This window comes from Astatotilapia calliptera, chromosome 1 (assembly GCF_900246225.1).
Source record: "Astatotilapia calliptera chromosome 1, fAstCal1.2, whole genome shotgun sequence".
In the NCBI taxonomy this organism is placed as follows: Eukaryota; Metazoa; Chordata; class Actinopteri; order Cichliformes; family Cichlidae; genus Astatotilapia; species Astatotilapia calliptera.
Genome location: NC_039302.1, coordinates 28,633,087 through 28,704,926, shown reverse-complemented (window position 1 = coordinate 28,704,926; position 71,840 = coordinate 28,633,087). Strand labels below are relative to the sequence as shown.

The 71,840-nt window shown below is 39.2% G+C and overlaps 3 protein-coding genes and 1 long non-coding RNA gene across 15 annotated transcripts; 1 reads left to right on the top strand and 3 right to left on the bottom strand.

Moving 5' to 3' along the window:
- Positions 1–12,700: 12,700 nt before the first annotated feature.
- On the bottom strand, positions 12,701–14,736 carry LOC113025504 (uncharacterized). Of its 2 annotated transcripts, XR_003272804.1 has the most exons (4): positions 14,481–14,736; positions 13,981–14,136; positions 13,436–13,528; positions 12,701–13,138 (listed from the first exon to the last, which is right to left on the bottom strand). It is a non-coding gene; the product is annotated as an uncharacterized LOC113025504 (long non-coding RNA). The 2 variants fall into 2 exon arrangements; XR_003272802.1 differs by having other exon boundaries at positions 13,436–14,136.
- A 10,645-nt stretch (positions 14,737–25,381) lies between these two features.
- On the bottom strand, positions 25,382–42,873 carry LOC113025458 (poly [ADP-ribose] polymerase 6). Of its 7 annotated transcripts, none has more exons than XM_026173218.1 (24): positions 42,809–42,873; positions 42,007–42,100; positions 40,578–40,650; positions 39,981–40,058; positions 38,233–38,342; positions 37,928–37,988; positions 37,671–37,761; positions 37,422–37,488; positions 37,070–37,219; positions 35,787–35,937; positions 35,197–35,328; positions 34,711–34,806; positions 34,340–34,432; positions 33,975–34,100; positions 33,646–33,711; positions 33,201–33,268; positions 32,914–32,962; positions 32,664–32,776; positions 31,045–31,117; positions 29,297–29,366; positions 28,398–28,477; positions 28,050–28,113; positions 27,484–27,568; positions 25,382–26,467 (listed from the first exon to the last, which is right to left on the bottom strand). In XM_026173218.1, the coding sequence occupies exons 3-24, from the start codon at positions 40,578–40,580 to the stop codon at positions 26,365–26,367; spliced, it is 1,929 nt and encodes a 642-aa protein (XP_026029003.1). In that variant the 5' UTR covers positions 40,581–40,650; positions 42,007–42,100; positions 42,809–42,873; the 3' UTR covers positions 25,382–26,364. The 7 variants fall into 7 exon arrangements, with proteins under 7 accessions (XP_026029003.1, XP_026028993.1, XP_026028982.1 ...); XM_026173208.1 differs by lacking the exon at positions 42,809–42,873 and adding an exon at positions 42,731–42,775; XM_026173197.1 differs by lacking the exon at positions 42,809–42,873 and having other exon boundaries at positions 42,007–42,318.
- Positions 42,874–44,250: 1,377 nt separating this feature from the next.
- pkma (pyruvate kinase M1/2a) lies at positions 44,251–66,616 on the top strand. Of its 5 annotated transcripts, none has more exons than XM_026173286.1 (11): positions 44,251–44,456; positions 51,393–51,574; positions 51,957–52,048; positions 53,742–53,873; positions 53,974–54,160; positions 54,266–54,536; positions 54,752–54,902; positions 55,049–55,201; positions 56,656–56,822; positions 65,056–65,237; positions 65,355–66,616. In XM_026173286.1, exons 1-11 carry the CDS (start codon positions 44,416–44,418, stop codon positions 65,459–65,461), a joined length of 1,665 nt encoding a protein of 554 aa, XP_026029071.1. In that variant the 5' UTR covers positions 44,251–44,415; the 3' UTR covers positions 65,462–66,616. The 5 variants fall into 5 exon arrangements, with proteins under 5 accessions (XP_026029071.1, XP_026029079.1, XP_026029088.1 ...); XM_026173294.1 differs by lacking the exon at positions 44,251–44,456 and adding an exon at positions 45,936–46,017; XM_026173303.1 differs by lacking the exon at positions 44,251–44,456 and adding an exon at positions 46,024–46,090.
- Positions 66,617–66,695: 79 nt separating this feature from the next.
- dhdh.2 (dihydrodiol dehydrogenase, tandem duplicate 2) lies at positions 66,696–71,216 on the bottom strand. The gene is made up of 7 exons (XM_026173318.1): positions 71,057–71,216; positions 69,251–69,362; positions 68,940–69,103; positions 68,347–68,602; positions 67,639–67,763; positions 67,315–67,462; positions 66,696–67,135 (listed from the first exon to the last, which is right to left on the bottom strand). Exons 1-7 carry the CDS (start codon positions 71,144–71,146, stop codon positions 67,026–67,028), a joined length of 1,005 nt encoding a protein of 334 aa, XP_026029103.1. The 5' UTR covers positions 71,147–71,216; the 3' UTR covers positions 66,696–67,025.
- Positions 71,217–71,840: the final 624 nt, after the last annotated feature.

Genomic DNA, 71,840 nt, shown 5'->3' with positions numbered 1-71,840 from the left:
AAAGCCATGCACTGGGTGGGGCTTTAAGGAAAGGCCGGTGAGAATTCACCACTGCATGTGACAGCTTGAAGCACACCCTGTCACAATTCATTTTTCATCCCCATGGCCTGCGTTAGACACCTTGTCACAATAATTAGATTTCTCTTTATTAATTGATGACTTATAATGAAAATAAGAGCTGTCAGCAAATGTATCAAACCACAGCAACAATAACAGCAAAGGCAATAAGCAAACAAATATCAAATGTACAAATGAGAGCAAGTATCAGATGTGATTGATGAGGGGACCAAACCCAACCACATGCATGCACACTCACACACTGCGTATGTGGTAAGAGACTGTGGTGTACATTTGACATGTTTTACGGTGACTGTGTAAGTACAGTATTAAACAGAGAATGTAAGAATTTGGTTGTATTTTATTTTGGTGTGGGTCTTTACGAGCATCTAGTTTTCACTTTTAGTAGGGACTAGAGACTCTGCTTGGAGGAAATTATAACAACTAATAGAGCAGGAATGAGAAATTTGTAATCCGTGTCAGAATTGAATTACTATCCAATAATGCTTATTCCAGTACACAAAAAGACATAATCCCATTCATCTGTAAGCTTTCCTTTTGTCAGCAGTGTTAACACAGCAGAATATCAATGCAGAAACCCACAATCATTACATTATTGATATGAAAACTCATTCGTCCTTTGCCCTCTAAGTTCAGCATAGCTTAATGAGGTATATCTGTCTTTTTCAGGTATAAATATTTACAACTGCTGCATAATGGCTATGCGCATATCATTAGAATGTATGCTGTGCACAGGAGTAATGAACTGAGAAACCATCAAACACAGTTAACAATACAAGCACAAAGTGTGTCCATGTATGCAATTAGTGAAGCTACAGTCCACTGTAACTGTCTGCTTTGACATGTTTTTTTTCCCGCTTTCTTGGAAAAGCTTTCCAGCTGACACATGAAAAGTCAGTCTAGAAGTTTGAAGGATAAACAAACACTTGCACGTATCATTCAAGAGGAAGCTTGACCTTTTGCCACCCACTTAAACACACACAAGCTGAAAAAGTCATGCATCAATGACTTTAGAGGACATTACAATGACATTATATAGGCACACATTTATTTCCTAGAGTCTAACTCTAACCTTAACCATCACTTATACGTGACATTATTATGGGGACTGGCTTTAGGTTCCCATATGGAGGACACACCCTCATATTTAGGTCTGCAAAACATGAGTAATAACTGGGCCATAAACACACACATACAAGCCAGCCTCTCATTTTCAACTTCATGTTTCATGTTACATTTAACTTGCTTTAACTAAATGTCTTTGTGACAAGGCTTTGATATATGGGCGGAAATTGCATATCATATTTTCAGTGTTCACTAAAGTCTGCAACAGTGTTTCTGTTTCATGCTAAAAACTTGTTTTTCTCAACTGATATACTAAAAGGAGAACGTATAAGGTGCCATTTACAATCATATAGTTACTCTGTGCTTGTAAGTGCCATAACTAGGACATAATATATTTACAAATTGAGCGTTCCTAAAATTATGTCAATTATTATCCATGAAATTGTACTCTAAATTAAATCAGGACATCTATTGATTATAACCTTGACTCAGGAACAGCTAAATTACTTAAACTTAGAGAGCTAAGTGTCCTCTGAGGACAAAAAGGGTGTATATATGCTCCTATTTTATAACAGGGAAATAACTAAGGTAGAGCCAATATTTTTCATATATAATCATTTCTGTTATCAGAACTTATCATTTTGAGTAATAGCCTTATAGTGTTGGTGAAGAAAACAATGCCAATTTAGCAATATCACAAGCTGCATGATAAATTAAACACTCTTTTGTAACATGCTCAAGAATGTATCCACTATAGTCTTGCTATATTTCCTCATTGGTCTCGCTGTGTGTTGATGCAGCAAGATACAATATTGTGAAACCACTGTTAGTGATGATGATGATTTCTAGTTTGATGGACCAAAATAGACCAAAAATCTGGCATTTAACATAGTCAGCCGCAAACTATAAATAAATAGTCCCCTGGTAGTGGCTTTCACTTGGAGAAAGAAGTAAATCATCCAGGATTCTAGGAGTGTCCAATAGATGTGAAGGTATTATGACTGTGATTATGTTGACTGCAGATTGTTTTAATGACCCATCCCTACTGTCACAGAAGCTAAGTAACTGAAGTAAGCCTTTTTTTTGACAGCTGAGCCGTGCACGGGTAAATTGTACCCACCTCTAAGGTCAAGACCAATTTGATGACCTTCCATGAACTGGCAACCATCAACAAATGGTCAAACAAAACAAAAGAACAGCTCGAGTATAAACAAAAATGAGAGACTGAAACGTTTCATAATGCAACAATAATTTAGTTCCATTTGATTTTTAAATTTCTTTTTCACTAATAGAATTATCAAGACTCGACCATTTTTGCATCCTCTGAGCCCAAGCCCTCCCAAAATATCTGGAACACATCTAGATGAAAGAAATATGTTTTGAATAAAAAGCAAATTGAGCCCACACTAGTCATAACTTCGCTGAATAAATTTCTGGGAATATTATCAACGGGACTAGAGGAAAGGCTCACATGTGACACAATCTCTGTGAGAGTATGCAAAGAAATCGGCCCAAAGCGATTCAGCAAATTAGGGAATGGGCAAGGGAGGTGTGCAGCAGAAATGAAGGGAGTTGGAGGAGTGATATTAGCCCTTCTTCAGTCTGAGCAAACCCAGGGAAATATTTCAAGTCTCTTTTCATGTCTATCAGATAATGCAAACATTTTGAAGCAATTTTGGGGTCTCGGTGATATCACAAGTACTCTGCACTCTGCCTTCTTGGAAATTCAACTCCATGTGTCATAGTGTATATTAATGACAGGGAACTAAAGCTTCCTCATGGTAAGTTACTGCCTCGGGTCAAACTTAAAGGGGTAGTTGTTGTTCTGAGAGAAGATAACAAATGCAAGCTGCAAATATGTGATGATTCACAGGCAAATCATAATGGTTTATGCTAAATAATATGTAGGGAAAATGTATTTTTTTCAGTTAAACTTCAAAACAGCACCCAAGAAGTTTAAATATTATCATTAGCGCTGCTGCAATAGGAATGTTTTACATCAGCATCTGAAATGGTTGCAGTGCTTTGTTTGAAATCGAGACCACGTCATCTCTGCTGCTATTTATGAAATAGCCTATCCAGATGATTCACTGTATCTTCGTGTTGAGTGAATCTGTATTACATGATTTGCATCTATTTATAGAATTCAGTTCCAATGTATACAGGTATTTACATCAGTTTTTGCCTGCGGTTGTCTTTGTTCCATCCACTCTCTTCTCACGTCAGACCCTGCGACTCCTACCTGACAGTTATCTGACTAGTTAATCATGTGAGTTGACTTTTCTCCATTCACCTGCAGCTGCTTCCCAACTCAACCCTTCAGTACTGCTAGAGGACTGTGGCACTGCTTTTCAGCATTCTTTTTACATACTTGTACTCTGCCTGACTCTTGTGCCTGTCTGTAATCGTGGAAGCTCCCTCTGTCTACCTTGGTTTTGCACCCTTTCAAGCAACTTATTCGATCCAAGTAAACTTGTATTACCTTTATCTGCTTATTTATTGTGCTGGGCTTTTTGGTCCTTTAATCTGAGCCCTGACAGGTACTCTACCTCAAAACAACCTACTTCTGTCTCGGGTAAAACACAGTGTAGTTGCACTGATTGCATCTTCGTGAGTCAGCAAAATTTGAGAAACTCTCTTGTGTTTACCACCAAGAGTAGAGCTAACATTATTGATATTAGGATAAGGTTTGCATAAACACAAACTCAGAATGTATTGAACTGAAAACAATATTTTGCTGTAAATTAGATTTTTTCTCTCATACACTGAAAAATGCAAGTCTTAGAGAGAGGGAAGGTGAACCTCTTGGGGCAGTACAGGTCACTGACCATGGAGCGATTTAGGTCAAGACGCACAAGGTTTGTATAAAGCAATATATACGTTCACTGAATACCAAGCACTGTCTTAGGGAGCTCAGACATATCACTGCACTGTTAACATATTTAAACTTGATAATGGGTCATTTGTCATTGCTAATTTGATATGCATTTTTTTCCATCAAGCTTTGTAACAAGATTAGCTTGCTTGAAGCCAAGCAAAGGCCATAAAGCACTATAATTTATTCTTTGGCTCCTTTTGTTATTGAACATGGTCAATACCAGCTAGTTCGCAAATAGGAAATACTCATGTATCCAATTATTCATTTTCTTAACTTGCAGTAACATTGTAATTAATTGTTAAAGTCACAATTTGTGAAACACAATTCGAAAATTTTAGGATGTCCATGGCATCCCAGTCTTCATCTAGCAGGTGATGGACCACATTATGACAAAACAAATTTTTATCCTATCGGTAGATGAATGATAAACAAATGCTCTTTGCTTTTAGCACTGTTTCAGATACCTGAAACTATCACCTTACCCGAATGAAAATTCAAGTAGCACTATTCCCGAAACCCTGCCATACAATTGGGAGACTGCAGGAATCAATATTTACATGACGAAAATCCATTTAAAAAGAAAGATCTTAGCAGGGAACACACAAAACATGTAGATGGAGTTGGCTTTTATTACAGTACAGGAGGTTCACCACAATAAAAAACAACAACATTTATTTATTATTACACCATTAGCGCTGCATGTTTGCCTCTAGTGTTAGCGCTGGTTATGTTTTGTGTTTACAGTTGCATCTGTGCATTGCTTTCATTTAAATTACTTATTGCTGCAGGGAATAGCAGTTTTATAATATGTTAAGAAAATGACACATTTGCATGGGGTGCATATATTTTCTCTATAGGCCTATACTCCACAAAAGAATGGGAGATGACAAGTTAGTGAGCATCTGGAAGGACGAAGGCAGCAAGGAGACAAGTTAGGAATTATGAGGGCATCTGTTTGGCTCTCCTTGCTTCCCAACTCTCTATTGGAGCACAGTCTCTCCTTCTTCCTTGTTTCTGGCATCTTTATCCAAGAAAGACAGATGGATTCAATTCTCGCTGGATACACAGTAAATCAAACACACACACGCACACACACACAGTAGGCCCATAGATGCATGGATGCAAACACACTTATAGAGTAACTCAAAACCAAAGGCACAAATAACTTACAGATCGCAGCCATAGTGACTTTGACAAACAAATAGTCTCCAGCGGGCCCACACTCATGCACTCGGCGCTTGGGAAATGGACAGCTGCGCAAATACGCCTGGCCCTCATTCTTGGGATCTGAGTGGCACTCCAACTGCAACAGCAAATATTTCCCCTGCTGTCATCTTCTCTATTTTCTCTCCCTTATTCATCAGAAGCGTGCCCAGGAAGTGGCAGGAGAGGTTCAGCGGCTTCACTGTACAGCCAGGAACGATCACATCTCTCTTTTTCCCCATTTCCATCTTCGTCCTCCAGGAGCCAGATGCTGATTGGGGCGAAAAGTAGTGGTGAGGTGGGACCCAACCTGTCCCCTGGGGAAGACGAAATGTAAATTTTGCGACGTGGGCTCATTTGCTACAGTCTGGAGCTGTCTGATAGGACATGACTGGAGGCTTATTTGATTAGCTTAATTCCATCGTAGTGTGGTCCACCGCAGCAATGTTCCTGGGACATTTGTTAGAGCATTAAGCCCACAGTTAATGAACAATTTGTTCCGTTGAGCAACGAACCACATGAGCAATTGTGAGCTGTCCACATATTCTCTGAAAAGGTTTTCATAGTTGTGACACCTGCCCAAGAAATTACACTGGAGAACCTGCGATTGTAAAAAGTACAGGCCTATTAATTTTTCTGTGCTCAGATGATGGAAAAAACAGCCTTGTTAATTTCTCTGTGCCTGGATGATGCTTTAATTTGATGACTTGCGCAGGTTTTGGCTCTACTGTGGATGTTGTTACTTGTGTATGTATCACATGGTGTCCATTGCTGTGCATGTAAACTGAATTTCCTCCTGGGAGAGTAAACAGTACTTTATCTTACTATATATATCTCCCATAAAAAAGGTTTGTTGGAGGGTTGAGGCCGCAAAACCTTCTCAGCATGAGCTTAGCCATTACTTCTCACGAACTCAATACACATTCACCTTACATGGGGCATCTTTCATATCCTCTCCTCAAGCTACATTTCAGATTACATCTTTATGTGAGGAATAGTATGAGTCATAACATTATATGAGCAAGAATGTTCATACATGACTGAGGGAACAAAACACAATGACAGTCCCACAAATAGTCTCAATAAAAACCAATCATATTGACAAATATTCATAAGATTGCTGTAACTACATATGTATGTGTATCAGTATTTGTAAAAAAATACTGTATTTGTATGGTGACATTGTATGGACTGTGCAGTCTCCCACTGACAATGCCAATACTGTTAAAATTCCTGTCAGCAAATAACATTTATTAACCCTTTAAGACCTACTATAGAACCAAGTCCACCAGAGCTTATGGCGTAGAGCCATTTTTGGGAGAATTTCAAGTTGCTATACATCAATACAACCATTACAGCCTAGATTGTAATAATATGTCTGCATTAAGTGCATAGTAATTACATAAATTGCAAAAAAGTGCAATAAACTACAAAAAAATTGAAAATCATTTTTGTTTTTTTAACATACATTTCTAGTTAGAGAAATTTAAGAGGCTTATCCCTCAAAACTGTAAATACAAAAAAGTTGCACAAAATAGTTTCCCACCACAGGAAATTTATTTTGAGTGTCTTCATAGTTTTATTTTTGAAATACACCAATTTTTATACACTGCAGGTAAAATGAAAATAAATATTATAGTGCAAATTTGCAAAAAAGCAGCAAGTGCATCAAAATAAACGATTTCCAGCAGTGCAATATGAGTCCTAAGCATCCCAGAAACGACACAGAAAGTCAAACATAACTTTTAAAAACACCAGTATAGGCTCATGAGGCCCTGATGGTAAAAAACTACATTTCCGCAAAAATGACGTCACTTTTGGTTTCGGGCAGGTCATGGCGGGCATGCGATAGTTCGCGCTGACGTCTATTCCAACATAGGAAGTGTTATGAACAGCTGATCGGATCAGCAAAGCGTGTTTCTGGAATATTATGTTTTTGTTGCTGCAAGTGCTTTTTATGCAGTTTTTGCAAAGCTAAATGTGGAAGGAAACTGTGACCTAGGACAAGCTGATGGCATAAGATGTCAGTACAACTTCTCCGGTTTCATTTGCAAAAAAAAATGATTGCGCTAGCTTACATGGTTGCAGTGCTACCGGGATTTAAAAGTAGTTGTGCAAAACAGAGCGTGCCCACTCTGACTGGTTTTAAAGGGTTAATAAGTCATTATGCAATGCCAATTGTTTTTGTTATCTAATTATCCTTTCTACTTTCACCAGCCTCTTTTTCTAAAATTATTAGAAAAGCCACCCATTTAAATTTAGAAGTTGCTGATGATTTGGATTGACAAGTCCAAATCTTTAATTGGATTTCTTCAAGTCCAGTTACTTTTCTTTCCAAACTCCATGACCTTTTATTTTATTTTTCCCTGTTCCGTTTGGTTTTTTAGCTGTCAGAATTGACAGAATTGATGTCTGAAAGCTAACAAAGATACCCAATGGATTTACTTTGCCAAGGGGATCATCACAGCCTTGCCATTTTGGTCACATGCCATTATAAAAGGTGTTCTTTTTTTCTACTACAACAGCAAAACTGTAAGTGAGTCGTCAATATTCCAGAGAGAGCAAAAGAAACGACGCAAACTACCTGTGTCTATGAAGTGCTGCATTACTTTTAAGAAAAGTGGTCCGTGTAATATGTCTAGTACGTTACTTTTTTTCAGTAATGACCCAAACACTGCTTACAACAAAGAGGTGAAACATGCACAAACATTTGACCTCACAACATGTACTTAATTTGCATGTATGTAATGTCTTTGATGTGCTGCTTAGAGATGGTGGTGACTCTCAAAGCGGAGCAAGTGAGATATTGATAATGGAACCTGAATTGGCAAAGTCTTATCAATTCCCATCACTAACACAGAACCAGCTAATGTATTTCTGGGGTAACAGCTCAATCCAGATGGCTAACATGATCAATGTGCCTTTTTTTAGTGGAATACTTGAAAAGAATGCACAATAGTTTATATTATGGATACACAAACCAAGAAAAATGTTAAGTGCAGACATTATTTCTAAATTTGAGACTAATGGACTAAAGCTTCACTGTATTTTAACAATATTTAGCTGAAACATCTTCTACTAATGAATTATTTAATTCTGAAATTGTATTAATGGTTAAATTTGCACCCAACTGTTCAGATCATTAATGAAATGCGATTCAGAAAGTCACATATCACACATCATAATGAGCATGATATAAAGAGAAGAATTACTTGTCTGACATTTACCTCTTTTCAACTGACATGCTCTCAATCTTGCCTTGCTTTAACATAAAATAAAGACCCTATTTTTATGTCACAGCCATTTCCCTGAGTCAACATCCATAATAGCAGATCCTCGGTCACAGGGGCATAATTAACATTCTAAATTACAGCTGAGTTTATCCTGTAGTGATTGCTGCTGTTGTCTCTTTGTCCTCAAACACCACTCTGCAATTAATCATTAGTTATTATTTATCTCTGACACTCTTACACATCGAGCTTTGTCTTGTCTCTGTCCCATCACCCCCAACCAGTTGTGGCAGATGGCTGACTGGCCCTGAGCTAAGTTCTGCCAGAGTTTTTCTTCCTGTTAAAAAGGAGTTTTTCTTTCCCCCTGTTGCCAAATGCTTGATCAAAAGGGGTTGTTGGGGTTTATTTTTTGTATTATTGTAGGGTCTTTACCTTACAATATATACTGCCTTGCAGCAAATGTTGTTGTGATTTAGTGCTATATTAGTCAAAATGTAACTTAATTGAAATAAACTGAATTGAACTGAATTATAAGAGTGCATTTTCATGAGTTGAAAACCATGACTGACAGAATCTGTGTGCTGCATCTTCAGATCATCCATGGATTTCTTGCAGTGGGCTTTCAAACAAACAGTAATGTCACCTGTTCCAAACTGCAAATTTGTGCTAATGCCAGCTTTTTGGCACAGGCTGTGATCTGTTTTCAGGGAAAATTAATGGACCTGGTGCTAGATTAGGCACGGACTCGCACCACAGCAGTGGAAAAGAGACAATTATGCATGATAACTAAACGTACATTTCATAATCTGTGTAGAAATTTCACTGGCAAAATTATTATTTACATTGTGTGGAGGAGCTGCGCTTTCTGATACTTTTCACTGTCATAGACAACAGGATGATCCTGCATATAGAAACTAATTGAAATTGTCACAGGCCACAAAACGTACAACAAAAATACAGGTTAGTGTGCAGTTTTATTGTGCACACTTGTGGAACAAAACAATTTGAGTCAATTCTAGATTGTAAGCCACTAAAAGTAAGCACAGTATGTCAGCTGCCACCCAGATGCTGCTTGATTAAACAAGCATTCAATCATATTTATCTGCCTATAACACAGTGGGAAACAGCTGTAGCAATAACTAAAAATAAACCTCTCTTTCTTATTCCTAACTCTATTCTGCTTTTTCCTCATGTAACTCTTCATCTTTTTCTTATGCTTTTGTGTCTATCTCTCTCTCTTTTTGTCTGTCTCATTCTCTTACGCTCTCTGCTTTTTCTCCTCTGGCCTACCACATTTTCATTTGTCACATTTACAATGGAAACATCCAAATTTACAGATGCTATCAATTAATCACCTCTGCTCTAATTACAATCCAATTAACCTCTGTTTCCACACGCCATGCTGCAGGACGGCCAGCGCTCTCCCTACTCAATCACACAGCTCAGATAGAGATAGGCAGCGAGACAGAGAAGAGGCTGACCAAAAAGTAAAGTGAGATTTAATAGAAGAAAAAATATGCATGAAGGGCAAAGATCTTGTAGATAGACAGATAGATATGCTGTCGGCCTAAAGGTGTGCAGAAACATCAAAAATGATGGAAAACCACTTTCTATTCAGCAACAATAGTTTGGGGAAGCAGGTTTCCTGATTCCTGCTATATAAAGTAAGATCTGTGAAGCTATACTGTTTGGTGTCAGAGCTGTCAGACTGACCTAAACAGGGAAATGGTCTCAGCTCCATCACACAAATTTGGGATGTACTGGAACACCAACTGTGAACTTGCCACACACACACACACACACACACACACACACACGCACACACACACACACACACACACACACACGCGCGCAAACAGGTATAAACACACAAATAAAGACAGGCAGTTATGGAAAAAAATGAGAAAGACAGAAATGCTTAGAAAAAATGACGCTCAGCTCAAGAGCTGATGTCTCAGTGAAGGATCACAGGTGTGACTTGTGCAGAGACAAAGACAGAAGAGAAACCTAGACGATGGGAGAGGAAGAGAGACCGAGGAAGAGGAAGAGAGGGAGAGATGCTTCTGTTTGCTTCTGTTGTCAGGAGAATTGAAGAAAGAGGAAGGATGTGTCCATTACAGGCAAGACTGTCCTCCTGGTGCTATGGGAAACCAGGCTGTTACCATATTATGCCTGTGCATAATATGCCAATGTTACCACTCAAACATGCACACACATTTTAATGTATGTGCTAACACAAACATGTGTACAGTAGTATATACTTGCACATGCACTTACAAATAGGCACTAGTTAAGATGTTCACACACATACCACAGATCCATTAACATTATGTATATGTGTCTACTTAGTTTAGAGGAGCACAAAGACAGGCACACACACACACACACACACACACACACACACACACACACACACACACTCACCCATACAGCTCTAACACAGATGGATATACGCCATGACTATTAGCAGCTCTGGATTTACAGTGGCCTGTCAGCCTTCAGTTTTTAATGCCACGTGGGGCCTGTTTTACAGCTCTGCCCCAGGGCCCCAATCGGCTTTCAATTAGCAGGTGAGCTGCAGCCCTATTCCCAATCAATAGTCCAGCACAGGAAGGCTGGAGGCACCCTGGGGCCCCCAGCTTGCAGAGAAGAGAGGGAGGGTTGGAAGGGTGGGGAGCTGGCAAGAAAGACTTAGATGGAATCATGCCATGCTACTGGGCAGGAGGGCTTTTTGAGAGGTGCCTGTCACTTCCTGTCTTCCTCTCTCATACAAATACACATAGCCAGACATGCATCAAGACACAATTTCTCTGCAAATTCAGTGGTCAAATTGTACTTTTTTGCACATCGTTGGCAACTGTGAAAGAGGAAGCTTTGTATCAGTCCAAACTAGGAAATTAAAAGTGTGTTTAGATGTGTCTAAAGAAGGAAATCTGAATAAAAAAATACTCTGAATCTACACATATTTTCAGGTTAGATAGTTTAGATTAGTTACTTCAACACATTTCTTATTTGTGGCAGTAAAATGTTAAATTTAAGTTAGATTAATTCAAATATTATATTTTCAGCCACCTTGTGCTTTATTAATTAGTTTTACATAAATCTATTTTGTCAACAGGTTCCACACAAATGAATTAAGTACATCCAACTTATTTTTTAATATTTATTTTATTGCCAACACATTCAGTGAGCATTTGTGTAAACCCAGTCCAAAATAAAACACAACAGCTCATTAGGGTTAGTAATTAACAGTATGTAGACAGATGCAACATCAAGACTTTAAATTAAATGTCTGTATCTACCAGAAATAGAAGAGAAAAAAAACGCATTGAAGATCACATAACACATTGATAAGATGACACTTGAGTTATGCACATGTGATGCTAGTAAGGTCTGTGAGTGTTTTTTTCTTTTAGTGTCTAAAATGGATAGCAAAGTTGCTATTTGCAATGATTGCTTAGGGTCAGTCCAGTAACACAATGCCAATGAAGTGCTTTCCTTTAACAATGCAAAGTGAAGTGTCCACCTCAACAGCCACAATTTAAAAAAAAAAAAATATGTAACAACAACAACAACAACAACAACAACAACAACAACAACAATAATAATAATAAATAGTCCACTGATATTAGCAATCAAAGAAAATTACATCACCATCCCAAATAAAACTTTAACAAAACATGCCAACATTATGGTCTAACAATAAAACAGCTTGTCAGCGTTCAGTTTTTTTGCAACAGCACAGCAGTAACCATTTAACACTCGCCACTGTCAACATTTATTTTACTAGTGTTTGGGCAAAAAACTTCAGATGTAAACATTTTAACATGGAAACAATTGTTCGTCTTTAAAAGTCCACAAAATATACATTCATCCTGCATTCCCAACTTGGATGATCTGATATCCTCGTGTTGGTGTTGTTCCCAGACCATCATGAAAATGTTGTTCCAGGTTCAACATTGCAAGTGACCAATCACATTGTTGTGACGTTATTCTATTCCAAGCCATTCGTGCATTTATGAAATTCCAATGTTGCAAGGACAATATCAATTCTGCTTACTGTTTATTAAAGGGTTACGGTTAGGGTTAGGGTCAGTTGATCGGCGGACAGAGGCGGTTTCACGCAGCTTAAGTACAGTTTTTTGTTTTACGCCGGTTTTTCCCGAAGTCGCAAAAGTATGACGTCACAACATTCTGATTGGTCACTTGCAATGTTGATCCTGGAACAACATTTAGTATGATGATCTGGGAACAACACCAACACGAGGATATCAGATCAACCTCCTAACTTACCCTTAATTTTAGTATGTATTGCAATTACCTTTACAATGCACACAATGTAACACAAACTGAATATGAACATATTTCTACCTCATAACAATATGCCTTGAACGCTAATATACACACCACCCTTCAACATTTCTGGTGCAGTATCATCTCTCAATTAAATCCTTTAAATCTCAATACTTTTGATTGTCTCTTAGCTTTCAGTCTTGAGGTTAACTGAGATTCAGTGCATATATCCCACCCATTAAGAGTGCACATGCAGAGGCCAGGTCTTCCAGGTCATGCAGGACACACTAGATGGTTATACCCACATCGGCTGGAGGAGTGCTGGCATCAGCTCTTTCGATGGTAAAGATAGCAAGGGTAATTTGTTCCAGCTCCCTCTGAACAGCTGTAGCTTAGACACAAAAACATAGAAAAATGGCATCCAGTTTTAAAAAAAGAAAGAAAAAGGGCCAAAGCTACCCTTTAATGACGTAAACACAATATTAGGAACATGCACCCCAGTGTGCCACTATTTTAGACTACAGATTCAACGATAAATATAAATAGTTTGGGTATACAAGAAGATTTCCCAAAACATTTAAACAGGTTCCATGCAAATTACAACAACAACAACATTACAACATGCAACAACATTAGTTATTCAAAATTTGGTTTAATACAGATAAAAAACTAAACTAAAATTACCAACCAATTATTCTTTGAAGAGGATGCTTGGGTCTTCATTCAGGTAAAAAGGTAGTGCCCTGAGGACACACTCCCTCCCCTTTTCAATGGTTTCCTTCTGTAGAGAGTGGCAGAGATACAGGAAGAGAAAACAGATATACTTTAGGATGACAGAAACTCACATTATACGCAAAATGAATGACATATCCACTGCACAGATAGACATGTACACAAGACCAACTAATCATCACATGGACATGAATAGTTAACCTGTTGGGCAGGGTTTCCACCACATTATATATGTCCATAATGGAGGTAAAGACAAACTAATACATCATCTTTTTTGCATTCAAAACATAACATAAAAACATTCACTTCTGGTTTAACCTAAATCAAGGGATCAGATTTTACATATGTTTAGGTAATTTAAATTTTCCAACGTTTTGAGTACCAAACTTTGTCTTGCTTAATATAAATGTAAGTGCACTGTGCAGCTACCATACACTAGCTGTTTAAATTTGAAAATGATCTTATTAGCCATAATATTTTGCTACCAACAGAATAACGCACCTGTGTGGCTGGGGCCAAAGTTTGTCTAATTTTCTTCCCTGCAACGCCTCCTTTTTTCTTGAAGACTTTTATGAGCTGGTCAGTGTATTGGTCAAGTTGTGTAAAAAGCCTTGGAACATGTGCAGCAGTAGTAATCCTCACATATTCTGCTTCCACCTGAAAATATGTCAACAAACACAACATACTGTACTGTAAATATACATACTATATGTACACATATACAAACTAAAACTAATGTAGTAAGACCTCATTAAAGCTATAATTTTAACACAAACATTTACACAAAATGCTAATGGAGCCATTACAGCTTTTACTGTTATTTATCAAGTTCCAAAAAATATTGATCACAGCTGATCTGAAAAGAATTTCATGCCTCAGGCCCTTGAACTGCAACCATGGTTCAGATGTGGAGAAGAAATAACAGGGGCATGGGATGGGTCACAAAAGAAAAGTTAACTTATAAAACAGTTTTGTTTTTAAAAGTATAACAGTTCACATACCACATACAAGCTCAGCAATACCACATACACCACATCAGTATAGGAGGGAGCAGGTAAAGGCAAGATCTGAGATTTATAAAGAAAAAAAAATTAATTCCTTAATTTCAAGAAGCAAATTATTGTTTGAATTACAACTAAATAAAATACTACTCAGAAGAAAAGCAAGAGATTGACACTGCCATGTGCTAACTTTCTATAGAAGCAATTATCACCAGGTCTGTCGACCTCCATTGTCTGTCCACTCATATGTCTTGAATAATTTTATTTAAAAAAAGTAAGTGTGTACTTTCACAAACTGTAATTTATAACTACATTGATATGTATAACTCCGCTAGGAAACATGCTGTATTTACAGACCATTTTTACATAATACAGATTACTGATAGAGCAGAACAATGGTGTCACAGTGGCTTTCGCCCTTGACTTTTTGGATTTTAAATGTCACTTTATGCTATCCTTGCTATCCTATTCGATATTTCCGACTCTCGGATTACAGAAAAGGAATCCCAAGAAAGCAAATGGAAAAATAACCCCTTGAAAGAATAACCCCATGAACCCCTGTAGCTAATCCCTTAATAAAACAAAAAACAATAAAAATGTTTCTTACACAGTCCACAAAATAAGCATGTCCAGGACCCAGTAAAACTAATGTAAAACAAGCGCACGCAAACGATATAACATGTCTTGTAAGACAAACGCAAAATATAACCATGCTGGACATATAGATACTACACAACATAGTCAAAGAAAAAAGTGGTCTTACCTCTCAAAGAAACAGCAGCTTGGCGCCAAAACAGCCTTTTTCAGTTAAATTTGAAGTCTTGCGCATGAGCAGGCACAAGCCGTGAAACCTTCTTGTTCTGCGCGGTTTCATTACAACTGTTTTTGCATTACTGCCACCTTGTGGATATACAAGGTATATCGATCCTAATTGACTTAACTTAAATGTTATGCGATCAAGTAACACATTAGTATTATGTACGTTGAATAATAGACACAATTACGTAGACTTGATTAGAAAAACATATGTTAACTTAACAAAAACATATATTTTAAGTAAAATGAAAATAAATAATTAATATACACTGAACAATCCACCTCATTCATTTTTTTGAGTGCAGTTAAATTCTAAATTGGATTTAAATGGATTCATTTGTATAACAATTGCACTTCTACCCGACACATACATGCAATTTATTGAAAATTATTTGCAATGAATCACAACAGGGAACAGAGGGACAGACCACAGGAAAGTGACAGGTCTATAAGGGCTGGCAAACTTTAAACTACAGCAGTGGCAATGTGCAAAGTTTGCAGAAGGAGAGACCCGACCTTACTAAGAGGGCCTGACGTGACTTCACTCACTCCTCTGGAAAGTGGGATGCATGATTTCATTTCAATAAACCAACAGACAACAACAGAGCCAGTCAACAAAAATAAAGAGGAATTGGGGAAGAGGGGAAAAAATTAGATGATGGTGAGTAACTAGTATAACCCCAATTCCCCAAAAAGTTGGTACATTCTGTAAAATGCAAATGGAAACAGAATGCAGTGATTTGCAAATCTCATAAACAGATGTTATTCACAATAGGAAAAAAAACATAGAAAAGAAAACGTATCAAATATTTAGACTGAGATATTTCACTGTTTCACAACAAATATTAGCTCATTTTGAATTTGATGGCAGCAACGGGTCTCAAAAAAGTTAGGACAGGGGCAACAGAAGGCCGGAAAAGTAAGTGGTACTAAAAAGAAACCGTTTCGTAACTAATTAGGTTAATCTGCAACTGGTCAGTAATATGACTGGGTATAAAAAAAGAGCATCTAAGAGAGGCAGAGTTTCTCAAAAATAAAGATGCATAGAGGGCAGAGGGCATGCTGGGAAAAATATTACTTGTACTTCCTGACCTTGTTCTCTGTCATTTGTGGGAAATGCACATGAACCTGTTAGCATCAGAGATGTAACAATTTATTTTTCGGCAAGTGTTTGCAGATTAGTCATCAGCGTTGTAAATTACATTTAGTGAGCCAAAGCAAAAAAGTGGTCCTCAAAAGACAAAGGGCATGACTTTCTACTTGAACAGTGTTTTCAGTAACATTGCTGAGCTCAAGTCCTCGAAGATTAAGTTCTGATGAGTGAGTAGTTTGTGTTTTTGTGAAGTATTTATTGTGTTTAACCCTGGATGTCAAAGGATTGGAGACTGCAGACAACTAAATTGTTTCTTTATCCTTCCTGCAAGCTTGTGTAAAGAAACATTTTTATATACAATATATTTTAACATATTAGAATAATATCAACACTTAGCAATAAATTCTGGGATAAAAACAGATATGTGTATGTAAATATTTTGGAGTATTCTACCCCAGAGTTTCCTCAAAAACTCTGGCCACCATTCATCTGTAGTGAGAGTACCCAGAGAGCAAAGTCACTCTGGACCAGAGTCTGGGTAGGCTGTCAGTTCACTTTTACTTCACATTCCAATGTTGTGTGAGAAGCGTCCACCACTATTTAGTCTGGAGGAAGTTGTAAGACTGTGTGAAAGCAGTCTGATACAAGTCGATGAGTCAGTGACCTCAGTATTGTCATCAAATAGGAGTTAGTTCTGTTAGCTGCTGTTAGCTAGTGTTAGTGAAAGTTTTTTTGAAGTGGACACTTAGCAAATAAACTGTCAAACGAAGTGAGAATGTAATCAAACCATTTATCAGAGCAAAATGGGACTTTTAGGACACTCAAGCCTGACATTAGCTGGCATATTAGCTTATAACCAGCTGTTGTTGTCGATTAGCTGGCTCATTGTCAGCTGTCCAGATACAGAAGGGTTGCACGTTTAATCTGCTGACAATAAGTAATATCAGGAATAAATAAGCATGCGTCTACACGTTTGCGTACGTTAGTGCTATGATTTCAGTTTAGGAAATGATATTTAACCTGAGGAGGACGTTTACGTTGTTTTATAAGACTGCTGCTGGTGGTGTCACATCATTTAACATAATGGTGATTAATACTGGAGGGGTCCTAGTATTCCAGTGCCCTAACAGATACTAGAATAGCCACAGCCTTAGAACAATCTGTCTTTAATGTGTTCCTCAAAACAAGAGACAGTCTTCAAAGAAAGCAATTACTCTGCCTATTTCAAAGAAAACATCAGTTAATACAAGAAAGCACTTGAAAGTGAGTCTGTTGCATTAGACACAAGTGAATTAGTGTCACATGCTGTTTTAGTGTGTAAGATGACTGCTTTAAGCAAAGATAATAGAATGAAATAATACGAGATGGACATTTTGGCAGCATATCTCTTATCACAGGATCTAAAAAAATCGTACTTCTTTCCAGGAATGTCAATAAGACCAAAATGACTTTAAGTCAAACTTAGCTGATAAACTGCCTGACAAGAGCACTGCAATCTGCACACTTTGTGGTCTGGTCATTTAATGCTCCTGCACTGTAAGTTAAATTATTTATGACTATAGGACTGAATACAAATTAAGTGACTTATTAAAATGGGCATTTTTACAGTGTGCACGCACACATAAACACATCCTCTAATATGCATCAGCATGCATCCACAGCTGTCAAATCCACACTCTCATCAAGACTTGGTTCAGTCCAACTCCACAGAGAAGTGGAACCAAGTGAAACAAAATTGAGGGTTTTCAATTCTCACCCACCTCTCTTTGAAAGACCCAATGCATGACAAAATAGCCAAGTCATTTTAATTAGATTCAAAGTGCACCCCATGCTTTGGTCCCTGACTCCAACACATTAAAAAGAAAAATCCCACTCCCTGTAGTGACAGTGGAGAGATGGGAGTATCTGCCAAAGCAACAAACATGGCAAAACATTGGCATTCACTGTATCACTACAGAATTACATTTTTTACATCATGCTGCACTGATTGTCAGAAGAGGAACACCCATCAACTGATTTTCTGTCTGTATTCTCCTATTTATTTATTTATTCATTCAGTCATTTATTTATTTCTCCTGTGTTTTTGGTAAGCTTGTGGAAAAACTGGTAATAAAGGGAACGTGATGCAAGGCGGAGCGGCTAGAAGACTGGAAAGCACAACAGATGCAGAAGAAGAGGAGAACAAGCGGAGATGCTACAGCGTTACTAGAGTGACATGGGTGTCTTTGAAGGGGGCAGGGTGCTCAGCAGAAAGAGGAGAGGTGGGAGCGATAACCAGGTCCCATCCAACAACCTGCTCTTCTGTCTCTCTACCCGTGCCAATTTTATCCCAGGGGCGCGATGAAGGTCTTTGAAGGCATCCCAGCAGGAGCTATGTGATTGTGTGTGAGCATGTGTGGTTGTACATTTCATATGCGAATAACATCATCAGTACAGATATATATGAATGTTAGAGTACAGGTGTGTGTATGTATGTATGCACAGTTCTGTTCCTGTATATGTTTGTGCTTCTGTCCCGGCATGTGCAATGGTAGAGCAATCTGCTACAGTACATCTCACTCTGAGTAGTGGAGAGCCAGAGCTAGAGCTGCTGGAAGGCGGAGAGACAGGCAACTCTTCCCTCCACACATCTCTGTTCAAAGGCGCCATCAAAGTCTGGCAGAAATGTCAGTGCTGCAGGCAGGGGACCGGCCTCTGAATGTCAGTCCTTCTCAGGTCAACACCGAGAGCCAGCCTGCCTCACACAGACGTGGTGGGGTGGGAGGGGGTAAGAGCAGATGAAGATGAAAAGGAAAAAGCATGAGGACATTGATTACGGGAACATGATAAAATGAAGAAGAAAAACAGAGGGAAGAAAGTGATAAGAGACGAGACAGAGATTGGAGGACAAAGACAATAATGGAGAGGATAAGAGAACAAAATGTTGGGTTTGGTCATTTGTGGCAAGACTGAGTCTCTTCTGATCTATCAGTGTGTGTTTTTCTGGGTGCAGCAGGATGTCAAGAGACTTTAGGCCTGAGATTTAAGGGAGGCATTGAATGGGAGAAGTAATAGGGAAAGAAACAGAAAAGCAGTGCATACAACACAAAAACCATCCTTGCTTCTGCATGCATCCAAAATGCAGGAATGCCCTCAAAGAGACAGACATAATAGCAGACACACACACACACACACACACACACACACACACACACACACACACACACACACACACACACACACACACACACACACCAAATACAATAGAGGGAGAGAGAAAGAAAGAGAGAGAAGTGCACTTATATAAAAGACATGCACAGTCATACACGCACACACTAGTGATTGTCCCAGTGCAGGCCATGAGGAGCCTGTCAGATTACAGGAGGGTAATTGAATGGTAACGGAGCAGACAACACATCTAGCACAGCCGGACTCCAGAGGCAGCCGCCACCATACCAGAGCTCAGGGGAAATTCAGGGCCCACTTAATAGTGAATTGGAGATGGGGCATTGTGTGTGTGTGTGTGTGTGTGTGTGAGAGAGAGAGAGAGAGAGAGAGAGAGAGAGAGTGAATGAGAGGGTGTTCTTAGTAGATGTGGCATAAAGGGAAAACACCCATGGCAGTGGTGGAAATGGTCAAAGAAAATTTGTAGAAGGCAGATTGAAGAAATTATACATGACATGCAAAAAGAAATCAAGCCAGAGAAAGAAAGAAAGAAAGAAAGAACAAAAACCTGAGTGCCCTCTTGCCATTGACCATTTCAAAAAGAAAAATCGACAAGTGAGCGTTGTGAGCGAATCAAAGAGGAGCATGTGCAGCATGAAGGTGTATGCGTGTGTGTGTGTGTGTGTGTGTGTGTGTGTGTGTGTGTGTGTGTGTGTGTGTGTGTGTGTGTGTGTGTGTGTGTGTGTGTGTGTGTGTGTGTGTGTGTGAAAGAGCGAGACAAGCAGGTGACTTCTGTTGGTTGCCTCTCTCTCTATAGAGCCAGCCGCTGAGTAGAAACTAACAAGTAACTTCACTCTAGTGAGAAACACCATACAGGGAAGGACACGGAGAAGCAGATAGAAAGAATCAAAATGAAGAGCGAGATGCGTATGAACAAAAGGTAGAGAGCGAGAAAATTAAAGCATGGTGGAAGTGAGAAAGTAGACAGGAAAAGAGGAGAGAAAACAAGAAGGTCTGCTGGGTGTAAAGTTTCCCCTGGATATGATATGTGGATATGGGGATGTCATCAAGCCTGTGAAGTGGAAATAATAAAGAATTAGGATTGTCTCTGAAGACAGGGGAATTAATCCAAAATGAATTATGAAGGGGTGTTGGGGGGCAGGGGGAAAAAAATCAACATCAGCTATTTCCTTTTCCTCTGCTTCGAGGCAGATAGGGGGCGGTTTGCGCAAGTACTGTGAATCCCATAAAAATTAAATTAATAACAAAGGGAAAAAACACACACACACACACACACACACACACACACACACACACAAATAGAGGCGGAAAAATTAGTAGTACGGGGGTGGAGAGAGATAGTCGTGCAGAGAGCAAGGGTACAGATGGAAAAAAAAAAGACGAGAGAGATTTGAGGGAACTGAGGGTGGGCACTGTTGCTGCCAGATTGCACTGCTCTTTTGTTTCCCCCCATCTTTCTGGAAAGGGCTGCCAGTGTTAAAGAGGAGATGCTGCAGAGGCCATTGTAATAAATGCCACTTGTAAATTGCGGAGTGGAATTATACAGCGTGCAGATGGATCCATACGCCTGAACAAAACGTGGCCAAAAAACCGGGAGCGATAATTAAGACTTAGGGGGTGAATGACAGAGCCATTTGTGACGACGGAATATGGCGTCTCCTAGCTCTCTGGGAAACAGAAGGGCTCGGAGAGGCTTGGTGTCACAAAACATTACCCACACAGCTGTTGGCTTTATGAGCAGCAATGGTGTGCTCCTTTCCTCCCCTCTCCCTCTCCCACTCATCCTCATCTACACTCTATCTCTTTCTAATGCCACCCTCCCACCCACCCAACATGCTCGCACACCCTTCTCCCATTGGTGACCACACAGTGGTGCTAGTGTTTTACATTTTGTGATATAAATCCCCCCCCCCCCCCCCCAAAAAAAAGGGAAAAAGACAGGGACAGTCACCATGCCATCAGCTTTTCATCCATTGTCACTCTGTTCTTCTTCTTCACCTCACACCACCATCCTTGTATCTATGTGAGACCAGACTTGTACCCCATCATTCATTCCCAGGCAAGAAGTAGAGAAGGCACTCCACAATGCACACAAATATAGAGTAACACCCAGGCTGAAAATTCGATAAAAAGCACTGACACTGACAGTGCTTGGTACTCTTTTGAATGGGAGTTTGGGTTTACTGGGGCTCTGGGCTGACTGTAAAGTAGGAAAATCGAATTCTGTTGTTTTTCTTCTTTCTCTTTGTGTTTAAAAAAAAAAGTGTTTGTATGCAATCCCTGCATTCACAGCATCCACACAAGTCCGTGCATGCTGTGCTGCTTGTAATGTACAAGAATCATATCCAGGCTTTGTTCATACTGTGGCTGATGCAATTCTCTTCAAAATCATTAAATACTGACTCTCTTGCAGTTCTGGGAACTCTCCACACCTGCTCAACAAGTGCAACCACACTGTCATGTGCTCAAATACCTCTTTTGCTTTGTGTCACTGCAAAAAAATGTTGCCATGTCTCTGCAAGAACACGACCAAGAGAAATTCCTGCACATTTATCCTACTTGGCCAATAAAGCGATTCTGATTCTGATGTGTCCCCCAAACTCTGCCCTCTAGTCTCTCTCTCCCTCGATCTTAAGTCTATCTATCTCTCTGCCTGGCTGGCCATCCTGTCTTCTGGTCTAGTCTACCTCTTTGTCTCTGTCCCAGGGGCCTCCACAGCGTGCAAAGTAGCCTGCGAAGTCTTAACTCAAACGAGACCCCTTCGCGCCCCGTTAAACCACCGACCTTCTCTGTCACTCCTGTCGCCCGCTGCTGCCGACGACGGGAGCCTGAGCTGCAAGCTAAGAGACCCCGAGCTCAATAAAAGTGTGGGTGATTAAACAACTCCCTTTAATTGCTCCTTTTGTGCAGGAATCAAACGGTCACACTTATTACTGAGGCAAGAGAAAGGGAGGCTGGGAGCAGTCGTTTCCACTGAGGGCCAGACACCCTCAGTGACCCGCTGCCCTCCCGTCACTACTCCTTTATCTGACCAAACAACGACTGCGTAGTGTGTGTTTACCTATGTGTACGTGTGTGTGTGTGTATGTGTGCGCGTGTGCTAATGCCCTATGTGTATTTACCCGTGTGTAAATTAAGTATGCAAAGAAACCTGCTGAAACAAAGGGAGAGCAGAATAGCACCAGAGCTCCCCTCAGTGGTCAAAGCTTAAACTACACACCAAATCCCCTCGGTTGGATCGAAGGGATTTGGAGTTGTGTGCCATCAGCCAGCTGGCTTTGGTAATGGGGGAGAAAGCCAAACCAGAGGACCATGTCCAACATGAGGGCCGGGTTTCAGAGATCATAGTAACACATGAACCATACACATCATCTGCAAGTCACACACATATATACAAATATCAGTACAAGGGCCCAACCACAGGCCCTGTCAAATGGGTCAGCTTACCAAGGGGAGGGGCCCAATTACCTTAGCCACAAATACACACATAAAGTGCCTTTCAAGGGTCCATGAGTGCTTCAGCTTCCCTATGATTATACCCACTTTCTACACACCCAGCACTTGTCGTACACATACAGCACATCCAGAGCCAAAACAGCCATCAGACTGGACTTTTGCAGCAAAGTAGCAATGTGCTGTTTTCAACTGGTTTGAAAGTAAAGAGCTTTCTGTGGTCAGACAGAGCAAGCGAGACAGAGAGAGGGAGAACAGAGTGAGCATTTGGCTGATCAACAAATATTAGTGATCCTCTCTGAGAGGGAGGCATACCCTGCAATATTTCGAGGAGGAGAGATTAAATTTAAAAGAAATCAATAGCAACTTGAATGAATTTATGATGCCCTGAATTGTAAACATTTAGATGTTGTAAGTACTTTTGCACCGGCATGTCTGTATACTGGTATATTGCACTACTATTTAAAAAAAACTAAATCCATTGTTTTTAAGAAGCAAAGTTAGTTTCAATGGTGGTGTTTAAGGTCAAAGACTTTGTTTCTAACGAAAAAGAAACATAACACGAAATTTAAGGAACGGGATCGCACCGGTAGGCCTATGGCGCGAGATTCTGCAAAATATATGCCACTCAAGTGCCTATTCACTTCTGTTGTTTTTATATCAGCATAGCGATGTGTGATGTAGTTTGCAACTGTATGCTAATTCATCACCTATATTTTTATTTATTTGCAGTTGTCGAGTTTGGTCTTCCTGTAACTGCATAAAAACGGCAAAAGTAAATGTCATACAAACATCTCTTTTGTGTTTCTTTAGGTACAGTTTAGTATATGTTGATTCGATGGCTTCAAGCTTCTCTTTTTTGCAGCATTCTTGCTTTTTACACGATAATCATCAAAGACTGACACATTAATGACTCGGTTTTCTCAAATACGAAACCTCATTTCTCTTTGACATGTCAGTTTTTTTATATTTAGCATACTGCCTTACCTTTATATACACGTGAGCGCGAATACACAGGAAAACATGTTGATCACCAACACAGTCTAAGCGGTGGTGGAGTAATAGTGCCCCCTTCTGCTTAAAATGCCGCACAAAAGCTCAGCAACAATAGACATTTCAACACATATAATAAACAAAACGACGCCGAGAATAAGACTGTGCAAAACCAGGCTTTATTTTTTATTTTTTTGTCTGCATCGCCCCCTTTCATCTCGATCATAATCACCATCACTGTCATAACATCATCGTCAAAAACATTACTCACCAGTTACAGTCAGCGAGAGAAACGACTCTCAGAGACACTCAGTGTCTTGGCAAAAACAGGCATCAGCTGTTAGAAGAGTCCCAAGTCCCACAGTGGATCAGCTGTATGTGTCCATCTTTTTCTGGGCAATACATTTCAACAAGCTCTCCAGTGTCCTTATGTACAATCTGTTTTGTTTTTGTGCCCCACAAGTCCATTCAGTGGTCAGTTTCAGAAGACAAAATCCATCTTAGTACAAACACAGTTAAGATGTTGGATATTTTAGTCTTGCTGATTCCATTAACATTTATTTTATCATATCTTTTTCACCACTTCCCGTCTACTGCAGGCCCAAGGACAGTCAAATTGTCCAGTTTAGGCGAACGCTGAGTAAGTGCAATGTCTATTATAATGTCAAGAAAATACAAAGCCACACATACATACATACAGTACATGACTAACTGATAAACTTGTTTAGCTATACAACATTGCCATTCTCCAACGTGAAACCAAAGAGTTGCACATTCATGCACCTCTATATAATATCCAGTCTCAATTGCGTTAGGGGTGAGAAGGACTTGAGCTCACCTGGACTAGATAATGTTTGTAGTTAGAAAACTGTCCATGATTTTTTGTACAGGTGATTTTGTTTGTGGATCCACTGGTCAGTGTAGTTCATACACAAAAATATTCATTTTAAATTGAGATATTCATTGATGTTTAAGTAGTAAAGACTACTTAAAAAGGGGTATATGACAGACTGTGGTAGTTTTTAAACAGAAAACAAACTTCAAGTAGTTGATGTAACATGTTATATGACATCTGATCAACATTCTTTTCCATCAAGTGAGACAAGAGTAATGTGTATAATTTCACCTATATATTTTGCTGCATATTGCTGTTTTTGAAGGTCAAACCTGACAACCAAAGTCACCCCACTGGGTTTTTAAATGCTTGAAATAACTGTTTGTGTTGAAGAACTACAAATCCCATTATTCTTCAAAACAGGAACAAAGACAAAACCTTGATGGAGCGGTAAGTCATCACAACAAAACACTGTCCACTTTATCATAATTGTGAAATGAAAGGAAGAGAAACAGATCTTTACCAAAACAATAAACTGAATTCATTTAAAATGAGCAAAAACAGTGCCAATGTCTTAATTTCATAAAAATATTAACAGCAAATTTTTCAATATATGAATCCTTGAGGAAATTTTATTACATTTGTCCTTTTTGTCACTAATTTTTCCAGAGAGAACAAAGCTTTTTTTTTTTTTAGAGCTCTGACATTTGGGGGTTCTAAAGATTTAAAGTGCATCCTTAATCAAAACTGTCTTAATTGTTCTGTGAAAAATTCTAATCATGGTAAACCCCCACATCAAAAGCAAAGTGCTTAATGTGTATGTGATCTGAGTATAAACCACACCAACACCTCGTGTTTTGGATTCTGGGAAATTCATTGAGTATGCGGGGATGAAACGACAGAGCAATACTTGCTGCTCAGGGGCTAAACATATCACACACATTAATTCATACCATTACTGAAAGAACACTGTATAATAAGAAAAGGGATAAAGACTTTGCAAACACAAAAATAAAAAAATAAAAAATTCCATGTGTATGTAAATCCATCACTTACTCGTTTGCCACAAAGGGAACAATTATCATTTGGAATGGTTATTTGTTTTACTATATATTCACAGAGAGAAATAAATAAATAAATGGAGATGAAGAGTTCAAAGGATCAGTAAAAATGCAGCAAAAAAGAAACCAAGGTCAGAAGAGTGTGTGTTGATAATATATCCGATGACTACTGCCATTTTTCTTCACTTGTTTTAATGATATGAACTGAGAAAAGAAGACATTACCCCAATTAAGCCTAACTGTAGATTAAATGACCATGTAAGGTGTAACAATTTGGAAAAAGGGGGAAAAAGAAAACAAGGAGACCAGAACAAAGCAACTTCTGAAATAATGTGCTTAAGAGCTCCCTCATCCTTCATTATCAAGCCTGAGGACAGCCCAGCTGAAAACATTCGCTAAAACTGTCTGCCTGCCTGTGTGCCTTCCACAGAGAAACGTATGGATCCAAACACTGCTGGTGAACCTCCATTAGCTCGAGTAGATCTGGGTCCCAATCACACGCATGATCTCCTTCTGCACCTTAGGCTCTTGGGTGTTGATGTTAGCATCTCCTACTTGGCCATCCTCATATCTGCGCATAGAGAGAATACTTTATATTTCTGCTTAACACCTGGTCTTGATAACGTCCCTGCCCTTTCTACTGCACTTTATTTTGGATATAACTGCCCAACTTAATGGTGCTTAAGCGCAGCTTTAATAAGGAAGACCTGTATTCATTCTTCTGCCTGCAGGGCTGCTCGTCTATTTACATCACTTCCGCATTCCCACGCTGTCAAATTAAATTCTGTTGTCATCAATCAGGCCTAATATTTTTCTTTCCCTCCTTCTGCAAGCCACTTTTACATACACTTCAAATCTTAGTGAGTTTCTGTCATTCTGCCTTTCAGACTTAGATTCATGCAATCCACTTCCTCTTCATCTTCACCTGGCCAGAGCTGCTTATCCAAGTCTCCACCTGCTTCATCTCTACCATCACTAGTGTCTAGACTCCAGGGTGTCCTGCCCTACCAGACTCTTATCCCCAAATAATTAAAAACTAAAACTCTGTATTTCATTAAATCATGTTCAGTTTTTCCAAATATAGTTTACCTTATTTCATTTTAAGATTAAGATTTAATCGAGGTGTTAAGAAAATAGGCCTTTAAAGGGAACAACTGAGGTTTGGCTTGATGCTCCTGTCTGGGGAGCAAGGAAAAATGATTTTAGGAGTTCTGACATCTTTCTGTTTTTATTCTAACCACACTCTCCATTCTGGAAATAAGAATAAGCACACACATAGCACAAGAGTTCATTTATGTTTAGCTGTCATTTGAGTTAGACTGTAAGAAATCTAAAAATTATTTTCTAACTCAGAAAACAGAGAACATATTGATAAAATCTGCTATTTGATCCGATCTTTAAATCACCTGCATCTTTACGCAGTGTAGCAGATTAAAAAACGAGAAAAAACAAAACAACATAAAAACACCAACGATGCATTCAAGAGTGACAATGACAAAATTAGATGGGTATGCCAACTCGATTTTGTAATAATTCCAAGAATTCAGTTGAAATTATAAAGGCGCTGAAAGTTACTGAAATACTTACACAAAAAAGAAGCGAGTACAGACATGGTCAGAAACCGGACACACCCAGATGTTTCCATGCTTCTGCAGATCCTTTGATGTGATAACTGTTAAAATCAGAGAACTGTGTTTTATCAAAGGAACGTTATTAGAAATTGTAAACTGTAACAACAGTGCTTCTTGTTCTGCTTTGATTGTAGTGTTGCTGTTGTTTTGGAATTATCTGATACAGCATAAAATGTATTATAGCCTAAGTGCTAAATGGCCTTATTATTCTAAGTGATGCAATCTAAATCTTTATTTTTATTGTCTCCTTTAATAATAGCAGTGATCATATTGCCATGACTTCATAGCAAGAGCAATTGCATTATAATATCTTTTAGTCTGTAATAGGACTCTATTTGTATTTTACTTTATCAAGGTTTGTGAAGTTTGAAAAGGGTTGAGTAGAAAATATCAAAAATGTGTGTATTAGTTGTTACATCATGTCACATTTAGTCTGTAGTTAATTTATTTCTTAAAAGCTATAATGATGTGACTCAGTTTAACCCATCTACCAATAATATTACGCCTCCTACATAATATTACCTTCACAAAGAGCAATACAGTTCAAGTTTCGACTCTGAAGAAACCTTGACTGGATAGGACGGCTCTGTTGAAAAGCAAACATCACTCAATTAGTTGTTACAGAAAAGGCGATGATGTAACTGAAGCATCCAAAAGACAAATAATTAATGTTTAGAAATACTGAAATTATATGGTTCGCCACAGGCAGGTTCAAGGTGACGATACAAGTGTTTAAAGCATGAAAAACGTCAAAAAATGCAAACTGCCTTTTGGAAACCAACTCTCATCTAACCATCAATGTTATTTTAAAAAGAAATCGGATCTTTTAAGAGATCAGTATAATAAAACTGACTCTTCACTGTCCCTCACCTGTGGTATAGTGTTCATGCGGTTGTAACGCTGCACTAGTTCATCTTTGGTGGGCATGCGGTGCTGTCCTTTCCCCATTCCTGCAAGAAGCAGCACACAACAAATAAAAACAGTCAGAACAACTTTACCTCAACTCAACCAATATGTGGGGAAAAAAAGAAACAAAAAACTTTCTCTGGTGAACTTTTGATGTCCTTGTCAACAGGTCCGACTTTAATATAAAATTCACTGCCCTAAATGGTACCAAATACATGCTACATGGAAAACAAGTAAAAAAACAAATATTCATTTTCAGTATTGATAAACAGTTCAAACAGTACTTGTTTTAGACTGTGCCTATAATTAAAAAAAAAGATTTGTACTTAGAAAATTAGCTGGGAAAATAAAACCAAGTAGATGTAATGTCAAAAACTGTAACATCTGTTAAGCGTTTTGCTTTCTTTTAAGAATTCCACATCCATTCTCCAAGTTAGCATATGTTAATAGCTGGCCCCCACTAGGAACACACTGTGCTGAAGTCCTTATTATTGCCAGCAAAATCTATAAGCCTTGAAACATCTTTGCAACCCTCAACTGACAAAGGCAAAGCCAGATGAAAACCAAAAAATGTGAAAACACACAAATCCAATGACAAACCTATTTTTATACAGCCACAACATGAAGCATGGCATGGCAGGTGGCACAGAAGCTCAGAGGCCCGAGACCCAGCACCCAAAAATGGAAACACAGTACAGCACAACAGGATAACATGGCAGGCACCCACAAGTGAAAATGGAGTGTTCCACGATGTCAATTAGGCCATGTGGCAAACACAAAGGCTACTCGGTGAACATGGTGGAAAAAGCAAGGGGGGGGGGGGGGGGGGCACAGGGGTCTGAATGGTGATGAACCGTTCCTACCTGAGTATCCAAAAGATATGCTGGAGATGGGGCTCAGATAGATGCCCTTTCCGTACGCTGCCCCATGCAGCTTGGGTTTGAAAAGAGCAGGAAGGAAGGGTCACTGAGCATGTGCACAGGACAGCCTTACACACACATATGTACACTTGGAAATGCTAACACATACAGTGAAATTCATCTCAGATCAACTGTACTCAAAATAGCCTGTGAATGTCAATGATTTTAAAATGGATGTGACAGTTCCCCTCAACAACCAAGCATACTAAATACACCCACACATGCAAAGTGCAAATCCAAATTCTGCAAAGAAGAAAGCGTCAAAGAGAGAGATTGTTCCAGGAATCTGAAGCAATTCATATACAGTTACACCTGCTAACTTCTTTCAACATTATGCATTAGAGATCAAGTGATACTCTTGATTTTTGTGCTTTGAATTTTTGCATAAGCGTCCAGGTATTCAAATAATACTTGCATGAAACTTGAAATGTAGACACAAATGGAAAGATGGCAAAGTACAAAGATAACTGATTATAAGGTGAGCCTTCTCTCTGCAATGTCTGCCGGGAGGAAAACAGAAGGGCCACATGTGTAACGACTGAGAGTCAAATTAAGAGGAAGAACAAAGAGCCACTTGACTGGGAATGCATGAGGGAGACAGCAGTCAGGACATTGCACATCTGGAAGAAATGAAAAGGAACAAGAGACAAGAGATTTTGTGTGATGGCTGGAGCTAAAGGTAGATTCAGTCATCCTCCTCCTCCTCCTGCTGTGAAACACAATGACAGAGGAAGAGTGTCAATGCTCAAGGTGAAATAGAGAGAAGGGGGAGGCAGACGAGCACCAAAGCAAGATCAAAGATGAAGACTTCAAAAAGTTGGAGAATAAAGAAGGCATAAATGAAACACATCAGCACGATAGAGCAATCATGGCTGAAAGATCCTTGAGATTTCAGATTTAATTGTGTTTAATCTATTTTCAGGACAAGCCTGAGTCTCTCCCGAGCAGCAGTCTTTATCAGCTGTATTGTGCAAATGAGACAGTCTGTTCTCTCTGAAGATCAAATCTTTTCCCTTGTATTATTTAAGAATTATCTATGAAAGACCAGATTGATTACAACTACAACAAAATAAAAGTGAGAACAAATGTGGAAATTAATAAGAATTTAAAAAAAAATCACAAATATAATTGGGATAGGTGGTATGCCCTTCTTTCCTGGGAAACTCTATAGTTCTTATATGGTCATTTGTTCCACTTTGGTATTAACAAGTTTTCTATAAACATTTGAATGATTTATATAAAATATTTTTGAGTATATAAAGAGTAGTGACAGTTACTAACCTTTCAAAAGAGATCCCTATTCACTCTGTTGAAGGCTGTACTCACTGCCACAGAACTTGTCCTCTGCGTCCTTTAAATACAGATCTAACCTACTCAGTGCTCTAGATGGTTGACCCCAACAGGGCACACAGGCTCTCAGCTGACACCACAGCCCATTTCCTTTGTCCCACAACAGGAAGGGACATGCTGTCTGCTGTTGCCAGCAGAGAAGGCAGAAAGAGGCTGACGCTGGCAAGGAAAATCTCCTAGTGTGCCCTGCTTGCTAAAATGCCAATTGCAAAGCTGATGAAAAGGAAGCTGGCATCCATTAACTGTGAAAATGAATCAGCCGGACAGCGAGCCTGCTTTGTGCAAGGGCAGGTTTGCTGTCCGATAGGAGATGCTTCCAGCTAACTGCCAGGGTTACATACCTGCAGTTTGGTATAAGAGGCATTGACTAGTCCATTTCTCAGAACAGAGTGCCAGTTCTCTATATGGGAACCACTAGAGCAAGTGTAGAGAGGGAGAGATAAGAAGATAAAACAAATACCATGTGAATATAACAGTGTAATAGCATGGAATCGCTTTTTCGTATTGGCTCGATCTTTGCTGTTCAACACTGGAAAAAAATTTACAAAAATAAATATTTTGTTATCTTTTCATAAAGATCTTTGTAAAATATGTTATCACAAAATATTTAATCTTATAGTTTTTCTATTTTAAAATTCATCATTTTTCATGAACTGGGTAATTGAAGGTTATTACTGGCAAGAGAGAGCAGCAACAGGGATGAGCAACTGGATGCTGAATATACTTGCATTTATCACCATGTAAATTACTGCATAAGAGGATTTTTTTTTTTTAATTTTAAAAAGAAAGGGTTAAACAAGCTATAAATCTTTTGGTTTTTAATAATTTAACATTCTACAAAATCTACAACTTAATTCGTTAAAAGAAAAGATAACATCACAATCTTCCAGATTTATATTGGTTAATTAAGCCTTAAAACACGGGCAAGTAGTTTTTTTTAAATATTTTTAACTAATCAGCCTTTGAGCATAATTAAAAGAACAGTTCACCCCCAAATCAAATCTCTGTGTTTTTGAGCTGACTAGTGGTGCTGTTTATCCATCTGGATTGTTTTGGTGTTAGTTGATAAGTTTTGCAAATATCAGCTGTACGGATTTCACTTGACTATGATGAAGCCAGATTCTGCTGCTCAAAACACCAAAATACACGAATCTCAGCAACAACATCTATTTTCAGTAATCATGACCCAGTATAAGGTTACTTTTCTACTGATTTTTTTCAAATATATTATTTGGTGATTTGAGAACCATTAGGCAAGTGCCATTTAATTCCTTTATATGTGAGATGGTCTCTCTTTTTTTTTTTTTCAAAAAGTCATGTTTCTATTTATATCAATCTAAAAAAAATTTGCAGTCAGGCTAAATTAAGCATTTGGCATTTATTGTTATCTGATTATTAAATTTCTAGTAGGAACCATCATGCAGAAAGACTGTAAGCCCTGTTGGTGAATCAGTTGTACCCTGCACGTGCCCAGATGGGTTGTGAGTATCTAAAATATTCAGCACAGCCCCATCTGCTACAGTACAAATCTGTATCTCATAGATATTGCTGGCTCCATGTGCTGGCTAAGAAAGGTGGTTTCTCAGTCCAGGAGAATGACCATTGCTCTGTGCTGTTATTTGTTATGGTTCCATAAAAATCTGCTAAAGTGGCCCCTTTCAGCAAATGCATAATGACCAGGTGTTACACTGAGACATGTTCATGTTTGCAAAGTATAGCGCTCCAAAGCTAAAGTATGCATTCATTTTAGCAGCTATGCTTGATTTGACATCAATTATTAAAAGAATTTGATTCCTCAGAAAATATTTCCCACCAGCCACACGCTTATAAATATAATAACCACTAAGTGTTTTCTGATACTTCAGCACAGCCTAAATGGTTTTACTTCTTAAGCATTAAAGGCTTTAAAATTTTAAATTCATTTACTGACAACATGTTAAATAATGGAAATGTAACTCACTGGAAGGCAAAAGTGCTGCCGTATAACTTCTTGGCAGTGCGAAAACGAGCTTCCTTGGCTGGGGGGCTGCTGAGCAGGAGGAACTGGTGGGAGGTGTGCATGAATTTCAGTTGCTGTTACGGTGAGATCATTGAGACGAGAGAATGTCAGAGACAAGTGGACAGGGAATGAGTACGTATCAAATTACACAATATAGCATTCAAAAATGTTTATAGAAGGGACATAAGGCAATATTGCTCTGGTTTCCTACCCTACTGAGAGGCAGCTTGACGATATGAGATCTGTTACTGGAAATAATCCTGTAGAAACATAGAGAAGAGATTCAAATATGTATATAAACTATATCGTATCATAATAGCATCGTGTTAATACTACTCACAGCAGACATCTTGACTTGTCAAAGTAAAAACAACACACCACTGAAGATGCTTCCTTTTTTTTCAAGTGTCCAAGTATCCCATGGCAATATGACAGTGAGGTGATGTAGATAATACCAGAAGGTGAAAACACACAGCACAACGGATTGTCTTTACTCACCACTGTAGCAGGGGATGGGCCAAAGGGTCTAGTTTGTCCATCTGTTTCTTAATCTCCAGATATGAACCCTGGAAAAAATGCCAAAACAAATGAGTAAGCTTTTACTTGTGATGTGAATATTAGATAAGGATATCATCTTATAGATGCAGTCCAACCACAGTAGGTAACAAGTGGGTAAACAAATGTAGCATGGAGAAGACCATGCTACCACTTTGATTAACAAAACTGCATCCATGAAGATTAAACAGCACAGTTCCTTAAATTAAAATAAAATGTGAACGGACATTGTCAGTAATCTCGATACAAAAGCCTACTTCCAAAGACATTGGGATGCTATTTTTATCTGCATTTCTTTTTCTTTTTTTACATGCCTTTCAACCCATTTTAAAAAAAAAAGCTGCTCTACTATTATGGCCTTTCTTTCCCGCCCACCTCCTTCTTGTACCTGGGTCATTTCCCGAATGGACATTACACTATCCAGTGCTTTTTGTAGTCTTTCATAATTCTTCTTCTGTGTTCACCGGTTGAGCCAAACATCCATTGTATGCAGTAAGAGAGAGAACAACATACAGAAATCTAAAATCACTGGAGACATACAGGTCTTAGGTTTAATCATTAGTTTGAAATATATGATATAGAAAAATGAATTGTAACAATAATTTTAGTTTGTTCTGATGGCAGAAGTTTGTTTTTAAGCATGCAGTATGTCTTTTTCAAATTAAATGTCATGATGGAATTAAATATGATCTTTAGAAATGTAGTGAGGATGCTGACCTTTGGATTAAAGGCAAGAGTCTTGGGGTCGTTGGGATCAACAACTGAAGGGTAAGGTTCAAATATGATGCTCTTACGAGGAGACTCCAGGGCAGCTCGACACATAGCTACAAGAAGGTCCACGACCTGGGAAGAGATGGATTATATATTTATATTTTGTGCCTTCAGTTTATGCTGATGAGTGAAATTGTGTTTTTTCCAATAACACATATTAGCTACAGGTAATCAGAATTGGATCAAAATGTTGACATTGGTATTTTTGTTCTTATCTATATTTCAGCACTTTTATCTAATATCTAAAGGAATGGACTATAAAATCCAAATAATGTGCATTATTTGATATACTGTCGAAGTGTTGTGGTCACCTCTGCCCCGGTGGCCACTTCCTCTGCGGCTCCAGACATTACACCCAGAGTGTAGAAAGAGAACACACACAGCTCCCTTGTGCACACAGCAGGCTGCATGAATAAACAAAGTTTAAACTACACCTATTTCGAAATCTACTACCCATACACAAAAAGGTACATTGACTCACACAATCTTCCCATTTGCTTACTCTAGTATTAAGTAAGCAAGAAAATCTTCAACCAGAAATATGCATATGTATATTACTGACAGAAAAAAAAATCATAGATCATGTTTCAAGTTACTGATATTTTTTCCACTTATATGAGGGTTCATATTTCTGCATCTCTTACTTATACATCTATGTGTTTCTCTTATTTGCCTCTGGTACCTTCAGCATGGATCCATTCTGAAAGACATGCTGTTCGTCACAAACCACGCAGTACTCATTAAGTGTGGGGATCCTCTGTTCTGAGTACTTCATTATCTGTTTGGGGGGAAAAGCAGTTTAATTCTGAATTAATTGTCACCTTCAGCACTGCCATTCAAAGGAATGCTATTTTGGCAAAGTTGTTACAATGCCATGGTTTTGGGTCCTAGAATAACATTACATTTTAGAGCTCAACAATCATTTGCACAATACTAGGAGCTAATAGAATCTACAGACTGTATGGTGTGGGTTCACACCTAACAATGATGAAATCCCCAGAAGCCATTTATAGATTACTCACCAGGTATTATTTTTTATTTTTAAGTCATTCAAACAACATGTGGTATTTTAATGCTCAGGTAATTAGTTTACTTTCTTCTTAGCTATGACTGAGACAAAATGTAGAAGTGGCTTTGTAAGTGGAATGACATCTTTTTGAGCTCTAACCTGCACTAAGAAGCCATACTCCAAGGTAGGAATGTTCTTGCAGTGGCCGCCCGCCTGGGATGAGAAAAACAATTCAATCAGCTGCCTCGTGGTAATCTGCGCTGGGGCCCTGGCCGCTGGGACAGCCACAGTCTGATGAGTCAAGTGAAGACAAAGCATTATGGGAAAGGGCGCACCAGCCATGTTACGGTAAGGGTAGGGAAAGACTCAGGTGGGTACAGTGCAGGTGGCGGGTGACTGAGAAGGGGGTCAGAGTGAATCACAGCGGATTAAGACATAAAAACAAAAACAAAAAAAACTTAAATTTCTTAATAACAGCATTTCACCACATACAATTTCCAGAATTACAGTACTTAAAATATTAACTTCAAACATTACGGGTTTCTACAACAGAACTTTTCTGAGTGGAAAGAAAGTAAAGTTAAGAGCCTCAGAGTTGTGGGTTAAACACTGCAACCAAAACTTGACATGTGACAGTTAAAATATATATTTACTGAGAAAGAGGGAAAGGAGTAAAATTTACACAAGTCAGCATTTTAACTGAAAGGTATTTCACATTTGGGTGTTGATTTATCGAGACTTGCTCTGACCTGGCTATTTGGTGGATAGCTGAATAGCTCTCCTTTAGGGTTCTTCATGGTACAGGAGATCGAGCGGTTCATTAAGCGCGTCACCCTCAGCTCAGGGACACTCAGCTTCCCTTTTAAAACTGTGTCTTGAATCAGAGGAAAACTTGGAGACCTGACAGAGACCAAAATACAAAGAAAGCTGTCATTCAGAGTTTCAAAGGGGATATGATTCAGAGCACAAAGGATTTAGATTTTAAGGTTAAAGAACACATTTTGGTATTACTATGATGCTGCTAACAACAAAATCTTAATTTTGAGTAATCTCATTTTAAATATCATATTATCTATAATAATATATGATCTAGACTGTAATATACTTGTCGACTATAGGCTTGGACAATTTTATAGTGACATCTTCTAAAGAAGTACACACTCTGCTCTAGTGATTCACATGTACTAACAGGTAATACTAGCTCTGACAACTGAAATCTGGCAGCAGCTCAAGTCACTAACTGTTACCTGCAAGAGCCAGTGTTGACTTCTACCATTGCTCTCAGTATATAATCAATGAACCACCTTGACGTGAGACTTGTCAAGTTTTGAGGATGTCAAGACAGGCTAGTAGTTAGAGGAGCTGACCTCCACTGAGTGGGCTGGGATTTAATCCCTATGCACCAATAACTGTCAAAGAATGTCTGAGGAAGTCAGAAGCCAAAAATTGTAGTTACCCAAAGGGGAATTTGGTTGTGCTTGTCAAAGCTTGAATTTCAGTCAGTCTTCACAATGCTGAGTCAGAGCTACCATTCCTGTTTGTCTTTTTTGCTATAGTTCACCTAATAGTTTGTAGTATTTATATGGTGTATTTATCCTGTTTATGAACGTAGGTAGAGAATGAATCATTAAACTTTAGGTGCGCACAGTATTTTATATCATGAAACCTTAAGTTGCATATGATTTATGATTTGTGCTTTCAGCTTTGTTTTTATTTTGGCAGATATGCTTATTTCCTACTGCCTAAGACTGATAACTAACTTTGATAATTAACTGGAGAAACATAGCATATTAGCACTTGCCACTACAGTCTGAATCAGCTTTGACATGTTCTCAAAAAAGTCAATGTCTTCCATCACTATGCCTATATTATGTCAGTAAATAACAAAAGTACAAACAGACTACACAGAAAGCAAACATGCATTTGTGTTGAATGAAAAAAAAAAAAAAGACAGAAATCAGAAATTAAATCTTACTCGGGATTCCAGTGTCATTTACCAATGGTGAAGCTAAAGTGTGAGAGAGATACCTACTTTGGGATGGGGGAGAAGATGCTGAGCCCGGCACGGAACTTCTTGATGGTCCCTCCGGCTTTGAACCAGCTGTGCCTCTTCTCCTGCTGGGCCTTGAGAAACTCATTACTAAGGTGCTTCCACTGCTGTGAGGTGAATGTGCTCAGGATCCTGTGATAATATGACAGTGAGGAAGGAAGACGCTAATTTTCTCTTTCAATCGGCGCCAAATATACCTTCTCATAAACTAAATATTACTATTACGTTAAACTAAGCTACTGAAACTAACTGAAATGTTTCTGCAGCTCTTGCTCACAATGGTACAGGTATAGATGTTTTTTAGGTCCCAAATTTAAGAGATGACATCACTTACTTTTTAAGTTGCAGGCCCAAGCTGAAACCTTCTTTATTTGACGGCTGGAACACTTCTACTGACGGCTCTAAATAAAGATGACTAATATTATTACACATAGTGTACAGATAGACACAAACTGTGTTTGTTTTTTCCCCCCATTCTCCCTCTTGTACGGCGCACAATGTACTCATCTCTCACACTCATTGAGTAGCACAAATACAAAGTCCCTTCCAGAAAACCAACATCCACAGTGACATCTTTACTCACCGGGTCCATCGAGATACTGAGAAAGAGAAAAGCGAAGTCTCAGAATAATTGGTTCTGTTCTGATAACTTTCCATGCCGTCGCAACTTCCTCCTGAGTCGGGCACAGACACACAAATATGCAGAGTTAGCATCCTAATTAAAGACATTTCTTGTAATATAAATAGATTATGATTTTATGATGCATTTTACTTTGCAAACTGTCAATATTAGAATAGTAATAGGCAAAATCAGAGGAGGTGTTTCCAGTGAAGACTCACATCTAAGAAACTGATGTTAATATGAAGATCGATGTCTACATCATCAATGGTTCCATACTCCCTGTTCATAAACACAACAACATGTAGAGTTAATTTATCATGAGTAATCAAAGTTATACTCAAACCAATTCACGTGGTTATACCCTGAGGGTGGTTGTTTTTTTTCTCTTTTGGCCCAGCTAGTTATAACAGAGTGCAAGCATGTTTAATCTTATCTCTACTTAGTTATTTCTTTCAAAACTAGTCAAAATTTAAGCAGCTTGATTGCATATGTGTGTGTGTGTGTCTTACTATCTATGCTGTACCTGACAGAGATAGCACTGTCAGTGTAGATGTCTTTTACAGCCTCAATGTCTGCATCCAGTTGAGGGTGTCGATACAGGTCAGCAGCACAACTCCCCTGCAATAAGCAGCACTGGTCACAGTTATAGCAGGGAATGAATTCTCAGTGGTTCCTAATCTTATTTTCTTTTTTAATCAAACATATCCCCACACACCCCACAGTCCCATCAGATAAAATCCAAGTACACGTTACTGTTGTGTTTCAAAACAGTTTAAGTTTTCAAGTTAAGCCTTAAATTAGAGATTGCTTATCAAAATGAATGATCTAACATTTGATATTGCTACAGTTTGCACACAATTGTTTATTCACTGTTTGTGTTAGTTTGCATTTGTACCAGCTTAAGGTTTCAACTAGCTGCTCATTACTTTCATACACTTATTTTAACTAATCATCCACAGTATGATTTACTATGACCTTGCAAAGCTCTGACTCAAAAATAAAATCTTTATAACAAAGCAATTTTTTATATGAAACTATAGTTAATAACTTATATGGGATATCTGAACAATATGATATGGAGTGGTATTTAATCTTTATATTACAAAAATTAAAAAGCCTAAATAAAATGTACTATGTCTGTCATATATGTTCCTGATATCTAGAGTTGATATCTCTTCCCTTCAGCTGAGTGTGTAGAACAGATCACACAGTTTTGTTCTTATCTTCACTACACTGCTTTCATGTTCTCTGACTGCACTGAAACGAGCGTTAAGTCCCAGACTGGATTTACATTTCAATCAAAAGACTTGTAAGATAACCACAAAAAGGATAACTAACAGATTAAGGTCTTATATGAGAGTGAAGCAATGAACTTTGTGAGATGAGATGACACATTAAATATTTGCATCAGAAATGAATTTGACTGAGGTACTTGGGATTACTTGGGCTGTTTGGGGTTATGTAAGGTGTAAATAGTAAATGAAAATACTATGATCCTAATTTGAATAAAAACACAACATTCCCAGATCGTCACATATGGTAATATAAACACTTACACAACTTCACAAAACACAGCATCACATTCTGTAATTAATTAAAAATACATTTGGATTTTTTCCAGCACAGCATTAGAATGCAAATGTCAGTCATTTGGCCCATCGGAGAGAAACATGTCAAAAATGATTTACCACAATGCCGTGACATTTGGTCTGAATATTTACAGTTCCCAAGAGAATCACCCCAAATGATTCTGCTGACCTCTGACTTATTGTCTGCAGTTACTATTGGGTCAAAAATTCCTCCTGACATAAACTTAGCATACTGAAAAGTAGAGCTCTCTGCTCATGCATGTTAAATTGTTAAAAGATTACCTTTGTATCAACTGGGCTATAATATTACACAAAAGCACTGTACCAAAGATATGAGGCTTACTTTTTCCTTCATAACACTCTCTGTTATTACTGCTGAGGATTTAATAATGACAGAAGGCTTAAAATAAACACCATACATGTTTTTGACTTACCAACATTATCCTAACGTGAGGTGAAATTAACAAGTAATATATATTTCAAAACCTGTAAATTAACTGTGGTTTTGCTTGTGTCAATGTATTATAACATTGGGAAAAACTTTTTTTTTTTTTTTAGAAAAACACATACTTTTAAATAACTAGAAATAACCACAAATAAGCACAAGTAGTAAAAACACAATGCCAATCTCCTGACAACAGATTCAACAGAGATTTTGCGATGGTAATAGTGTTTGCTGTACCTGAATGCCATATAGGAATTGTTCTGATTCGTTCTCCCCATCTGACTCCTCGTCTGTCCAACACTGTCCTTTGATGTCCTGTGGGCCCACACATTGTGAAAAAGCTATTATAGTGCAGTAGGACGAAAAAGCAACCTCTTTCTATCATCCTTTCATCTCCCACTTCCCTATTTAGACTTCCTTCGTGTGCTTCAAAATACTGCTTAAATAGCATTGCAAAGAGAGAGATGAAGGGACACGATTTATTCCCGACAGGATATTCTCTCAGTTCAACCCTTTTTAAACGAATCCTCAAATGACAATGAAAAAGGATGACTTTACAAAAATAGGATTTTATAAATAAAATGAACTCTGTTTCTTATCGTTTCCAGCAAAGCCTGAAACCCAGAGGTCCAACAGAATAAACCAGAAGAATATGTTATATTTAATACTTAGATCTAGGTTATTTAATGTTTAAATGCCTATGGAAATTATTTATTTTGTCACGTCAATATAATTTAATTTAAAGCTTTTTATATCATTAACAAAGCCAAACATTTTTTTACACCATTTTAATGATAAGTAATGATTACGCCAATAGGTTCCCAGTTGTCTTACCATTGGGTCTGCTGTTATGGCTCTCTCAGACAGGTTTGGGCCTTTGATTAGTGCCAACCATGTCAGCCTGTTTCTAGGTGGAAGGAGTGAGAACACAAAAGCTTTGATTGACAGTCTCACATTACTCCTCAGTATCACAACCTCGAAAAATACAAATATAAAATTAAAAACAAACAAAACAAAACAAAAAAATAATAAAACAAGAAACAAAGAGGCCACTGCAAGTGACGCCATGCTTTGTAAACGGTGCCCTCCTCCTCTTTTCTTTAAATCTTCTGCACTTCACCTTGCCATGTATCCTAGCAACAGCCATCTCTGCCTTCTTTCAGAGTGGCATTAATCACTGCAGAGAGAATGTGTGGGAGATATGTGCAGTACGTTCAGTTCCAAGGATGTTTCCATTTTTTTGTTTGTTTGTTTTTTTTTCCAGGAATTTAGCCTAAAAATATGAAAGCAGCAGAGGTTTTTATAGACCTTACCTGTTGTAGACACAAGGCTAAAGCAGCACATTTACTTATCTCACTGCACCGTTAGACTGCGATTTATTGTTATGAGTGTGAGGAACAAATGTGAAAAAAAATATTTTTTCTGAGCTAATTTCCCCCGAGCACTAGAGTTTTAAGTAATTTTTAACGCAAGAAAACAATAGCTGCCTCAAAAGAAACAACAGTCACAATGATTGCCAAAAATATCGAAATGATCCAGTCGCTCCCTTCTGTTAGATATGTAAATAATGCACTGCTAAAAATTACAATTTACATAGTCCAGCCCACATCAAACAATAAAATGAATGAAAAAATTAACAAAATAGAAAATGATCTAGGAGGGGTGTAAAATACGGCAAGGTGACAACATAGCTTAGCAGTACGAGACTGAATGCCTTGAAAAAGACAAAGACAAAAAAGAACAGACATACACAAAGCCATTCATGGGATATATAGGTCAGTATAGTAAAAAGGATACCAATTTTTCATGTCTTCTTTGACAAGGCCTATTTCAGTATGTCTACATGAAAATTATGGGTATCTGTTTTTGTGAGTCTGTCATGATCATGCTCTTCTCATTGTTGTAAAACACCCTTTCTTACAACAATAGCACACAAGTAAATTCTCATTAAACATTGCTACTCTCAAAACCATATCTTCTTCTTTAGCTTCTTCTCTTTTCTCTATATGCCTGCTGCCTTGCTGTTCTCAACCGTGCTAGCATCTACATCCTCCCAGCTCCCTAACCGCCATTCCTGGAGCCTCTGTCGTCTCACATGCCAATAGTTACTGACACAGCGCCCACCCCCACACAAACACACATTTAGCCGTCCCCATTCCTCCTTTTGATAACTATTTAGCTTAAACACAGAGGCAGTCAGGCGTATTTTCCCCTCCCCCCATGCTCTGGAACCCCCCCACCTACCCCATCCATCCACACTTACCTCCACAGAGGATGGAGACTGGGATGCTGTCCTTGCCTCAGCTTTTCTCCCTCTTAAAGGGCACACCTGCCTCTCTCTCGGCGGCTGCTTTCCACTGAAATGATAGATGACAATAAGTCCTTTCAAATAAAACCAAACCAGAGCCACAATCCTAAATTCTGAAGTGTCTATTTCTCAATGCTTGTGGTGTGAGTCCGTAGGCAAGCCAGCTAGTGTGTGTGTGTGTGTGTGTGTAAGAGCCTATGTGTTTATCTATTACAGATCTCTGCTCTTACTGCTCTCTTATATTTTGCCTGACAACACTGAGGTGTCTGAGCATGCTCAGTGAGACTAGGCAAGCCAGTCATGTGACCTGCAGCTGACTGCACTGCTGCTGAGAAATAAGGGGGGAAAAATGGCTCTGCATGTGTATGCATCTGCATGTGTGTTTGCATGTGGTGTGCGGTTGCATAAGTCAGTGTCCATTAGTGTGCTCTTTTACTTTGGAGGCAGCTTTTGGTTGATATTTTAATGCTTCACGACTTGTTTAAATCTATTTAACATAAAAATAGTATAATTATACCACAAGCTACATTTGCAATGTATACTACATAGCATGCAGTTACATGCAATAAATATTTCATGCAACATAATATACTAACACTCCAATTATGTTTTAAAAAGTGACTTATATTATATTAACATTATAAGAAAATAATTGTTCCCATCTCCAAAATAGACTCACTTGCATGTGTGAGACAATGGCCCTTCAGCTAATCAGTCCTTAACCTCTTTATCTCCAGGTATCTATTTAAGAACTGACCTGAAGAATGGGAAGATTAATGGACAGGTGTCCATCCACTTGCCTGTTGTGAGGCTGTAGTCTGGACAGACATGCTTGGGACAGCCCCTTACCCACCCAATTGCTAGGTATTGGATAAGATAAAGGCAGATGCACAGATGATCTGCTGAAAGAGTGTGATTGTTTACACCTGAGTTTGCTGAGTGTCTTGGAAAGCTGCTTTTTGATTGGTATTTATCCTCATTTTAGTTTTTTTATTAGTGTATTCTTGTTTTTTCCCGATTACTGCACTATAGAGGCTGGTTAAAAACAATATTTTGTTTCAACCTGTGCATTTCTGTAAATACCATGTGAAATGACAATAAACTTGAATCTTGATCTGCTGTGGTGACCTCTAAAGGAACCAGCTGCCAGAAGAAGAAAATAAGACATTTATTTGTCCCACAATAATGCAAACTAAAGGGCACTGACTCCAATGAAACACTATAAATATGGGTTTTGATGTCATTCACAGTGATTTCATCAGCTTACAGAGTTTAGACTTTTTGGTACTTTATTTGTGAAGCTAAGAAGTCAATCTAAATATTCTAAATTACATATGCAGACTTATTTAGACAAGAGGTTGCCAAATTAAGGGAATCGCTTTTGATTAAAGTCTACAAAAGAAAACTGCACACATGAACCCTTTGTCTGTTTGTACATTTTTCTAATATTTCAGTTTAGGGTGGAAGTTTCTGTTGGTTTTTTTAAAAACAAGCTTTCTAACCCTTACTGAGCAGCCATTTTCCAGACAGCAGCTATATTTTTCTTCATTAGCGTTTAGTCTGCTATGATGACTAGTACAGAGGAGTCCAAATTCATCCGTCTGATCTTATTCTAAAGAGCTATATCACAGTGCAATATAAAGTGGACGAAGGAAATGAACAGAAGTTTGTCAAGCTTGTCAACCTAGTTGCCTGCACAAAAGGTTACCAGGTTACCAACAGCTAACACTGGGCAATAGGCCACACTTTGAAAACTCCGTCTTTAGTCTAGGTCATTATCTTTACTCCATTTTCAGCATAATCAGATTGCTAAAACTGCGACCACACCATCACTATTCTATTTGGGGTTAGGAGAAAAAAGACACAATACCATGTTTTGGTGATGGATATATGTATGTATTCACTTCCATACATATATACGTATATATAGATATGTGTTTGTAATAACATAATGTAAAACATGTTGTTGTTTTTTTCATTTTGTAAATGAGCTCAATATTTTAAAGCAAATAATATTAAACAGTATCAACTGATTTTTATCTGTGGTTCCAAGTACTTCACATTCTGTTTTATTTTGGTAGCACTGGTGGAGGCAGTTTTACTAGAGCAGTATTAGCAGCATTAAGGTGTTCTATCTGCTCATCTCTGAGACTTATCTGAGCATATTCTCATACTGTCTTACTGTACAACATGGCACAGGCTTTAGCAGCAATTAATGCTGACTGACAGCCAAGAGCTTGGGCAGTGAACAAAGAGACTGAACAGCAGGTCTGTTCCTCACCTGGAAAGGTGTGTCAACTGGCCTTGGACGCTGGAGTAGATGGGGTCCAAGTAAAGGAAGTCAGCAATCAGAGGGACAGCAACATGGGCAGTGGGAGTAGCAGTGCTACCACAACTGTTAACAGGTGAGTTAAATATGTAACATGGTAAAAGGGGGTACACCTGCAGTGGGAAGTGCAGGCTTTTGTAGCAGTGCAAAAAAATAGCATCTGTGTTTTATTGTTGTTGTAAACTACATGTTTAGGATTATCTGCAGGTTTTGTTGCAGAGCTTAAACATTTTGTTCACTGCAGTTAAAATGCATTCGCGCCTGTGTCAAGGATTTACTTTCGGCAACCAGATAATTAATCACTGTGGCAAGCATTTTTTTTTCATAGTTATGTACTGTATGCAAGGCACAAATCCGTGTTATGTGTATTTATTGCCAAGTGGTAAAACGTAAATGTATACCCCCCCCCCCCCACCCCCAAAAAGTTTACATTCTCTCTTTCTCTCTAACATAGGAAGGTTTTTAATGTAGTCCAGTGGCTTTTAAAAGTTTTATGACATTCACAACTTCAGAAGCAGTTTATGCCTAACACATTTTATCAACTTTTACCAATTAAAAATCAATCCAATTTGAATGTTATTATTTTCTTTCCTTATTTCTCCAAAAAAAGTTTTTTATCTTAATTTTATGTCATATATTTACCTTGGTCATCGTTACCCCACCTGCTTCAACCGTGGGGGACAAGCCACTGTTTGGGGATGCCTGCTACGGATATGATTTAAAGTTAAAAATAATAATTTAAATAAGGCGCAAATAATATTTACATAACATAACAAATAATCGAAGTTAATGTTTATATTTTAAGAGAACGTATTTTGACAATATTCAATATTAAGTAACAAAATGCACATACTTATATAACTGACCATAACCAGACTGCTGTATCGTTTTTTATCGCTAGATGGAGTTAGAGTCTATAAAGAATTTCCGAGGCCCACGTTAGATTTTTCTGTCTACTGCTGAATGATTGGGAACTTACAAAATACAGCAGGGGCACTAAAAAGCATTTGGGTCTCTTTTTTCTTTCTTTCTATTAACAGTCTTTCATCAACTAAGTTTAACATAAAAAATATATGATGACAGCACACAAGTCGGTTACCGTATACAGCACGTCTAATGATGCTTCCCATGTTACACTAAGCAGCAGATGGTTAGCACGTCCAGGCACTAATGAAGCCAAAAGACAACAAGTAATATTTAATTCATTTAAATACTACGGGGCCTGTAAACGGAGACTGAATGCCGATGTTAAGCAAACTACTGCATTTTTCATCTTCCTCACTTTTATTCGGGAAAGCCACACATAGTCACATGTCCAGGTCCTCACGCGTCCCAACCACTACCATACGCATCTCTGTATCCTTCCGCGCTTTTTTTTATTTACCACTTCCTGGCTTTCAAAAGGCGTAAACCCGATATAAAAGTGAAATAAATCTTCCTTTTTCGTGTTCTTGATGCTATAATGGTCGCAGCGATTGATATAAGACTCTAAAGACCCCCTTTCCCTTTTTACACGTTCTCTCGGATGGATATCGTAGCATCCCTAGAAAGTAGTGCCATAGCTTGAGGTTCTAAAGAGATCACCTTGAGCTGAGCTCAGTGATACGCCAGTCACATCGGTTCAACAGCTACTAAAGGTGGGTATCCTCAACAGGGGGTTCAGCTGCATTGTCTGTCGATCCATCGGACGTGTCACAGCTTTTAAAACCTGTAAGACTTTTATTTTCAGTAGCTATTTTTTACACTCTGGTAAGATTACCGAGTAACTCTGCGTGTTGCTCACCGACATGTGGTTTCCTGTCTTTCTCATTTACCGGTATTTTAATTGATTACTATTTTAAAGCCTCAAAATGTAACAGTGTTAATACAGCTAGATGAATACAGTCGACTTAGATCAGCCATTTTAAACCCCTCATGTGCGGACTTAGAATGCTTTTAACAGCCTTGTGGCAGTGCATTTAATAAACGGATAAACCGAGGGAATGTATGTGTAAATTGAGCAGCTGCTTATATTACAAACTCTCAAAAAGTAGCAGTATTGTTTTTGTAGCCAACCCAGAAAATGTATGCATACCAGTAACATTTTATTTCATTCGCGTGAAACGTTGTAGAATCGCTTCCTGTTGCCTCTTGACGTGGGTGTGGCCCCTCCGTCTTTTCGGCTTCCCATTGGTCAATCTCCGTGATGCGTCTAGCTCAGGAAAATGTGACGCAGGATGAGAACGTGACCTTTAGCGCATCGTCTTTACTATAACTTGATGCATTTTTATAAAACACTGAAGCTTTATAGCTGATGTAGCTTTTAAATAATGAAAAAAATCTAGTTAATTTCATTGTTGGTAATGTAATGATACTTAATTAAAGAATTGCGTGGTATGTGTTCTCCTTTTCCTCCGTGTGCCCGTTACTGCTAAGCTAAACTCATCACGATGCGCATCTTCATCCTTTAATTCATCAGTCTTTCCTCTCTTAAGTAAATGCCGGCCACGTTAGATGTTGTGTATGGCATGACCGTCCTGTAGATCTAGTTTGAAATATGGGTTTTGTTTGACTACAGTAATTTTCCGCAGTGGTGGAAGGCCTTATTGACACTAGATACATAGGAATGAAGGCAGGTCTCATCCTGCCAGGTATGTGAACACTTCTTTTTTTCCACAAAAAGAAGTCTTTTTTAGCTGAATTTTTAAACTGCAGTTTGATATCCTTAATAATTGTGAAATACACCTCGTGCATATGCTTTATTTTCTGAAATGCAGTTATTTGTATAACACTAATTGTCATTGATATGACCTTCCTGGGCAAATGAGCTGTTTACAAAATGAAGTCTCATTTAGTCTGTGAAGGTTCTCAGTCATCCAGGTCATCGTAGTCAAAGGAGCTTGCAAAGAAAAGCGTCTGGACTTCTTTAGTCTCAAGTCTCATTTACAAGAGCCCAACCAAATCAGTTTGTCAGGCAACTGACTGAGTTCTGTTGAAGTGATTAACTCCACAAGAGAACCTTGAGTGTCTTTGCCACTTAAAGCTAGACTGAAAGCACAGAACTCTAGAGGCACTGTTGTAATTATTTTCTCCCATAAAGGCAGAGTAACCCAAGTTAAATTGAGCCTGTGAACTTAAACTTCAGACTCTAGAACTTTTTTTTTATTTTTATTTTTTATCAACAAATACCTCAACAGAAGGTTCTGTGTGACAAACATCTGGGTCATCACTTAGTAATTTTCTGCTTTTGAAAGCATTGTAAAGGGCACCTATCTGTTTACCAAGACCAGTGTGAGTCGTGGATGCCACCTGCTGCTACAGTTAATGAATAAAACTACAATTTCCTCTTCTAGTAGGAACTCCTGTCCTTGACCTGCTGTTTTGATAAGAAAGTTTAGCTTTAGCAAAGCTGGTGGTCAGTGTATTAATCTGGACCAAACAGCTGTTGGTCTCTCTACTGTAGATGTATGTTTGCTAATGCCGCATGGAGCCAACTCCACCATTATGAGTATTCCTCTGCCACCACCTGACAAAATGGTCACTCTAAAGGTACACACTACCCTAAATAAAGTTTGTAATAATCTGTAGATTCTAACAACCATCATGTATTCTGAGGATTAGCTTTCTGCCACTTGACTTGCCATGTTGTGTTATTATTAGCCAAAAATCCATTTTTAGACTCGGGGCTACCCTAGCCTGGTAGCAACACTGGTGTCAGAATACTCCTGTATTCTGACACCAGAAGACAGAATACTTCCTCACAGAAGTCTCATGTATGTCGGTTGTATTAGATCGTGGTGACTGTCTAGTCACTGTGGGTGCTCTTCAAATCCTTTATCCTCATTGAATGGATTTACTCTTGAGCTCCTGGGAATGTTGCACACATGCACGCACGTTGCTGCCGCACTCAGTTCTGCTGTAGCAAGGAGAAGTTTGTTCGCTGGCATTGGAAGCTCAAGCACACTGGGGTGGCTATGGAGGTCATTTGTGTTAACATGCTTTGTCCCCAAGAAGAACAGGAAGATCTACAGGGGGTATGTAGTGTAACCTGCAAATGGTGCCTTGGTTGAGAGAGTGTGGAGGATTGAAACCATTCAAGAGCCACCTTGGATTAGCCCAGTGTTACATCACATGCTTAGCAGGTCATACAAAATGTTATGTCGCCCTGGCAGGAATGCTACTGTAACTGCTTATGATTGCACAGCTGTTTTCATAGATAAGTTGGATAAGAAATGGTTTAGAAAGACGTGATAAGATGGTGAGACAATATGTTACAAAAGTATATGTCTTACAAAATGATTATCAGCACTCTGCTCTTAGCTGGTCCTGTATCTGTGTCAGGGTTGCTGTAGCTGCTGCTGGTCTGTGACTACTGTCCACTAGGTATCCGGGGTTCAGAGATGCCTCTTTATGTAGTCATTGTGTTTCTCTATAACAACAAGGAGCATACAAGCTGGAACAATGCATGTTCTTTGGCCAGTCTCATTCCTTCTGGTCCAAAAATAACACTTCACTTGAGGATACAGGCAGTATGTGAGTGTGAGAGGACATTTCTCCTGAACTGCAAAAGACACATGCAGATAATTCTGTGTATTTGCAGAAGAAAATCTTATCAGATCCCTATTTTATGACAGTAATGATGAGACATTCAGCACATTTTTGGTTGATGCACATTTGAAATCCCCAACCTCAACAAGCAAGGGTAAGCTAGCAATTCTGTCACTAGAAGCAAGCCTGTAGTTTTATTACTATTCCTACTCCTAGATACAGCTGTGGGTTTTTTTTTTTTTTTTTTTTTTTTTTTTTTTTTGGTTTTTTTTTGCCAACTATGACTGTTTGTGTGTCCTGGAGACACATTATGTAGTGGGAACTACAGCAACAGGGCTTTTGAGCACTTTGGCAAGGGTCAGTATATCTGTCTGTGGAAAGCTTTTTAACACAGTAGCTTTCCAGAGATGCAAGGAACAGCCTAGTAAATATAGAAGGCTTTTACATGTGTGCCCACGTGTAGCACCAAGACTGGCTGTATGGTGCAGAGAGGCCTATGGGCCTGCCCAGCTTGACGTTTCTGTCACAGTTCTAAATTTTTTATTTTATTTTTTAATGCATCTCTTTTCAAGTGAATTCTCTCTATCTGTTGTATAAATACAGAATTTTCCTTTTTTGGGGGGGGGAGTTGGTTTTGGACATATTTGTAGTCGTCTAACAAACATCTTCTGTAGGAAGTTGCATAAAACTTCATTTCCACATTTCCTTCTAAATGTCTTTAAAGTTCAATACAGTCCAACATTGCAAAACTGAAGAGGTTTAACGTTAAAGATGTAACATTCAAATTAGACTGTAGAAAAGAGTGACAATGATGGCATTGCATCTAGATGTTGCATTTTTCTCAGATGTTTTGATTGTCTGATTGTCATCGGCTGTGTTTGTTCGACATCATGCTATTGTACTATTTAATCCATTTTGTTAAAGTTGTTTTATTGCTTTTTGGGTCACACCAGGAAATCATTTAAAAACAGCATGCTGCAGTAGCTAGCATGATTACAGGCTCCTTTTGCCCCCTCTGAGATTTTTCCTTGTGGTTCAGCCCACTGAAGGGTTGAGTGTGCTGCAGTAGTGTGACTGAGCTCACGTACAACATTAGTCTGCCTCATTGATGGAAATGTTACATCACCAGTTAGCAGGCTGCTGGCAGTGAGGTTCTGTCTGGAATCCCCCACCATGATGCATTTGCATTTAGGATGTTATGAGTAAGAGAAAGTCAGACCACTACCACGTGTCTGCAGTAAATCTTCCACTGAGAAATTACCACAAAGATGGCTTTGGCTTCAGTTGTAGCTGCAGCATCTAAAAATTGTCTGTGTTTTCCAGATTTTTTATTTTTTATTTTTTTGCATTAGCCTTTGTATCCTGTTCTGTATATATTGGTAGGGAATTAAGACTGGTACTAAAGGTGGCTTTTAGTGACTTGTCAGCCTGTTGCTTTGATTAAAAAAAAAAAAACATAAAATAAACCCTTCAAATCTACTTAGAGGTGAAGTTAATCAAATCTGATTAATTTTGCTGTCTGTAAAACCAGCCTATTAAATGAAATATTTGTTTTAGTTGTGTAACCACAGCAACCAGAGCCCTAAAAGAAGCTGCACTCATAATCACTATAGATAAGTAATGTTACACCCTGCTGAGACATGCCTACCTTGTTGGATTAAGCATGATACAATGCTCATTGATACAGTACCTCTCATAACTCTGATTCGTAGGCTGAAAGGAAGGGAGTGTCCCAGCCACACATAAAAGTTCCCTGTGTGCAACTGACTATATTGAGTCACTTCCCACTGCACAGGATTTTAGGTAATCTCTGTTCTATACAGCCTTGTGTTTTACAACTAGAAAAGAGTGATGGTTTCATGTTGAAAGTACAGAAATTCCAACCTTCTAGTTGAGATGTGACTGTTGGCATCGGTGACTCAGCAAGAAGGGTGGGTGGTCTAGCAGCTCAATGGGCTGTACTACTCTGTATAAGCCTTAGCATGTCCTCTAGCGCTACAGATCAACGTTAATATATTTCCTGTTCGTTTTTAAGCTGTTCCAAAGAGGTTGGAGTTATTTTCCTTAATTATTGAAGCGTGAAACATTCATATCCTCAAATTCAAGATAGTCTTGTGCAAATTCTGTGCTCACAATAACCCAGTGCAATATTTAGATTTCATAAGGTGAGTGAGTGAGCCGTCCGTCCGTCTGTCCGTCTGTCTTAGCACTACCATGGTTCAGTTTTCCCCTTATGGCAAACTGAGCCATGACTTGTGTATATCATGACACATTTTGTTGGACTTGCGCAGTCTAATACAAAGGTATACAAAAAGGGCTTAGACTGTTAACAGTCTTACTGTTACTCTATGATATAAACTAGCCTAACTAATAGCTATCCTGTTTTACAACACAAATGCAGGTATGTGGATGATGCTTTCAGTGGAATCCAACAACCTCAGTAATAGATTAATTTTATATATTTTTTTTTCTCTTTCCTGTTTAGGACTTCTCCAGTTGCACCAGGAATCACCATGCCTCAGTTAAAAGGAGATATGGGCTCGGCCTTCATCCAGACACAGCAGCTCTATGCTGCTACAGCCGACACTTTCCTGGAACACATGTGCCTGCTGGATATCGACTCAGAGCCCATCACTGCGCGCAACACCGGAATTATCTGCACCATTGGTTGGTCCAACCTACACTTTTTTTTTTTTTTTTTTTTTCTTTTAACTTGTACTCACACAATAATAGATGTGGAACGAAGCTCTTTGTACATTTAAAAGAGAACATCTGTTTTTAAAGCCGCTGTTGTAGGGGCAGCTTAAAAGCTAAGACACTGCATTTCTGGAGATTTAGTTTTTGGTTTTGTGGTGCAAACGTTGCAACGTTTGGTTAAGTTTTCCGTTCACACCATTGAGTCTTCATACAGTACCGTATCTTTTAACAAAATAAGATCTGTTTGGAATTTTACATTTTGGACTTTAGTTTGTACACAATGACTTGTTCCTCCCTGCTAGTAAACGGTATCAAAATCCTAAATGTTAGAATTTTCAATAACTCTGTGCAGGGCCAGCCTCTCGATCTGTGGACATGCTGAAGGAGATGATCAAGTCTGGAATGAACATTGCTCGCTTAAACTTCTCCCATGGCACACATGAGGTGGGTCTTCCTACAACTCGGTCCGCTATGTAAATGTCTTGGGCAATGGCAGTTTACATTTCAGACAGTTAAATCAAATTTTATCTGAGCTGATGGTTTCTTCAAATATAGTTCTTTGTTTGTTTTTAAAGGTGTTGCAGATTCTGAAAATTCAGTGTAGAAATCATTAATAATTTTCTTTGAAATTTTTTTTTTAACATACTTGACTTTAATATATTCTTGGACTGAGTAGATCTAGCTGTTTCACAAAGAATCAATGTAACTGTAGATTTGAAAATGGAAAACGAAATCAAAGCTTTGCTGTTTTGCAGTGCTAGAAAAGCAAGCAGCAACACCTGGCTTTGTTTTGGGGTTTTTTTTCCAGCTGGCAAAACCATAATGGTTTTCTCATAGTGGTTGTGGTGTAACGCTGAAAGTCAGCCAATGTGATTACCTGCCACTTAAGTTATTATTGAAAGCTCCGGTTACCCAGGTAGGCAGCATAAGCCGTGGGCAGGCAGTAGCTGTTTATAAAACCACAAACGATACACTGCTAGTTAATTAGCATGCACTAAGGTGCAAAGCTGGATGTGTTTAATTTTCTTATAGCATTTCCCACAGCTCTGTAGCAAATGTTGGCCAGCATTGAGAAGTAGCAAGATTTCTGGGGGAAAAAGTGCACCTACATTCTTTATCTTCCTTTAAGATATAACAATGTATTTTAGTTTGTTTGCACTCCTGCTTGTGCTAGGATTTAGTTTCATTATTGGCGTACTACTTTTCATCATCTACTTGACTGAGGAATTTCCTTTTGAGAAACGCTACACTCAAACTTATCATACATGGCACAGTATCAGAAGGTGTCTGTCATAATCAAGTGTAACCTGTGTTTAAGGACGCACACAGTGGCATGTCACCCGTCCAGTTATTAACCGTGACAGCTTTATAGCCAAATACACACTTAAAAATGCAAGCCCATGTCAGTCCATGCTTCATGAACTCCTGTCTCAGGAAAACGAGACAGGAGGGCTGTTTGACCCACTGCCCTCTGACGGCACGTCAGGTCAATCAGTTCCCACACTTCCATATTCACAAAGGGCTTCTTCCTCTGAGCCATTTGGACTGTAAACAAGCATCCCCCCTTCCCCAACCGACACACACCCCACTCCTGCCCACCCACTTTACTAATCTGAGCCATGGATTGAGTAACCCCCATCCCTCAGGCCACTCATTTAAAAATAAATAAGTTTGTTTTTTTGTTTTTTTTTTCTCCACTACTTCCAAGCACTTTGCAACTTGGTAGTATACATTTCTCCTGTTTGCTATTTATTCATGCTACCAACTATTTATATTTTATTCCACCACAGTGGAGCTCCCAAAATTTTGTTGTACGTGTACAATGACAATAAAGGGCTATTCTATTCTCTATTCTAACCCCATGATGATAACGTATAATTATGACCCAGTTTATAGTCATGTGAGTTGTATTTTTATCTGTTAATTGTCTGGCGTTACTTTTATGTCTGCTTTGTAAAACCTTTATCTGAGAATAAATGCATAAAGTAGTATTGCTCTTTAACATGTTTGCAGTCCAAGATGGAATAGAAAGAGGTTGTTAGGGACAGTTTTGACTGAAAGAAATAGTTGGGGTTGACATCTGGGGAAGAGTATTTACTGGAAATATTAACATATTGACTTCTTCCTTGCTTTACAGTATCATGCACAAACAATCAAGAACGTTCGTGAGGCATGTGAGAGCTTTGAGCCTGGCAGCATCCAGTACAGGCCTATTGGCATTGCTCTGGACACCAAGGGCCCAGAGATCAGGACTGGCCTCATTAAGGGAGTGAGTTCAGCTCCACTTGTTCTTTACGAAGCTTCAGTAGAATAAAACCCAACCAGAAAGAACAATAACTTATGTGATGATTGTGTTAATGATTTGACAGAGTGGTACTGCTGAGGTGGAGCTGGTCAAAGGCAACATGATCAAGCTTACCTTAGATGATGCTTACCAGGAGAACTGCAGTGAGGACATTCTCTGGCTTGATTACAAGAACATTACCAAAGTTGTTGAAGTTGGCAGCAAGGTCTACATTGACGATGGACTCATATCCCTGCAAGTCAAGGAGATTGGTGAGTAAAAGCCAGGCCATGATAAATGAGGCCAGCCTCAAAGTCTCTTCTTCTGATCTATTATAATATTTAAAAAATACTTATGTTTATTTTTCACCTCCAAAGGCACTGATTTCCTCAGTTGTGAGATCGAGAATGGTGGCACCTTGGGAAGTAAGAAGGGAGTGAACCTCCCCGGTGCTGCTGTAGACCTGCCAGCTGTTTCTGATAAGGACATCCAAGACCTGCAGTTTGGTGTGCAGCAGGGAGTCGACATGGTCTTTGCCTCTTTCATTCGCAAAGCGGATGATGTGCATGCTGTCCGCGCAGTGCTAGGAGAGAAGGGCAAAAACATTAAGATCATCAGCAAGCTTGAGAACCATGAAGGTGTACGCAGGTGTGTGGAAATGGCTTGCTATATCAACATCTTTTATTTAAATGATGGTGTATTGTAGAGAAGAAATAAAAGATTAAGCTGAAACCTTTTTTTTTAAAGGGCTTTAAAGTGGTCTTTATGAGTGTATGTTTATGCCATAGTCCTGGCAATATATCATAACAAATGGTTGCACTTGATGAATTTGATAAGCTGGAATTTTTGTACCCGTTTTGCAGATTTGATGAGATCATGGAGGCCAGCGACGGTATCATGGTTGCCCGAGGTGACCTGGGTATTGAGATCCCCACAGAAAAGGTCTTCCTTGCCCAGAAAATGATGATCGGTCGCTGCAACAAAGCTGGCAAGCCAATCACCTGTGCCACTCAGGTCAGACAACAGTAAAGAAAATGTTGCATTTCCTCCTAGCACATCTAGTTTGCTGAGTACTCGGTGTACTAATCATCCTGTCGGCCTAAATGTGTTCTGCTACGTAAATTTTAACCAGACTGGTTTTATTTTCCTAAATTATTCAGATGTTGGAGAGCATGATCAAGAAGCCTAGACCCACTCGTGCTGAGGGCAGTGATGTAGCCAACGCAGTGCTGGATGGAGCCGACTGCATTATGCTCAGTGGAGAGACCGCCAAGGGAGACTATCCTCTGGAGGCAGTGCGCACACAGCACATGGTGAGTTAATGTATAATAACAATATCAAAAGATGGGGAAAATATCTCAAATTAGGCCATAAAGAACTGTAATTTAAAGTAATGATTTTGTGATTTGATTGCATGAATTACAATTATAAATTGGAAAAGATTATAGCTACTGGGTGGTTATGCTTTCATTCTTTCCCTTTTTTCCCCTTTCAATTTTTTTTTTGTGTTCACTTTCATGCCCCATTGGCATAAACTTTTTACTTTGTCACTTGGTGAAACTTTAAGATGTCAGCCGACATCATCAATATACAAATGAACCATGTTAAAATTCTCAGTTGGGATAATTGACAAAATCCCAGTGATAATTCCGTCTGTGTTTGGCATTTTAAATAACTCTGACATTGCATGATTTCCAAATCATAATGCATGTTGCCTGAACCCCTTCATCTAACACATTGGCTGTTACTGCTATTGTTTACTAGTTACTAAAGTTGCTATGATTTCAGGGAAATCTGTGGAACTTTGGTAGCTGTTAAATAATTCATAGTGCAAATCACTTGTATTCCAGAAAGAGAGAAAAAAAGTGGCTGCTGGAAAAGGGAACAGAAAAAGCATTTTTAAATGATGCTACACTCAATGACCTGATTAACAAAGGACTGTGGAGATTCCTTAAAATTTGCACACTGTATACCCACATTTGTGTTGTTTAGTTAGGGACAGTCTGAATGAAGTACAATAAAAGTAAAGCACCTTTGATGAAGTCTTAGACCCCATAGAAATTTGCTCTAAAGTATGCACTTAATGCTGTGTTCATTGTTCATGCCTTTTTTTGGCTTACTGCAACTGTTCACAGCTACTCTGCAATAGAGATGCAGTGACTCAGCAGTCCTGCAGATCTTAGTTTTGAACTTGCTGCCCCCACAGTGAAGTTGGAAGGAATGCTTTAGAATCTTATGTACAGTACAGCCTCTTAATAGCCTCTGTTTATTTAAATAAAACACTTATTTAGTAAGGAAAAGGAAAATAAAACTAACCTCTTCTAAGCCTCTGTTAAAAGTTATTTCTGTATGGTTCCTCTTTATTCCTCCTGGCTGCCCTTAAGTTTCTTCAGCTTTTTGTGCAGTTTGTTTTGACTCAGTGTTTGTCATTTGTTTTTAACCCAGTAGCTTCTTTAGGACATATTTGTGATTTAATGTTTTAGATAATTTAATTTAAAATTAATATGCAGTTCACTGTATGTAATATCTGATATCATGTAAAAGTTTTTGTATTTTAATCTTGACATTCCCCTTTTTCCCCACTTACTGCACACCTAAATTCTTATATTGCCTTTCATTTCTTTTCTTTTCTTTTCTTTTTTTTTTTTTTCCCCTGTTTTTCATCTTCCTTAATTTGTTTTCCTTTTCTTGTCACTTATTCTTGCTTTACAACTGTTTGCCTGGTTTGAAAACTTTCTTCGATGCATCTTGCCCTCACTTGTGCCAGATTGCTCGTGAAGCCGAGGCAGCCATGTTCCATCGGCAGGTGTTTGAGGACCTGCGTCGTTCCACACCGCACTGCAAAGACCCTGCTGAGGCCATTGCAATCGGTGCTGTGGAGGCCTCCTTTAAGAGCTTGGCCTCTGCGATCATTGTGCTCACAGGCTCTGGAAGGTAGGCAGGTTATCTGGTCTGCCAGTTGGTGGAGGTCACTAATAACTGTATTTAAGGAGTCTGAGAGGCAGCGTAGGGCCAGGCAGGGACTTTCCAAGGGAACAACTGGGAGAGCTGGCAAACATAACTAGACTCATGGTTGGATGTTAAGAAGTTCTATAGAAGCAGTTAAATGCTTGTGTGGGGACCCTAAAGAAAAAAGACAACATATCCCCAACCCTATTACTCAATGTTCTTCTTCACTGATTTGTGTGTGTGTGAACATCTTCATTGGCTACATTAGCCATCCTTGTTTAACCAGGAGTCTAGCTACACATTTGCCAGTTAATCCCATTGGTGTGAGTAGCTCATTATATAGTGTGTGATTGAGAGTAACCCCTCCCCAACCCTTCCCTTCGGGGTTCAGATAGCACGAGAGGCCGAGGCAGCCACCTTCCACAGAAAGCTGTTTGTGGAGCTGAGGAGACACTCGCAGCTGACCAGAGATCCTACAGAAGCAGTAGCTGTTGGAGCTGTTGAGTCATCCTTCAAATGCTGTGCTAGTGCCATTATTGTTCTCACTAAGACTGGAAGGTAAGGAAAAGTGGAATAGAGGTGACATGATTCGGGTCCGCAGGTAAGGTGTCGCCAAACGTGTGCTCGCCCATTTAACCCAGCTCCTCCGTCTTCCTCAAACACCTAATGTACTTGTGAAAATCCCCATCCTTCTAGTGTGTGTGTGTGTGTGTGTGTGTGTGTGTGATAACAGTAACTAATTTTATAAAAAATTAAAGCTGCAAGCAGCGTTATGAGGGCCCTCGCACCCCCGACGCGTCGAGCCACGCCCAACACCTACAACCAGCACGTCCGATCTGATGTCACATTGATGGAATTCATGCATTTAACCACCAGCTAACATTTCAACTCATTCATTCATGATTAGCTAGTCGTTCCACTAGGTGGCACTCTAACCATTATGTACAAATGGCATAACAAACACTTCTGAACTCGAGTCTCATTATGCCTGCGACCTTTGGGTGAGATTGGACATTGTGTTTTTGAGTAACAGCAGATTACTGCGTTTTGGCGAGTGATTGAGAGCCTACGTGCCGCCATAACCACCCCGTTTCCCTGAACGTAAAAAGCTTCGCAATTTAACAACACAAAGGTCTTTGGATTCCACACACTGAAGAATAGTGCAATCTGATGAAATCCCTTGGAGGAGTTCGTCAAAGAACGATGCCTTAAAAGAGGGGAAAATGTTGCCAAAATTGCACATTAATTTTAAAATGGCTGACTTCCTGTTGGATTTGGGATATTGCTCCAAGAGACTTTTTTGTACATCTTGATATCTCCTATAAGCTTACCAGGTTTCAGACTCATACATAAAACACAGAGCAGGGGCTGTGATTTTGAAATTTTGTAGGGGGCGCTGTGGAGCCATTTTGGGATATTCAATGAAAATGATCACATAACAACAAAGCCTTAACCACATTGGAGGTGTGCGCCAAATTTCAAGCCTCTATAAACTTGCCAAGACCCTCAAAAGCCACTTCATCTTTCATGGTGAACAGCTTTGCCACCAGGGTGCGCCGTTCAGTTTAAAGTCACAATTTTTGCACTGAAGCATCACGAGGGACTGATGGTGATATTCACCGCTTTTGAGGTGGCCACGATGAACCTGTGAAAATCAGTACAACAAAATTAAAGCCATGACATTTCCTGTTGCCACTAGGTGGCGCTGTCCGTATTTCCGACAATGGGCACATCAATCTGTTCAGGGCACGTCTGACATCATGCCTGTAAAGTCTGGTACTGATCAGACTGGATTTCATTGAGTTATACTAATTTGTTTCTTCATGGCGTGACATCAAAGTTCGCCATGCTGCTGGGGTCACACCCTTTCGCGAAAACTCACAGTTTTCACTGTAACCCAAGACCAACTCCTTAAGGCTTTCCTGGAGAAATTTGAGGCTGCAGATGTCACCCATCACTATACTGTACCCCAAAGTGTAAAACATGACATTTCCTGTTCCCACTAGGTGGCGCTGTCCTTGATGTCAAATATGGCAGTTGAAATATGTTCAGGGGTGGAGCCTTATCATATGTGTGCTCTTTGGTCCAGATTGGAACATGTATGACAGAATGAGAGGCAATAAGATTTTCATGGCGAGTCATCGAAATTCGCCATGGCGCCACGGCCTCATAGTATTGTGAAAACTCAAAAGCTCCGCAATTTAACATGGCACAAGGGTGTAGTTGACACTGTCCAAATTTGAAGCTTATAGGAACAAATGCCAAGGAGGAGTTCGTTAAAGTTCGAGGCATGGAAATGGCAAAATTAGAGACAAAATGTCACCTTCTCTTCCAAATGGCGGACTTCCTGTTGGGTTTGCGTCAATGGGCCCACTGACTTTTTTGTTCGTCTTGGCATGATACACATGTGTGCCAAATTTCATACATGTAGATCAAACGATGTGGTCGTAGGGCTGCATTTAACAAGGCATAGGTGGCGCCGTAGAGCCATTTCCCAGTGCTCATATGTAAAACCATTAAAATACAAAATTTTTCACCAGACCTGGCATGTGTGCAAAATTTCATGAGTTTTTGAGCATGTTTAGGCCCTCAAAAAGGCCCTTGTTTGGGGTGAATAATAATAATAATTAAAGCTGCAAGCAGCGTTATGAGGGCCCTCGCACCCCCGGCACGTCGAGCCACTGCCAACACCTCAAACCGGCACGTCCGATGTGATGTCACATTGATGGATTTCATGCTTTTAATCACCAGCTAACATTTCATCTTATTCAACCAGGATTATAGTCATGCCACTAGGTGGCGCTCTAACCATTATTGACAAATAGCATAACAAACATTTCCAAGCTCGAGTCTCATCACACCTGCGACCTCTGGGAGAGATTGGACATTGTGTTTTTTAGTGACAGCAGATTACTGCTTTTTGCAAGTGATTGAAACTCTACGTGCTGCCATGACCACCCCGTTTCCCTGAACGGAAAAAGCTTCGCAATTTAACATCACAAAGGTCTTTAGATTCTACACACTGAAGAATGCTTCAATATGATGAAATCCCTTGGAGGAGTTCGTCAAAGTATGAGGCCTGAAAAGGGGGGAAAATGTCATCAAAATTACACATTAATTTTAAAATGGCTGACTTCCTGTTGGATTTGGGATATTGCTCCAAGAGACTTTTTTGTACATCTTGATATCGTACACAAGCTTACCAAGTGTCAGACTCATAGATGAAACACAGAGCAGGGGCTGATGTTTTGAAATATTGTAGGGGGCGCTGTGGAGCCATTTTGCGCTATTCAAGGAAAATGGTTACATAACAACAATGCCTTCATCCATTTGGAGGTGTGTGCCAAATTTCAAGCCTCTATAAACTTTCCAAGCCCCTCAAAAGCCACTTCATCTTTCATGATGAACCGCGTTGCCACCAGGGTGCGCCGTTCAGTTTAAAGTCACAATTTTTGCACTGAAGCATCACGAGGGACTGATGGTGATATTCACCGCTTTTGAGGTGGCCACGATGAACCTGTGAAAATCAGTACAACAAAGTTAAAGCCATGACATTTCCTGTTGCCACTAGGTGGCGCTGTCCGTATTTCCGACAATGGGCACATCAATCTGTTCAGGGCGGGTCTGACATCATGCCTGTAAAGTCTGGTACTGATCAGACTGGATTTCATTGAGTTATACTAATTTGTTTCTTCATGGCGTGACATCAAAGTTCGCCATGCTGCTGGGGTCACACCCTTTCGCGAAAAGTCACAGTTTTCACTGTAACCCAAGACCAACTCCTTAAGGCTTTCCTGGAGAAATTTGAGGCTGCAGATGTCACCCATCACTATACTGTACCCCAAAGTGTAAAACATGACATTTCCTGTTCCCACTAGGTGGCGCTGTCCTTGATGTCAAATATGGCAGTTGAAATATGTTCAGGGGTGGAGCCTTATCATATGTGTTCACTTTGGTCAAGGTCAGAAAATGTATGACAAAATGAGAGGCAATAAGATTTTCATGGCGAGTCATCGAAATTCGCCATGGCGCCACGGCCTCATAGTATTGTGAAAACTCAAAAGCTCCGCAATTTAACATGGCACAAGGGTGTAGTTGACACTGTCCAAATTTGAAGGTTATGAAATGAAACCCCAAGGAGGAGTTCGCAAAAGTTCGAGGCATGGAAATGGCAAAATTAGAGCCAAAATGTCACCTTCTCTTCCAAATGGCGGACTTCCTGTTGGGTTTGCGTCAATGGGCCCACAGACTTTTTTGTTCGTCTTGGCATGATACACATGTGTGCCAAATTTCATACATGTAGCTCAAACGATGTGGTCGTAGGGCTGCATTTAACAAGGCATAGGTGGCGCTCTAGAGCCATTTCCCAGTGCTCATATGTAAAACCATTAAAATACAAAATTTTTCACCAGACCTGGCATGTGTGCAAAATTTCATGAGTTTTTGAGCATGTTTAGGCCCTCAAAAAGGCCCTTGTTTGGGGTGAATAATAATAATAATAATAATAATAATAATTAAAGCTGCAAGCAGCGTTATGAGGGCCCTCGCACCCCCGGCGCGTCGAGCCACGCCCAACACCTAAAACCAGCACGTCCGATCTGATGTCACATTGATGGAATTCATGCATTTAACCACCAGCTAACATTTCAACTCATTCATTCATGATTAGCTAGTCGTTCCACTAGGTGGCACTCTAACCATTATGTACAAATGGCATAACAAACATTTCCGAACTCGAGTCTCATTATGCCTGCGACCTTTGGGTGAGATTGGACACTGTGTTTTTGAGTGACAGCAGATTACTGCGTTTTGGCGAGTGATTGAGAGTCTACGTGCCGCCATAACCACCCCGTTTCCCTGAACGTAAAAAGCTTCGCAATTTAACAACACAAAGGTCTTTAGATTCCACACACTGAAGAATAGTGCAATATGATGGAATCCCTTGGAGGAGTTCGTCAAAGAACGATGCCTGGAAAGAGGGGAAAATGTTGCCAAAATTGCACATAAATTTTAAAATGGCTGACTTCCTGTTGGATTTGGGATATTGCTCCAAGAGACTTTTTTGTACATCTTGATATCTCCTATAAGCTTACCAGGTTTCAGACTCATACATAAAACACAGAGCAGGGGCTGTGATTTTGAAATTTTGTAGGGGGCGCTGTGGAGCCATTTTGGGATATTCAATGAAAATGATCACATAACAACAAAGCCTTAACCACATTGGAGGTGTGCGCCAAATTTCAAGACTTTTTAAACTTTCCAAGCCCCTCAAAAGCCACTTCATCTTTCATGGTGAACAGCGTTGCCACCAGGGTGCGCCGTTCAGTTTAAAGTCACAATTTTTGCACTGAAGCATCACAAGGGACTGATGGTGATATTCACCGCTTTTGAGGTGGCCACGATGAACCTGTGAAAATCAGTACAACAAAATTAAAGCCATGACATTTCCTGTTGCCACTAGGTGGCGCTGTCCGTATTTCCGACAATGGGCACATCAATCTGTTCAGGGCGGGTCTGACATCATGCCTGTAAAGTCTGGTACTGATCAGACTGGATTTCATTGAGTTATACTAATTTGTTTCTTCATGGCGTGACATCAAAGTTCGCCATGCTGCTGGGGTCACACCCTTTCGCGAAAACTCACAGTTTTCACTGTAACCCAAGACCAACTCCTTAAGGCTTTCCTGGAGAAATTTGAGGCTGCAGATGTCACCCATCACTATACTGTACCCCAAAGTGTAAAACATGACATTTCCTGTTCCCACTAGGTGGCGCTGTCCTTGAGGTCAAATATGGCAGTTGAAATATGTTCAGGGGTGGAGCCTTATCATATGTGTTCACTTTGGTCAAGGTCAGAAAATGTATGACAAAATGAGAGGCAATAAGATTTTCATGGCGAGTCATCGAAATTCGCCATGGCGCCACGGCCTCATAGTATTGTGAAAACTCAAAAGCTCCGCAATTTAACATGGCACAAGGGTGTAGTTGACACTGTCCAAATTTGAAGGTTAAGAAATGAAACCCCAAGGAGGAGTTCGCAAAAGTTCGAGGCATGGAAATGGCAAAATTAGAGCCAAAATGTCACCTTCTCTTCCAAATGGCGGACTTCCTGTTGGGTTTGCGTCAATGGGCCCACAGACTTTTTTGTTCGTCTTGGCATGATACACATGTGTGCCAAATTTCATACATGTAGCTCAAACGATGTGGTCGTAGGGCTGCATTTAACAAGGCATAGGTGGCGCTGTAGAGCCATTTCCGAGTGCTCATATGTAAAACCATTAAAATACAAAATTTTTCACCAGACCTGGCATGTGTGCAAAATTTCATGAGTTTTTGAGCATGTTTAGGCCCTCAAAAAGGCCCTTGTTTGGGGTGAATAATAATAATAATAATAATAATAATAATAATAATAATAATAATAATAATAATAATAATAATAATAATAAGAAACGGAGCAGATACAATAGGGCCTTCGCACTCTCAGTGCTCGGGCCCTAATAAGAAACGGAGCAGATACAATAGGGCCTTCGCACTCTCGGTGCTCGGGCCCTAATAATAATAAGAAACGGAGCAGATACAATAGGGCCTTCGCACTCTCAGTGCTCGGGCCCTAATGAGACGGTTATGTCATTAGCCCAGGTGCCCATCTTTTAGACTCTTGTCATTTATAGTTTTGTGAAATTTTAGTTTGGATTGTTGTATTGGCTCAAAATGTTTGAGAACTTGTGACAAAAATATTATTTTAAAACCATAACTTATTTACACACTATGGTGTAAATATGCAGATTTTAAAAAATTGCCAGCATTTTTCTCTTATCATTATTAGCTGTACAGCAGCTGGTTTATTCAGAGAACGCCAAGTTCATGTTTAACAAAGTGATCCTTTAACAGTCTTTGCTATTAGAGGATCACTTGGTTTTTAACCGTGGACATCTTGGGCTACTGACAGTGACTTTAAACCTCTGCATATCGATGCTAAAACATAAGTGTTGTCACTTATTTTGGGCTACTCTGACCACTCACTATGGAAATGTTAGAGACTCTGGTTGCTTCCCTTGCCTCTCATACCTGTTGGGAGCAGAACACTGAGAAATAGAAATGAGCCAGACTATCTGAGAACACTTGTGTGTGGGTGGTGGATTATTAATTGCACTGAATTGCTTCTTTCAGGAAACCATCAGTATGGAGATAATTTGCATATATTAAGTTGTTAGTTTCTTACTTATTGCTGAAAATCACTAAGTATTAGGAGTTAAATGCTTGGATATGTCTGCTTGGTTAAATGTTTTGTACTTTTTGGAAAAAAAAAATCTAATTAAAACCTCATTGTTCTGCACAACCTTTAACTACTAATTTACAAAACATTGGGATTCTCACCCATGTTAAATGGATCACTGAAACATTGAGTGTATTTTGGAAGTAGTATGTTAACCCCTAATGATATCAAGTATAACAACTGGAATCAGAAATGAAGGAAGAGTTCCATTAATGAAACGTGACTGGAGGGCTTTATAATAGGAAAACTTTCAGCCATTTTACAAGAGGAATTTGCTAATGTGAAATCGTGTTCCAAAAAGAAGTCTGCCTTGCAATCAAAAAGCACTGAATACCATAAAGCTGTAAAGAAGTTCAAAGTCTTTTACAAAAGTTAGATAAGAAAAAATGATTTAATACTGTGGCTGTGTCCTTGACCGAGATGAGCGAAGCTTTTAGCTGTCTGTTAAAAGATGAGTTGGGTAAAGTCGCTGTTCACAGGTGTACCATATGCTAATCATGGGACACATCAATTGGTACAGTAGCACAGAGCTGGGATAACAATACACTCCACAAATAAACATCGTAAAACACTGTTTAATTCCCTTTTTTTTTTGCTGATGAAACTTTAAATTAAGGTTACTCCATAATGAAGCAAAAAAGATGGTAGCTACAATAGGACAGATGGATATAAAATTAAACATGCTCATTAAAGACCCCATATTGCAATTATTTGCCTAAGAACATGTGGTTATCTTTACTTGATCATTTTAACTTTGAGACTTGGGCTATGATTGGACCAATCAATACAAATTTTTGGGCAGTTGTAATGGGTTCACCTGCTCAGTATGCATTAAAATCCATCCATTTCCTTTTTGGAATCTCTTCAGTAAACTTGTACTACTGCAGTCTTTACATCAATGAAATATGGATGAAGTGTTTAGTTTCCTCTGTGTCCGTGCAGGTCTGCCCACCTGATCTCCAGGTACAGGCCCCGTGCCCCCATCCTCGCTGTGACCCGTAATGCTCAAACGGCTCGTCAGGCCCACCTGTACCGCGGCATCTTCCCTGTCCTCTACACCAAGCCCTCAAACGAAGTGTGGGCAGAGGATGTAGACCTGCGTGTCAACTTTGCTATGGAAATGGGTAAGCAGCTGTTATCTTTAATACCCTGTATACTGTAAACCTAATTTAATACATCAAATAACCACTGCTTCATTTATTGTTTCATAATGATTTTTTTTCTTTCTTTTTTTTGTTTAGGCAAGGCCAGAGGCTTCTTCAAAGAGGGTGACGTTGTCATCGTGTTGACTGGCTGGCGTCCGGGCTCTGGTTACACCAACACCATGCGTGTGGTTCTGGTGGCCTGAACAGCCAGGAGGGCAGCTCTGCTTTCTCCTTTTTCTTTTTTTCCCCTTTCATCTATCTTTCATAGCGTTCCAACACCACACCTCACTCCTGCTCACAGCCTTTGGAATCCAGACACTGGGGCTCACATGCTCTACCATTCAACAACTTAGCATTTAGGAAATGATGCAAAGGATTTTTGAAAAGGTACAACCCTCATGGTCGAGGTTTTGAGTGTGAGTGGAGTGTGTTTTTCGCACAGTTCTACCTATGTTCCATTCCTTTCAATTACCTAAATCAAACCAGTCTTCAGGGCCTCAGTAACACACCCTGACCAGAAACTGCTGTATTTATTCACTCAGAACACTTGTATAACTTTAAAAGTTGAATTTTATGAGTGACTGCTTCCTGGTCTGTGTGCATGTGCGTACTGACTCATGTTTAGGTGGGGTTGGTGGTGGAGCCAGCTGACCTTACCAGAGCCCCTTGAGTCTGTAAGGGCATACTAAAAACACTCCTCAGCTGGTTAATTGAACAAAGTAGTGGCATTCTCTGGGCTCCCCGCACAGTGGCTCCACCACTCCACCCAAACAAATCCTGCTCTAGTGCTGTCTATATGAAGTGTCCTCATTCGCCAGCTTTCACTGTACAACAGTGTATATGTAAGTGTTGCACTCCTAATTTACTCCAATGTTACATTCAATATTATACTTGACTCTTGTGAGTGGTGAACTTTTGTTTTGGGACATCCAATACTACTTATATTTTGACTGTCTATAGAAAGCTAGTTTTGGATGTCTAATTCAGAGGTAGTTACTGTGTTTGTGTGTTTAGTTGTGTCAAAGCCTTTACATTTCTTTGCGTTTAGATGATATCAAAGCTGGCACCTATGGAAAAATGTGTGGTTCACTAAAGATGACTTGTGTGATTGAGTATAGGACTGATGTAAAGATATGAAGCCCTGACCCTCTAAGTCAATGGTGGTGATGGGTAGGATCCCAGATTTTCTATCTCTGTTGGTGACCCGCTGTAACTGTCTCCACGTGTGTAACATGCTTTTGATTGTAATGCTAGAGTGTAAGAACTAACAAAATGTAAAGGAGTATTATAATGCTTAGCTGGTGTACTGAGCTGTCCAACAAGACTTGAGTTCCATCAATAAAAGAGATGAGCACCTATCTGAATGTTGTGATGCGTTTGAATCATTGTTTGTGGGTATATTCAATTTCCGTGCACAAAGTAAAGGAGTGAGACTAGTGAGACTTGACTCCTTTATTAAAATTTATTTAAATGTGTTCTAATCACCAAAAGGTTTCACAGTGGTACAGGGTATTGCTAGACGCAACAGTATCCAGGAATGTAAGAACTTACAAGTACAGTTTGGCAAAGTGTTGTTTTTCCATATATGACCATTAATGACAATATTTTTAACATCTTCTGTAGTGGCTGGGTTTGGCTGAAGGATAGTCTTTATCCTTACAACTTGATGTGTTCCTTGCAGTGGTGTAGGAATAAAGGTTAATTTTGAACCAATAAAAGAAAATTATCTGGCTCCCGTTAATCACAGCATGGGTACGTGTTTAACATTTACTGGCAGTCCTGGCTGTACACCACCCCCACCTGCCTGCGGATCTCATTCTCCAATTCAGCCAGCAGGAGAGAGTCTGCATGGGACATGACAGTACTTTCCTTCAGCCCTGGGGGGGAAGAAATAATGTTAGGCTTGCTTATGTTTTTAAGTAGAGTTTCTGATGCCACCTTGTGTTAAAGGTGTGCATTACAAGTCAGTCAATAGCCAAAATATTTGGACCATTAATGATTTTGTTTTTTTTTCCCTTAGTGTGGATGCAGACTAATAATCTAAAAGTCTTAGTACCTTTGAGCAAACACTGTCGAACCTCTTCTGCTTCATAACGCATTCCTGTACTATTGATGAAGTTGAGAGGCAAATAGGGTTCTGGAACTGGGTACTCAATCTCCTTCTCATTCACCACTAATGATGTGGGGCACCACATAGCAGGGACCTAAGAAATAAATAGATTTAAATAAATAATATAAAAAAAATAGAGATATATAGATATTTGATTCAGAAATTACCTTGGTTGACTTTGAAATGATTTGTATGATGTATATCCTTAATGATTAACAAAAAAAGGTTTGCTCAAACTAATAAAATTTAATTTAACCTTTGATGACCTACCCGAACTGTGCCCTTTGTTCCCATAATAATGGCATCATTGGGCAGTTTTACACCTGAGGAGCAGGTAATCACTGCCATTCTGTTCTTGGAGTACTTCAGAATGGCGACCACGGTCTCATCCACTCCTATAATAACAATATAATTTATATTATATATATATATTGTTATATATTTGTTATTATATACTATAATAGCAAAGAAAGTACATTTGGTAAAGACACATTAGGATGAAGGAATATGGAGACATGGTTGGTTGAAAATATTGGACCATAAATAACTGCTGCAGTTCAACCTTTATTGTGCCTCATAAAGGCAACAATAGATAAAGACTTAAAAGAGTAATGCTGTAAAAGAAAAAAAATCTGAGTTCACACTCAGCAGATGTCATGGTGTCACTAAAGCTGGAACATTAACTTTACAACTTGAGCTTTTTTCAGATTTCAGTTCCCTATAATGTTATCACATGACAAGCTGCAACTGAAAACAGCTTTGTCACTGTCAGCTCTGTTGTGGACCACAATAATACATTTTAGTGACTAAAATGTCAACAAAGATTGTTTTTTCATTGTTTTTAAGCGAGCAACAGAAAAAAAGAACGAGTCAGCTATTCCACCATTGCCATTTGACTCAGGACAGTAGTATAAACAGCATTATCGTGTAAGTACAAAACTACATGTTAATAAGTGACACGGCTTTAAAAGTCATTACCAGTCTCCACGTGCACTACTCCACTAGCTTGGATGCTCTCTGGCTTCTCTCCATTATACACCATGGATACAAACTGCAAGCAGTAGATCCCAATGTCTAGTAATGCTCCTCCACCTAGCTCCTTCTGCATTGCTCTCGGTACATGCATCAATGGCAAACCAAACTCTGATCTGACCATCTTCACTTCGCCCAGCTCCCCCTGGGCCAGCAATCGTCTGATCTCAACTGAGACTGGGAAAAAGCGGGTCCAAACAGCCTGGAACAAAAACACAGTAGATATTTCATAGATATTTCATACACTCACATATACGTACTTGGTTCTGAGTAAATTACATAGAATCAGCTAAAAATTAACTAAATGTTTTTACATTCTCTTATTTACATTTATTTGACACTTTGACGTGCACCAAAATTGAAATAAAAGAATCAGCTAAAAATTAACTAAATGTTTTTACATTCTCTTATTTACATTTATTTGACACTTTGACGTGCACCAAAATTGAAATAAAGAAACACTTATGACTAATAGTGAAGGTGAAAAATAACACCAAGAGGAGAATTTCCTTTTTCTTTATGGTTTTCTGTACTTGTACCTCCATGAGAAAGACACCATTCTTTTTGGCTGAGGCCAGAATCTGCTGCACCTCCTTGGTGTTCATAGCCAGTGGCTTCTCACACAGCACATTCTTCTTGGCATTTGTAAAGAGCAAACAAGTGTTCAGATGGTACGGGTGGATTACTCCGATGTACACCACATCTGCAAATACATAAAGATGCCGACCAGAGAGAGCACCATAACAAGAATGATTATGGAGTCTAACAAACATCTAAGTCCTAACCGGAGCAGGAGCTTTAAATCATCAGCGAAGCAAACCGAATCAGCAAACTTTTGGCAGAAACTGACCAATGTCACGATCTCTGGCCAGCTCCTCATAACTGCCATACGCTTTGGAGATGCTGTGTTTTTTGGCAAATTCCTGTGCATCCTCCAGCTTGCGTGCTGCCACAGCCACAACCTGTAATACAGTCACAGATGAGTTCCTCCTGTCAATAACTAAGTAAGCAGGCAGTTTCTTGTTGAGTCTTGTCTTGTTTCCCGTTCCAGTTTATATAAATCTTCTGGATATATAACAATTAGGTAAGATTTTTATCTTTTGTTAGTATACAGGCTCCCTCAGTGCCACCACAAGGTCATCAGTTAAGTGTGATATGTGTTGGGAAAGTTACTTTTAAAATGTATTCCATTACAGAATACAGAATACATGCCCCAAAATGTATTCTGTAACGTATTCCGTTACGTTACTCAATGACAGTAACGTATTCTGAATACTTTGGATTACTTAATATATTATCATGCTTTTTACAACAACGTGAATGTACTATTGCTGTGTGATTTGTTACTATTACTGAAGGTCCGCGACTCCGAACTGTAGTAAAGGGACCTCTGAGTAATACGGCGGGGTCCCTGTCGGCTCGTAGCCGAAAAATAGCTTTACTTTGTTGTGTGGGTCAACTTTGCTATCAGAGACAGAGAGAGGCGTAGAAAGGCTGCTCCAACGGAACTTATTTCGGAGGAAAACACGAACACGGTGTACAGTCGAGTCTTAATAGCTTACTTACAACTGGGCTCGTCAGGCACTCTTCTTGGCTGAAGTGGTTATTTACATGCTTCCAGCTCCCGTTTTTCCTCGATGACAACTCGTACCTTTCCACTCCCCTTTTTCTCCCTCCTCGCGCTCACAGACCCATAACGTGTATGGCAGTCCATTCTCCCTGCAACACGGACTACACTGCCCATGATGCTACATTCTTTAGAGCTATGCTTGTAGCGTTCTGCCTGTTAGCTTAGCACAACAACAACAACAACGAAAAGGCGCTCTCTCACCCAGGAAACACACAGTCGCAGAGAGAGAGAGAGAGCGTCGCCCTGTAACCATGGCAACCATAACGCTGCCGCCTGGAACAACAGAACGTAGCTGTCAAACAAAACTCAAACAGTCCTGACCCGCGACAAAATGAAACAGGAAAGTACCGCAGTGTAATCCATTTATTTCAACAAAGTAACTGTATTCTAAATACCACCTTTTTAAACGGTAACTGTAACGGAATACAGTTACTCGTATTTTGTATTTTAAATACGTAACGGCGGTACATGTATTCCGTTACTCCCCAACACTGGATATGACACACACACACACACACACACACACACACACACACACACACACAGAATCTTTAACTCTCAAGGCCATTTTGTATTCACAAACCAGGAAAAGTCAGTCTCAAGTTGCTGTTTCTTTGTAAACTTCGTTGCAAATAAAACGGAAGTTTTAGGGAAACTTATAGATATTTATGTACCATAACTGTTGATTTGTGGAGTGCCAAGAATTTGAAATACCCATTTATTGCGTTATTTACGGTAAACATGTAAGGCATACATGTGACGCAACATACTGCAAACTGTAACTTGCAGTTTTCGCAAGTTCACGGCCGGAGTCACTTGTATCGGCCTTTGTTAAAGACACAAACTGCAAATATACAACATTGCGTCAATCGAATGTTGTAAGAAACTGATTTCAAAAGCACTTCTAATCAGTAGAAACTGAGCGGCAGTCAGCACGGCTACAGGAAACCACGCTGAGTGATAAGGAGAAGGTTTATGTTTGATCACTGGGTAGATTTGTGAACAGTAGTTCGCTAACAGAAATACCTGATGTTCTTCAAGTGGAAGAGTTTTCAGGGCCACGGTGAAGTCATGACTGATCTTCCCGGCGCTGCAGATTCCCCACCTGGTTGCCATATTGGACACGGCGGACTGAGACAGATTCGAAGCAGCAGTTGCTGTTCTCGGCCTCAGAGTGGCGACACAGCATGCAATGTGGACTTTCAGACACAAGTTGCATTTTCCTACATGCGTTGTAGCTTCATGTAAAGACAAATGCATATAATCTGCAAGCAGTGAAAATAAATGTAAACTAAAACAGGGAGAGCAAAGAATAAAGAAATGCATTTAAAAATATGTAAAAACATACTTTGTTCTTTAGCTATTTAAATACAAACAACCGAAATTAGGAACTAAACAGACGATTATCAGACTACTGTTACAGAAAGTCACGTTTTCATGAAATTAAAAAAATCAGAAAATAGCAGCTAGATTTTTTCCAGGTTTCCCAGAGGTGCTGCCAGCATTTCAGACACAGCACGTGGAAATTCATTGCATGCGTGAAATAAAGACAATACTATGCTGACGATGTGGTTTTTAAAACTACTGCGTCGTAACTGTGACCATAAAGGAAGAACTAAAAACGCTTTTTTTCTTCTAATTTCTTATTCCATCTGCCCCCACTAAGGGGAGCTCTTTTCCTTTAATCTTTGTAATAATAACCCCCACATTGTTTTAACTTTGATTTCCTCTTTTACAGTGTGTATACTGCTTACTTATTTTGTTAATTACTATTAATTTATTTGCCTATTATATATTTATCTTTAAAAAA

Excerpts from the sequence above, each read along its gene's own strand:
- LOC113025458 (XM_026173218.1), bottom strand. Across the intron at positions 37,220-37,421 it reads TTGGGCCTGCAACTTAAAAA|GATCCTGAGCACATTCACCT; the intron begins GTAAGTGATGTC and ends ATATTATCACAG. Across the intron at positions 33,712-33,974 it reads CTCTTGCCTTTAATCCAAAG|AAGAAGAATTATGAAAGACT; the intron begins GTCAGCATCCTC and ends CGGTGAACACAG.
- pkma (XM_026173277.1), top strand. The coding sequence starts at position 48,233 with ATGTTGCACACATGCACGCACGTTGCTGCCGCACTCAGTTCTGCTGTA. Across the intron at positions 48,394-51,392 it reads AACAGGAAGATCTACAGGGG|GACTTCTCCAGTTGCACCAG; the intron begins GTATGTAGTGTA and ends TTTCCTGTTTAG. Across the intron at positions 52,049-53,741 it reads TCTCCCATGGCACACATGAG|TATCATGCACAAACAATCAA; the intron begins GTGGGTCTTCCT and ends CTTGCTTTACAG.
- dhdh.2 (XM_026173318.1), bottom strand. The coding sequence starts at position 71,146 with ATGGCAACCAGGTGGGGAATCTGCAGCGCCGGGAAGATCAGTCATGAC. Across the intron at positions 67,764-68,346 it reads AGTAGTGCACGTGGAGACTG|GAGTGGATGAGACCGTGGTC; the intron begins GTAATGACTTTT and ends TTGTTATTATAG. Across the intron at positions 67,136-67,314 it reads TCGACAGTGTTTGCTCAAAG|GGCTGAAGGAAAGTACTGTC; the intron begins GTACTAAGACTT and ends CTTCCCCCCCAG.